General features: G+C 40.7%; 1 protein-coding gene and 1 long non-coding RNA gene across 6 annotated transcripts; one reads left to right on the forward strand and one right to left on the reverse strand.

Annotated features, from left to right (window-relative positions):
* Positions 1–19,498: 19,498 nt before the first annotated feature.
* On the forward strand, positions 19,499–29,504 carry DMRT2 (doublesex and mab-3 related transcription factor 2). Of its 5 annotated transcripts, none has more exons than XM_034410303.2 (5): positions 19,582–19,874; positions 22,964–23,504; positions 25,179–25,281; positions 27,418–27,480; positions 28,030–29,504. In XM_034410303.2, exons 1-5 carry the CDS (start codon positions 19,828–19,830, stop codon positions 29,079–29,081), a joined length of 1,806 nt encoding a protein of 601 aa, XP_034266194.1. In that variant the 5' UTR covers positions 19,582–19,827; the 3' UTR covers positions 29,082–29,504. The 5 variants fall into 5 exon arrangements, with proteins under 5 accessions (XP_087742306.1, XP_034266194.1, XP_060546508.2 ...); XM_060690525.2 differs by lacking the exon at positions 19,582–19,874 and adding an exon at positions 20,306–22,729; XM_087886181.1 differs by lacking the exon at positions 19,582–19,874 and adding an exon at positions 22,506–22,729 and having other exon boundaries at positions 27,418–27,476.
* A 25,770-nt stretch (positions 29,505–55,274) lies between these two features.
* LOC132711397 (uncharacterized) lies at positions 55,275–59,581 on the reverse strand. The gene is made up of 2 exons (XR_009622237.2): positions 59,476–59,581; positions 55,275–55,610 (listed from the first exon to the last, which is right to left on the reverse strand). It is a non-coding gene; the product is annotated as an uncharacterized LOC132711397 (long non-coding RNA).
* Between the last annotated feature and the right edge of the window lie 12,508 nt (positions 59,582–72,089).

Raw genomic sequence — 72,089 nt, forward strand, 5'->3', positions numbered from 1 at the left:
AAGTTCATTTCCCATACAATTTGTACTGATTTTCTCAGAAGTATGTCCCTTTAAATTCAGAATAGAATAGAATAGAATAGAATAGAATAGAATAGAATAGAATAGAATAGAATAGAATAGAATAGAATAGAATTTTTTATTGGTCAAGTGTGATTGGACACATAAGGAATTTGCCTTGGTGCATATGCTCTCAGTGTACATAAAAGAAAAGATACGTTCATCAAGAATCATAAGGTACAATACTTAATGATAGTCATAGGGTACAAATAAGCAATCAGGAAACAATATCAATATAAATTGTAAGGATATAAGCAACAAAGTTACAGTCATACAGTCATAAGTGGAAGGAGATGGGTGGTGGGAACGATGAGAAGATTAATAGTAGTGCAGACTTAGTAAATAGTTTGACAGTGTTGAGGGAATTATTTGTTTAGCAGAGTGATGGTGTTTGGGAAAAAACTGTTCTTGTGTCTAGTTGTTCTGTTGTGCAGTGCTTTATAGTATTGTTTTGAGGGTAGGAGTTGAAACAGTTTATGTCCAGGATGTGAGGGGTCTGTAAATATTTTCACAGCCCTCTTTTTGACTTGTGCAGTATATAGGTCCTCAATGGAAGGCATGTTGGTAGCAATTGTTTTTTCTGCAGTTCTAATTATCCTCTGAAGTCTGTGTCTGTCTTGTTGGGTTGCAGAACCGAACCAGACAGTTATAGAGGTGCAGATGACAGACTCAATAATTCCTCTGTGGAACTGGATCAGTAGCTCTTTGGGCAGTTTGAGCTTTCAAAATAAACGATTCCTAGATAAAGTTGAATTGAGACATCAGGTTCCTTTCCTCCTTTTTTGCTTTTATTGTTTGATGATATCTCTTTGGAATACAGTAATCACAAATGTCAGTTGGCAAAATTTCAGACTCCATCTAGTGGAAGAAAGGTAGAGAAGGCCACAAAGATCTCTCTCAACTGTGCAGTATCCTTGAGCAGATACTTGGGGTTCTCAGATGTTAGTGCTTCAGTAGATCTGTGGATTTTAAATGATTTATTTGGAAAACATCCCTGAAAATCCTTTGCTTTTGGCTTGTTCTTGTCCATTGATTTTTCCTAATCTTTGTTGGATTTCAAGATTAGTTTAACTTTAAATAAAGCAGAATATGCCTTTTTTTTTTCTTCAAACACTATTTTCATTTACATATGCTTTGGCTATTAATGCCTGGTTTTATTGAGCTCTTTAATGATTATTGACCCATTACCCCCAATCTCCACTAGGATAAACAATTGAGAGCATTTTATATCTTCTATTACATAAAATAGAGAATAAATGAACTTTGGCAATATTTGTTCTTTCCAGCCATTTAAAAAAGAAGACTTCATTTCCAAATGGTTTTTAAAAATTACAAGGTATAAATTAAGCTTTTAAGGGTCTAGAATTTTCATTTTTTTTTTGTAGCTGCAGAGCAAATCATTGTATTTTTAACCATAGCAAAAAAAGAGAGAGAGAGATACATATACTATTCCATAATCCTCTTCAGCTAACAGCAAATAAATGCATATACTATATTACTTTTCAGTAAAAAAAAAACACCAAAACCCATAAATTTGAGATATAGATCTCTGTGGATCTCAGCTATCAAAATGATTAAATTTTTAAAAAGTGAAAAAATAAAATGAAATCACTTTGTAAAATATCTCCATCCCATTTCAATATTTTCAAGAAGAAAATCCAGATTAGAAAAATATTAGCGTTACAAGCAATTGGAGAAAATCTTTCAAATCTTAGATAGTGCTGCAAGCTGCAGGTTAGATTCATACACTGCACTAGGCTCTATTTGCTTAATGATGATTAAATAAAGTACATTTGCCTGGGTTTGTAAACTATGGATTAGAACACAATGGTGAAGTTTACACAATGCACCGTGCCAGATCAAATTAATCATAATTTAAAGTTTGAACCAGGGCATAGTACAATTGCTTTTGTTTCATTTCAACTTGTTGGTTTTAGTTAAATTATTTTACACTTTGACATTTTTTTTATTGATGGTAAAATCCTTTGAATGCAGCAAAGAAGAAAAATGATCCAGAAATTAAAAATGAGGTTTTTAAACATATTATTTTAAGGGTGCATTTTAGATCAGGACTAGATATTTGAAAATTATTTTTCTTAAATAGAATCTTTCTTTATGTTAATATCATACTGTCAGAGCAGACATTTCCTGTTAGCATTATGTTTAATTGATAGATTTTTCCTATTCTTCATGCAAAGAAATAGTTTTAGGCAGTGTTTTGGAATGACATTTTTGTTTACACAAGCAAATGCCAAACCTAGAATGTTAGCTTTTTCCATAGTGCTACAATCTTGATTGTTTATATTATTTAACAAGTTAAAATAGGCAAATATTTAATATTCTTTTTAAAAACATCTGCAAAATCCAGAAAAATAAATTCTAGTGTTAGGCATACATTTACCCAGAAGGTGTATTAATAATTGCAACTTGTGGATGAAGTGTTCAGATGTAGCAATAACAGGAGATGGCCTAGATTAGAACAACTTTATAGCAACTAAGAATAAAAAAGTGCTATCAAAATAAGTATTCTCATATTACAGCATAAAAAGATCTCTAAATCAGAGCGTATAATCTGCAACTATAGAGCTGCATTAGTCTCACCAAAGTTATCACCGAACTTAAATGGGAGAGAAATACGATGAAATAATGTTTTGATTTAATTTGCCTATTAAATTAAATACGGTTTATTTTTGTCCTAGTCCTGCCTGCTTTTTGAAGTGAAACCACCCCATATGCCGGGTCACGCTTCAGCCATGAAAACCAGCCAGGCAGTGGTGCGATCCTACTGGTTTAACAATCGGTTTGCTGCGTGCATGTGCGCACTTTGAAGAAAATTGAACTTCCGCGTTGCTGAGAGCAAGAAAAACAGCTGAGGAGCGGCAATCTACTCTGATGCCCCGATCAGCTGGAAGCAGAAATATAGGTAAGTATAACGCAAGGGCAGGCGGGTCCACTTCAAAGAAAGAGAGAACCGGTTCTCTCACGGCTGAAGGTCGGAGCAAATGGTTCTCCCGAACCAGTCCAAACCGGTAGAATCCCACCACTGCAGCCCGGCGACTTTGGGCTGATCATTCTCAGCCCAATTCACCTCACAAGAGTGTTTCTGTGAGGAAAATATGAGGAAGCAGTATTAGTATGTTCGCCACTTTGAGTATGAAAAAATAAAGGCGGGATAAAAATCCAGTAAATAAACAAATAAAGGAGAAGTAGACCCTTCAGGTGAAAAACCTGCACTCCTTACTTGAATGCTCCTGAGTCCCAGGGGACACGTACAGCAATTAGGACTCCACTTTTGGCCACACTTACCATAAATTGGCAGTATACAAAAGAATCCATGATTTTGAAATGGGCCACTCAAACTTTGCAGCGAGGCCCTTAAATAAGCTAAAAGTAGTTAAAAACTAAAACAAATGTAGCCACCCACCAACTCAGACTTGTCTGCCTTGTGGTCCTCCCCTTTTTATCCCACTGCTCCCCTTTTCAGTGTGGCCCTGCCTGCTAATCACTGCTCAGACTGCGGGACTGCAATTACTCCAGCAATTACTCCATTCGATCTGCTCTTCACATGTAGCAGGGGGAAGTCAGTGAAATGCAAGACATAAGAACAGATCACTTCTAAGGCAGAGGGGAAGCGAGATATACAGGTAGTCCTCTACTTACAAACGCTTGTTTTAGCAACTCTTTGAAATTACAATGGCACTAAAAAAAGTGGCTTATGACCAGTCCTTGCACTTATGGCTGTTGTGGCATCCCCATGGTCATGTGATCAAAATCTGAGTGCTTGGCAACTGTATCACATGACCCAGGTGTCCCAGGGTCATGTGATTGCTATTTGCAATCTTCCCAACCAGCTTCCGACAAGCTTCAGCTTCAACGGGAGAAGTTAGATTAGCTTAACGGCTGTGCAATTCACTTTATTCCAATGTGATTTGCTTAACAATGGTGGCATAGATGGTTGTAAAATCGGGTGTGACTCACTTCGCAACCGCCTTGCTTAGCAATGAAAAATTTGGTCCCAAGTTTGGTTGTAAATCGAGGATTATCTGAACTGCCTTTTTAAGAAACATTCCTCTAAGTTCGTATTAAATAGAAAATCACCCCTCCCTCCCAATAAGAGTTCTTTGACTGGCCTTTAATGGCAACGCTGCTTTTTTCCTTGCAAGGTGATTTTTAGCAAGGGTGGTGGGTGAGAGCTTCGTTTGCCAGCTGATCCTGGCAATTCAGAATGAGGTGCAAATGTAGAGTAACTCTTAAAGGTAGCAGAAAAGCGAACACTTGATGTCACTGTTGCTCTATTACAATATGAAGGAAACATTTATCGGACACTGGGGGGAAATGTTGCCAGGAACACAGACGTGAACTTTCTTCTGCCTTGCTTCGTCTCAAATCCTTTTCAGCAGATGCTCCGTCGTAGCTTGAAGAATCACACCGGGTTGCCATTTGTCATCCTTGCACTCCAATCCATCATCTCTGTAGCGATAACAAATATGTCCTCCCTGAAATCCTCATCGGATCACATCTGGTTTTGCCTCTGGGTTATTTATGGCAGCTCAGATGTTGATGTGGTGCTCTAGCTGAGGGAGGTAGAAGTGCCACCTGGCAGGTAATATACAGCAGGTTTTGTCAGTGGATGTCCCCTTTCAAAGCCATTTCTCTTGAAGGATCTCAGGTAGCCTGTCTCTTTGAATGATGGCTGAGGGATCTGGCTTCAGTTCAATATTGTGATGCATTGTGGGTCCAGAGGTAATAGTGCTAGTCCTCCATAGGTTTTGGAGAACCTAGTTGACCCAGATGGACCAGTTATTTTGAGTGGCTGGTGAGAGGACTACATCTGTCAGAGATTAATTAGAGATTAGTTGTAGCTCTGTGTGAACAAACGGAACAGACCCATGCTGGTTGGGGAATTCTGGGAGTTGAAGTCCACAAATCTTAAAGTTGCCAAAGTTGGGAAGCTCTAATCTTTGAGCTGGAAAACAGGCATATTGACCTAAAATTCACTGCCCCCATTGGCTAAAACTACTGTACCCTGCCACAAGTATGATGGTAGTTAACAGTGTCCCTTTTAAGTATATAGGTATGTTAAGAGGAAGAGTTGGTGATTTTTTTTGGCTTTGTTTCCCTTCCCCTTACTAAAAGCTAGCATGAAAATACTCATTAGCTACTCTTAATGTGGGTTAGGTCACTACTATAGAAGCACAATGGTTAGGCTACTAGACCCTTTGCCACCATCTTGCGGCCTCTGGATTTCGTAAACTAACTCTGATAGCCTCCCAATGATGGTTGAATACAAGGGTCTCCTTGTGGCCATCTTAAAATGCTTTCCTTCTTGTTCCTGAAATGACAGAAAATCACATGCATACATTGTCACATCTTTATTTCTAAGACATTATTTGGCCTCAGTAAGAAGGAAAGGGAATGGTAGTAAAAGCATATGAAAGAACCTATGGAAGGCGTGATGTAAGGGAGATGCAAAAAAATATACAGGTAGTCCTCGACTTACGACCACAATGGAGCCCAACATTCCTGTTATTAACTGAGATGTTTGTTAAGTGAGTTTTGCTGCATTTTATGACCTTTCTTGCCTCAGTTGTTAAGTGAACCACTGCAGTGGATAAGTTAGTAACCCAGTTGTTAAGTGAATCTGGCTTCCCCATTAACTTTGCTTGTGAGAAGGTTGCAAAGGGGGAACACATGACCTTGGGGCACAGCTATGGTCATAAGTATGAACCAGTTGCCAAGTATCTGAATTTTGATCACATGACCATGGGGATGCTGCACAGATGAGGAAAATGGACATAGGTCACCTTTTTCAGTGCCATTGTAACTTTGAACGGTCATTAAATGAACTGTTTTAAGTCGAGGACTTCCTGTAATGCCATGATTTTGTTTTCAACATTGCAAACCTGTTTAGAAAATGAGATGTAAACAAATAACAACTGGTAAAATCCAATAAAATGACAAAATAAATATGGCAATGAACTAGAGTGGTATATCGGGACTCATTGTTAATTGGTCCCGGGAGGCGTGATTAGTACAAAAAAAAAAAAAAATGACTACCAAACAAAATTTTCCCTTAAGGAATAATATAGTGAGTCATAAGGCAGCTGACACTGATAAACTCTAGTTTGTGCATTGAGTACCAAACAAACGATGAGTACTGGGACAAAATTTTTGTGTCAAAATGCGTTGAGTGCTAAATTTGATGAGTTTCAAAGCAGTTGAGTACCCAGGTACCACTCTATGTAGAAACCTGGGTAGTCCTTTGCCTTTCCCTATTATATTGTGGTGTTTTTTTAAAAAAATTAAAATTTAATCAGAGTCACCTATCAAAGTGTTGGGCAGCTACATAAATTTGTTTAATAAATAAATAGTCATTTTGCCAAGGAAACTTTCCTTAGCAGAAAGGCCACTTGATGGAGAAAACCATGTTTTACTTTTTCAGGCTTCTAAATCATTGAAGAAATGCTAGTACCCTGTTTTCCCCAAAATAAGACATCCCCTGATAATAAGCCCAATCGGGCTTTTGAGTGCAGGGCAATAGGGCCAAGCGCTTATTTCAGGGTTCAAAAAAATATAAGGCAGGGTTTTATTTTTGGGGAAACACGGTAAAGTAATCAAGCAATCTTAGAAGGGCTGCAGATACGAGAGCAGGGGAAGATAGAAACGTGTTAGCTGTGTTCTTAAAACAGCATATTTTAATGGCTTTCCTAAAAATATGAGATTTTGTAAAAAAAAAAAAACGAAAAACTTTCAAACACATCTGTTTTTATCCTTTAGCTTGGAAATCTCTGCATATCCTTTATTAGTCTTTTCCACTCAATCCTCTGTGGTAACAGCCACCTTCTCGGCAGGACACGGAGGGCGGGAGTTAGGGGCTGGGCTGGGGAATGTGAATGTTTCCTTTTTCAGTAAGTGATACATTTTCCGAATAAACACCTCTCCCAGCTGTTGGGCCAGTGTAACGAATTGAGCACTAAACTCTCAGGGCTGGTTTAAGGCTCAGAAACTCCATGGTGTGGGCCATCCATCAAAATCTCTCTGCTAATTAACGTAACAGGGACACTATAAAGGCCAGAGGAGATGGCCACTGAGTAGCCCTTGCAGGAAGGAGGAACGTACAGGGAGCATTGCCTCATGTTTACACTGGGGAGAAGGAACACACAAAAAGGAGGTGAAAATCCAGAGCATTGCTTTTGGGTAGTCTCTAGTCAAAGGCTGCCAGTGATGTTCTTTTGATTATGTCCTTGATAGACTCCTAAAGCCTGCTGTAGAATTTTTCAGTCTTGGCAACATTATGATATGTGGACTTCAGCTCCCAGAAGCCACCATTCTTTCATATTTAATTTGTTTCTCTTTTTGTGACCAGCTTACCTGATTGTATAATATTAATGTACAGGAATTAATCCTTCAGATCATCTAAACTTACACCACACTAAACCATTTAGTGCAGCAGCATAAGGTGTTTCACCTTCACACCTGTTGTACTGTCAACTTCAACAGCAGCTCCATCTAGTGCATGTAGTTAGCACATGGTTAGAAAAATAATTATTATATCATCATATAGTTAGAAAAGTCACAGTCAAGGACCTGAATATTATGATTTGGGTTGCTGAGGATCCACCAGCCAGATGCAGATATTTTCATGAACAAAAACAATATGGCACACTTACTGTTCACTTTATTGAAGCCTTAAGCACCCCACCCAAAAACTTTGCCAGGCTGATCTCATCCAGCCCACCTTTTTTAGGCAACAGATAGAGCAAATTCAACAGATTTTTTTAGAGAAACAGGCTTCGGAAACAAGCATCCATTTTGGGAGCCCAGCTTGCACAGACCAGCTAGATATTCATCTTTGTTTTTATGAAGCTGACTATCTGGAGTGCCTTTCACTCTCTCAATATTTTTTATTTAATTTACCGGTAATTTAATTTTTATTTATCTTATTTAGACTTCGCCTATCTCCCTCATGGAGGACTTTATACATGAATATAAAGTATGTTTAGGGCTCCTAAGCAGCAAAGGGCCTGCCAGAATATACTGAGGGGAATTAAAAATTAAATATGGCACCTGCATGAGGTGTGTAAAAATGGGGCGGGGCTTCTATTTAGAATAGAATAGAACAGAACAGAACAGAACCAGAAACGAAACTTTATTGTCACTTTGAATGTACACTAATCGGCATACATTAAAATGAAATTTCATTGCATACATTGCAGCTGTCAAAGAGTCACCACTACATAAACTCTGACAAAATAAATAAATGCAAAATTATGCATATATCCACATATATTATATGATTATGCATTATACGTTTTTTGTTCTTCCCTTGGCTCCTTTTAACACCAGTCCTGATGTTCCAGGTTGAGTACTACCAATGTTCTCCTATTTATAAAACCTGTTTGAAGCTTCTGCTTGGCTCTGTTTGAGAGGATGGCCATGAGGAATGACATTCCCTCAAGAAACCCCTAAGGAAAAATTAGGAAATTAAGAAATGCCAGAGAGCTCCAGGCCTAGGGCCTGGAAAGCTTTGCTTTGGATTAAGTAGTAACACTTCTGCCATAACAAGGGGTTATGGAAATGCTGGCGAATCGGGCAAGGCAGTCTTCCTCCCACAGTGAGAAAAGTGGATGAGATCAAAGCATTCTTCCTCTAGCAATCGCACCCGGGGTTGCCGTTTAGTTAACCTTCCCAATAAATTTTCTGGGGAAGAGAGTCTGGTGGGAAGGCAAATGGAAGCGGGACAGAGGCAACGGCAAGAGCTCCTTGCACCTGCACTGCTGTCAAAATTGCCACATGTTAAATCAATGTGGAATAGGTCAGCGCGGTGCCACTCTTTACAGGCTGGCTCTCTTGACATGGGTCAAAGTTTTCAAAGTGGAATTTTCCCACTGGACCCTTGAAAAGGCAGCCAGCTCTTTTATCTTTGAGGAAACTCTCTCGGCTGGTCCCTTTCCCAAACACAGCGGTGGAGGGGAAAGAGATAGCTGGATGCTCTTGTTTCACCGCTAACCTCCCATCCTGCTTCTAGCCAGATTGGACCTTCATTTGTCCTCTTGAGGCTAGGAAAGAAAGCATCAGGATAAGTCCAAACGGTGGTCCCGATGGCCATGGTCCTCCCTTATCCTTAACATTCCATAATGCCAACATCCTGGGTAGATTTATAGAGACTGTGGTGTGTGTGGTTGTGGTTTAGCATAATGTGTGAACCTGGACAATTATGGCTTACTCCAGAATAATGACTTTAAAAAAAAAACAGATTAACAGAATGTGTGCAGAGTGCAGTTATTTAGTTGACCTTGGGTACCTTCTGTCTGATTCTCCAGTCCTATGTTTAAACTTGGAAAATAACATAGGAAGCTCAACCACACTGCTTGTGAAAGAGTGGATCTGCACAGTTGCACGATGACAGAATCATGCTTTCTGTCTTTACTGTGCTCCCAGCCTTTGAAATAAGGAAAGTCTACATCTGTATTCTTTTGAACACATATGCAACTTTGTGTATGGATATGTAATGCAGTTCCCCTCGTGATCTGGTTCACTTCCAAATCTTTGACATAGATCCACAGAATAGCTTGTGGTGAGGCACCTATAGTCGCTTGATGATGAGATGGGCAGCATATACATTAATTAATTAAATAAATAAAAATCTAGAGATTTGCATGGCTGGAAAGGACCACAATGATAATTTGTTCCAGACCTCTCTATAATATGCTGGAAAATCAATTAAAGCCATCTTTCAGAGATAGTTCTCCTTTATTTCACAGAATCATTGAGTTGAAAGGGACCTTGGTGGTCTTCTAATCCAACTTCCTCCTCAGAGTAGGAATCCTCGTACTACTCCAGACAAATGGCTATCCAACCTTTGTCAGAAAACCTCCAGTAATGGAACATTCCAGACTCCAGGATACAGGCTGTTCTGCTGCTGATCAGCTCTCATAGTCAAGAAATTCCACTTTATTTCAAATTTGGATCTCTTTCTGTGAAGCTTCTGCCAACTGTTTTTTGTTCTATTCTCAAGAACTGAAGGAAACACATAAGTATTTATCAAGAGAAAGACACAGACTGGCCAAGCCTCTCCCCAGTTTTCCAGCATCACTGAAGTAATCGCTTACAATTTCCCCATCAACTGCAGACATGTGAAGAGGGAAAAGGAAACAGGGCTGCAAGAATCTATTAATATCTTCGCTTAACACACCCTGCTAGGCGCATAATGAGGACACCATCATTCAGCAGTAAATAGAAGCAATAGAAGCAAAATAGAAATGGGGATAGCAAATTTTATGCTGCATGTTTTCTATCAATGAACAGGAGGGCTTTAAGTCAGAAGTGGGATACGCCACAGCTTATAAAGTTACTGGTATATAATCTTCAGTGAGATAATGTCAGTTTAAGGGGAGATAATACTATTTTTATAGTAGTTTGTGTAGCTGCAACTTTTAAAAAAATATTTATTTATTTATTTATTTATTTATTTATATCTCCCCTTTATTATTTTTATAAATACATCAAGGCAGAGAACATACCTAATCCTTCTTCTTCCAATTTTCCCCACAACAATCACCTTGTGAGATGGGTTAGGCCGTGAGAGAGTGACTGGATCAAAGTCACCCAGCTGGCTTTCATGCCTAAAGCAGCACTAGAACTCCCAGGCTCCTGGTTTCTAGACTGCATCTTTAGACTGCCTCAGTCATGGGCTAAGGATGAAATGAAGACAAAATCTTACAAACCAGAGATTGGGTTTGCCAGGATCTGATTGCATCATGGAACATTTTAAATGGGAACACTATCTAAGGATTGGTGTAAATTTTTTCTAAAAGAAGAAAACGAGGAGGAAGGAGGAAGGGAGGAAGGAGGGAGGAGGGAGAAAGGGAGGAGAAGAAGGAAGAGTGGAGGAGGATGAGAGAATGGGTGAAGGAGAAAGAGGAAGAAGAGGAAGAGAAAGAGGAAGAGGAGGAGGAAGAAGAAGAAGAAGAGGAAGAAGAAGAGGAAGAGGAAAGAAGAGGAGGAGGAGGAGGAGGAGGAGGAGGAGGAGGAGGAGGAGAAGAAGAAGAAGAAGAAGAAGAAGAAGAAGAAGAAGAAGAAGAAGAAGAAGAAGAAGAAGAAGAAGAAAAAACAGACATTAAAACCGACATTGGGGAAAGAAAGCTACTGTAAAAAAGATATTTTTAAAAAGATGTCTAAAGAATTCCAGTCCTCAGCCATGGCATCCTGCAAAGTGGAATACTGGGCTGGGGACAAATCAAGGTATCCTATGAGATCAAGGAGACAGAGCAAAGTTGCCAGGGCGTTCTGGGGCTGTTTGAAACTTCAAGTGAGGCAAGGGCCCTGTAATAGGTTCTGGGTGAGTTCTTTGTAATTTGGTGTCACTTTACAAGGCAAAGGGGCTCCCGTGTTTCCTAAACTAACAGTTCCCTTGACCTTTTTAAGAGGAGGATCTCTGGAGCAGAGAGGGAGCGGTCCCAGTGTATGGAAAGGGACACTGGAGGGCTCATCAGAGCTTTTTAGTCATGCCTCGGAGTCAAACGGTAGTCTGTGGGAGGGTGACTAATATTAGACAGCTTGGAAAGAGCCAGCTCCTTTGCTCATCCAAACATTCAGGGGCTCCGTAGGGTCACAAAGGACACATTGCACTCCTTTGATCTGGAGGGTTATTCTTTGTTGTGGAGAAAGGGGGGGGGGAAAGGCAATTTCTAGGTCGGGTGGGCTGACTTCAAGTTGTGGGAAGAAGGATTATGAATTTCCCCAGACCTATCAACTAGAAGAGCCCGGTGCAAAGATGCATACAGAAGAATGAAAGCATCTGAACTAGGGAATTTATCTGGGATAAATACTTAATAAATGAGAAATAAAAGAGCTCACGATTCTTATATGCCCAAATCTGTGTCTGGCTTTCTTCATTGAATAATATAGGGCAGGGGAAAGTCGTGTTATTTGTTAAATAACTGGAACTCAGGAAACTTTGCTGATCTAATCAAAATTATCCAGAAGCTACCATTGGGAGTCAATTGATCTTCCCAAACTAGGATAGGAAATACTTTTTTCTTTCCTAATCCAAAAGAACATGAATAGTCCTTCTGCAGGGAAGACAATTCCACCCACATTTGTGTATTCCAGGTGGTCTCCTACCTTGGACACAGTCAATCTCAGAGCACGGATACAATCAGGGCTGCAACAGGAAGCCTACTCTGAAAGTAAGCCTTGGGATGTCACAGTTGCTTACTTGGCATATACAAACTTTCTACCTTGACTGGGATTTCTCTCCCAACCAGGGATGATAAGATAGATGTTTGTGGAGAGGGGGCCAAGGGGGGGCCAAGCATGCAATATCTTGGTATAAAGCTTGTGTTATGATATCACAATGCACATCTCGGCATCTTCATTCAGACAAATGCTTACAGCTGATTGGAAGGAAGCAAAACTAGAGTCCTGGATCATGCAAAGAAGCAGGAAGTGATAGGAGTACCTTATCCATGCAAAAATCTGGACAACTACTAGTGTAGAAATTTTGTCTCTCTCTTTTTACTGTCATCTAGTGATCCATCCCGATTCAGTCTACCTAAATATACCAACTTCAAATCAATAGTTTCCCCTACTGATCAGTGATCATGTAATCATCACACATATAGACACAGATTATCATATAATGATCAAACATATAGACACAGAGAACACAGAGAGAAAGAGAGGAAGGTAGGTAAATGTTAGAGAGGTTGCTATGCATGGTAGGAATTTAATTGAATGATGGGCAGCCTGTGACTGGATAGCCCGCATAAGGTATATTCAACATGTGCCAAAATGGAGCAAAGTAAAAAGATAGAAGCAACCAAGGCCGGCACCAGCTTGGAGGAAACCCTCAGCTCCGTGTCGCCTGATTGGCCATCTCTACTGATGGAAGAGTTTATTTGGTGGCAGTAAGCAGGGTTATTTTTCCAGCTACAATCTGCTGCTGGGTCTCCAAAAGTGCTCCGACAAAGAACAATACATTTTATATTGTACAGAAAACTATTTACTATTAACATAACTATGTTTAGTTTAGTTTAGTTTATTAGATTTGTATACCGCCCTACTCCCGAAGGACTCAGGGCGGTGAACAGCCATGAAATAAAACATATCAATACAAAATTTAAAATAGAAATAAAACAAGTTAGATAAATTTGGCTGAACCATATTTAAAACCCCAATAATTTAAAACCAAATTTAAAATTCCCATTTAAAAGAGGAGAAGTTTAGGTCAGGCCGGCTTGCTGGAATAGGAACGTCTTCAGCGTGCGACGGAAGGTACGCAGATCCGGAATCCTCCGTATCTCGGGGGGGAGCTCGTTCCAGATAGTAGGTGCCCCCACAGAGAAGGCTCTCCCCCTGGGGGCCGCCAGTCGACATTGTTTGGCCGACGGCACCCGGAGGAGCCCCTCTCTATGGGAGCGTACTGGTCGGTGGGAGGCTATTGGTGGTAGCAGGCGGTCCCGTAGATAACCAGGTCCTGAGCCATGGAGCGCTCTAAAGGTGATGACCAAAACCTTGAAGCGCACTCGGAAGACCACCGGGAGCCAGTGCAGCTCGCGCAGGAGAGGCGTTACATGGGAGCGCCACGTCGCTCCCATCACCACCCGCGCGGCCGCACTCTGCGCCAGTTGGAGCCTCCGAGTGCTCCTCAAGGGGAGCCCCATGTAGAGAGCGTTACAATAGTCCAGACGGGAGGTGACGAGGGCATGAGTGACCGTGCGTAACGAGTCCCGATCCAGAAAGGGACGCAACTGGCGAATCAGGCGAACCTGATGAAAAATCCTCCCGGTCACGGCCGTCAAGTGCTCTTCTAAAGACAGCCGTGAATCCAGGAGGACACCCAAGTTGCGAGCCCTCTCCGTGGGGGCCAATACTTCGCCCCCAATAGTCAGCGATGGCACCAGCTGACTATATCGGGATGTCGGAAACCACAGCCACTCGGTCTTGGATGGGTTGAGTCTGAGCCTGTTTCTCCCCATCCAGATCCGTACGGCCTCCAGGCACCGGGACATCACTTCAAGGGCATCGTTGGGGTGGTCCGGGGTGGAGATGTACAGCTGGGTGTCGTCAGCGTACTGATGGTACTCCACCCCGAAACCACGGATGATCTCGCCCAACGGCTTCACATAAATGTTGAACAAAAGGGGCGAGAGGACCGATCCTTGTGGCACCCCACATATAAGGGGCCTCGGGGTCGACCTCTGCCCCCCTGTCAACACAGACTGCGACCGGTCGGAGAGAAAGGAGGAGAACCACCGTAGTACGGTGCCTCCCACCCCCAACCCCCCCAACCGGTGCAGCATGATACCATGGTCGATGGTATCAAAAGCCGCTGAGAGATCTAATAGGACCAGGACAGAGGAACAACCTCTGTCCCGAGCCCTCCAGAGATCATCCACCAACGCGACCAATGCCGTTTCCGTGCTGTACCCAGGCCTGAAGCCCGACTGGAACGGATCTAGATACGTCTAGATATGTGATGGAAGGATTCAGCTAATGCTAACATCAGTGGAAAAAGACAAGAAATATCTTTATGCTACACCTACAAGGGCACAAGACATGCAAATATACATTTTATTTGCATGAAAGAGCAATATCAAGTCTTTAAAAATGTCCAGTGACAAGGAAATGAGAAAGACTGACAAATACATTTTTAAACTGATCATAAAGTGCTTTCCTGTTCCTTGATGTGCTATATAACCAAATAATTTACACATTTACTATAACTGAAGACCTGATAATTTATTGATTTATATTATCATATAACTATATAAACTATATAACTTTATAGTTCTGGAAAAGTATGATATATCCTTTTGGGCATTGAGCAGTCCATATGAAATCTTGCTAGTAGGATCTTGAACTGTTTTGGGTATAGACACGGAACATAGAGACATACTTTTTAAAGATGTCTCCATATTAAATTTTATGCAGCTCTTGTTCAATGTTTGTTGTCTTTTCTGTACAGTGTACAATGCCATTTGAGAGAATTGTCTCTAGGGTGGGGGTGGGGAAACACCCAGGACACAGTGAGAAAATATAAATCTTAATTTTTGTAGTATCCTGCAGTTGTCTATTGCCTCCCCATCCTCCTCTTTTACATGATGAATAAAAGACCTGTTTTTTTTTTCAGAGAATCAATCATTTCCAGTCAAGTTTCTTTTTGATGTCAGTACAATATAGTTTGCTTTTAATTGCTTTCTTGTTCATATGTAGAGTAGCTTTTAAAACTTTTCAGTGTAAATTGCCACGTGGTTCCTGGACGTGTATAAATAACATTAACATTGATCTAGCTCCCTCCTTCCCTTTTCAGTCTCTGCTTTAAAAGTTTGTTTGCCGTTCAAAACTGCGTTTTGCCAACTTTTGGCAGTAGCTTTGGGTCTTTTTGTACATTTAAATGACATTTGGTCCTTCATTCGCTGATCAAACCTGCATCCCATTATCTATACTTCAGGTATAACGTGTGGTCTTGTGTTTAATCTGTCCTAGGGAAATTCCACTCATGATCTGATTCTATGACATCTGGGCAGCGGTAGACTCTTAAAGTGGGCTAAGGCTGATTTTTCACCGGCAGGGATATGTTGCTTTAGACTTTTCCCGGGAAACTCTGCGCCTCCTTGCAATATCTGAAGTGTTACCGGACGGTCCAGGAGAAGAATTTCTATCACACTTAGAAATATAATACTCGAAAGCAATTTAAGGGACACGGGGTTGGGATGGGGGGGCGGGAGAAAATGCTTAATGGCTTGAGCGACGGGCATCCTGATAAAAAGTGATGTTGGCTGTATGGATGGATTCGCAAGCCCTCCGGTTCCGTGTCAGCTTGAGCACAAACGATGCTCTGACACGCTATTTTACAGCAGGGGCGCGTTTCACTTCGCCACGAAGGTGTAATCCACAGGTTTCGAAGAACAACAAGCAGAGGTTAAGACGGGGATCCGTTCCAGTCGCCGGGACTCATCCAGATTTAAAGCAGTTACTACCCAAGGAACCGAACTGGATCCCAAAGGGGTCGATTGTGACCAAGGCGGGATTCTCTCTCTCAAATGTCACCCTGACCGAGAGGTAGCCAACACCGCCCCCCCCCCCCGGTCGAATAGTCCAGCGGCCTCTCTCTGCGCCTGGATGAGAGTGGAGCCTCGTCCTGGTTTCGCCGAGATCCGTGGAGCCTTCGCGCCCAACATGGCTCCAAGCTCTCGCGACTGCCGCTCGTCTAAGCAGCGGCCTGGGCGAACGGCGAGCCGGGTTTTGGCCTTGAGGCTCTCCGGCGTGGTTTCAAGGAGCCTCTTGTCCCACTTTGTCGCGCGGAGAGGTTGCTGAGTGAGAAAAGCACGAGCAAGAGGCTCCGCGGTCAAAAAAGTCAAGATGGCCACCGCAAGGCGGGGGGCATTGAAACTCCGCCCGTTTTAAAAAGCGGGAAGGGATTCGATGCGCCGTCGTGGCCGCCATTTTGACTTTTTTTTTTTACCATTCCCCGTTCGGACATCCAGGACTGCAGCCTTTTGGTTCAGATTTGATCCGAAAAGCAGAGGGAGCCACCCGGAGACCGGCTTCTCTTGCTGGGCTGGCCTCCGCGGGTGAAAGCCGCTGGGCGAGGCGTTTATAGTACACAAAACGCCTGTTTTCGCTCGAGATAATCATTATTTAAAGTCAATCCAGGCCGGGGATCGCTGTCTTTTTACTGTGTTTGTTTTGTGTTTATGGAACAACCTCCTTTTCGTTTCCATCCGCTACGTCTCCCTTGCCACTTCGTTTTGGGTTTACACACACATTTCTCCCTGCCACCCCTCTTCGTCTTGTGGCTCTCGTTCAATCATTTACAAAACGGGCGATGGCGGGAGGCGGCTGGAAGAAGAGACGGAAAGGATTGGGAAGGAGAAAAGAGCGGCCGGTGGGGGGAGAAGGGAGGGGGAAAAGAGACACCCTGGCCCAGCCTCGACCTTTTGCATCTTTCTCTACAGGTGCTTTAGCAACAGAAGGGCAGACGCCGAGGAATTGGGGCGGGGGGGGGGAGGAAGGAGAATCCCATTCTTGGCACATTTTTAAGAGGATTAGTGCAACCTGAATCCGGGGAAGATACAGCCAAGACGCCTTTTCTTGGATAGATGCCCCGGTCAAGTCGAGGATGCCGTCGAAGCTCTTGATACAATAAACGGGAGGATAAAGCTCGCTCCTTCCGGAAGAATGTAACCAAAGGTGCTTTTTCAGGAGGCAACTGGACTTTCTAGTTTTTCTTTGAAGGCGTTTCGCTTCTGATCCAAGGAGCTTCTTCAGCTCTGAGTGGATGGTGGGGAATGGAACGATCCTTCCATTCCCCACCATCCAGTCAGAGCTGAGGAAGCTCTTTGCATCAGAAGTGAAACGCCTTCAAAGAAAAACTAAAAAGTCCAGTTGCCTCCTGAAAAAGCACCTTTGGAACAACCAGGACCTGGATGACTGACAATCTCTACAGACGTTTAGTTATGCACTTGGGAGAATTATGAGTTACAACAAGGAGGTGGTGATGGGGTTTCCTTTGTGCCCAGGATTGGGCACGCCCCGTCCGGCGAAAGCGATGCAAGAAGACAAGGGCAAAAAAAGGCTGGAGGCTGCGGTCTTTTTCCGAAGGAGATGAGCATTGTGACGTCATCGGCTTGTTTGCACTGACGTCAGCGAAGGGCTCCTGGGCGCTCTGAGTCTATGGTTGGTGGAGATACCTGCTCGATCCACAGCGGTCTAGTTCCTTGGAATTTCTCCAAGACCTTCCATACTAGTTACTTGTAGCATCTTGTGAATTTTCCCCTGCCAGTTTTTCTAGGTAATTCTGAATCGGTTCCTTTCAGCCTCCTCCGATCTTAGGCCCTCCAGATGTTTTGACCAACCGTGCCCATGAGTCCCAGACACAGAATTGGAGCCCAACATCTGGAAGGTCTCAGATTGAGGAAAATTGATAAAGGAGGCAAGGAACTTCAGCACCATCAACTTTTTAATTCATCCAACCAACGACCAGAAAGGAAGGTTTGTGTAATCCTTGTCCAGTTTTTCAAAAAACGGGTTTTCACTAGCCCGAGTCTTGCATAGTCGCCTAGGGCAGATTGTAGCAAAAAAAATATATACACGCGTGGTTTATACCGGGAAAACGAACCTTGCCTCCTGTTGACACTGTTAACAGAAAAAGGTATATTAAAAAATCTCAACGCACAAGCCTATCCAGAGGGTCAATTGCACAGTTAACATACCGATCGGAAAATGTTTGTTCCATAAACTAGAAAGATTATATCGAGTAGCTGAGTTTAGGCGAAGTTTCCCTGGCGTTTGTTTGCATGTATATATGACCCTAGAAAAATAGACATAAATGCATAAAGGAATATAAACAAATCATGTGTTGTGGGAATAAAACTCTCTGGAAAAAAAGACTATAATTTTGCTGATAGAAAACATCATTTTATTTTGTCATAAGGCTATTTTATGTATAATTTGTTCATACAACTCTTGGCAAGGTTGATTTCATCTAAATGACTCGATTAACGCAATTCCTATAACTCAACAGGCAGCCAGAACGAGGCGGTTTTCTTCCAAAATCTCCTCTCTTCCATGAAGACGAATTGATAGACGGAAATTTAACACTTGAAATCGGTCTCTTGTTTGCTAAACGAAATATTAATGAAATAATCCTTAAAGTAGCAAGAAAAGTGAAAAGGGACACAGCTAGCCATTTTCTTTCATACATTCTTACTGTTCTCAGTAAATTTTGGGTGGCATTCAGACTGAGTGGATTTACCTGGGATTAAGATCTATTTAACACAATCGTTTTGGGTACCACTTTGTATAAGTTTTAGCGGAAATACAATTTCTGTTATTTGCACCTAAATTTCACCTAACGGAAGGGTATTTCAGTTGCGACTAATAATTTAAGGACAATGGAAAGTAAGGATAGTTTAATAAGAATTAGGTTTAGTGAGATTTAAGTATATCCGAGAGCATTTTTTTTTACAAAAGGAAAATAAATGGATTTGTTGCAGTAAGATATTGAACATAATATTATTTCTGAATTTTATAATCGCAGAATAATAGCAAATGATAAAGAATCCTCTTTAGATCCCTCGGCGATATCAGAACCGATTTTCGGGGAATTTAGACCCACTCTGGAGGATTTATGGTTAGGGAAGATGTATTTTGCTCTTTTTTTGACTCCCAAGGAGCAAGGTTGCCTCCGCAACAATATTTATCCCCACAGCTCTGCTTTCGTAGCTGTTGGCGACTTTCTTTTTCAGTCTTGGGTTACCAACAGAGCATTTACACATAACTCATTTTGCTGCGGAGGCTGGTAAATAAAAGGTGATCTCGCCAAGCGGAGGGGGGAAAAAAAAAACAGCTGCCGAGACGCTGGCAAGGACCTCCGAAGGGGCGGAGCGTCGAAGAGGTGGGGACAACTGGAATTCCCTCGCAGCCAATCAGCGAGCTTTGGGCCCGACCACTCACCAATTGGTGGGTCGATCGGGCGGGTGTTCGCGTCCTGGGACCGATCATATAGGGAGGGACGTCCAGAGTCTAGAAACGGGCAGGCGTTGTGGTTGCTGCCGCTGGCGAGCTTTGCTTTCCTCTACGCCCTTCAGCTCCTGCGTTTGCGGGGTTGGGCTGCTTTCGTGGGTCCCCTCGAGAGGAGTCGCCCCGATCCACGGCTCAGAGGTGGCTGGAGACGGGGCGAGGCTTTTGGCAGGGTGAAGCCGCTTCGCCTCTAGCGGTCTCTCGGCGCGCTCCGCCTTCGCCAGGTCCGGGAGGGACCGAATGCCATTATTGCGCGCCTCTGCAACCCCCTCGGACGCTTGGCTGTGGTGAGTAACTCTGGAGAGGTCGGGGGCTGGGCAGCCCGGGGGCAGGTTACGCGAAGCAGGGACGGGAGAGGAGGCCCCCCCCTTTCCCGAGAGGCCCCTCAATTGGGCCGTCTTGGCTGAGCACCTTGCAGGCGGGGGCCTTAGTGGTCTCCTCTTCTACCTTCCTTCTTGGGTCTGAGGGTATTGCCAGGACAGTGGAAGAAACCCCGAGTCCGCTAAAAGGGAATGCCGGTGAATTCTAGTCGCTTCGGGACGTCCCTGCATTTAAAGCCAGCATTAAAACATCGAGGGCAAAATCAGCATTTGATTGCCCAGAGATGAAATTTTAACTTTACTTTCAGCATTAAGGCTGTACTTAACGCAGGGCACTTATTCTGAATGAAAGCTAGCGGTTTTGCAAATGTGGAAGATCCTTACAGGCAGATAGGGTTGTGTAATAAACCATACATTCAGCCAGCTTGACCAGTTGGATTACAACTCCTGTCAAGGCACAAAAGGTGTTTTCCAGTTACATGTGTCTATTTTCCATACAAGCAAATTGAAGGTCCACATCCATAGAACATCCTGAGACCCCCTGTGCTGCATTCAGTGACCCAAGCAATCTCTTTTGAAGAGAGAAGCAGGGTGTTCATGTGGGTCAATTGATCTTTAAACTCGAAAATGGCACAAAAAAAGCTTTCAGTGGTTGAAAGAAAACAATGAACACAAACCTCTGGCTAAGGTACTTTTGCTCTGAGGAATGTATAACGTATAGTTTACATTTACATGTAACCTAAGAAGATGAATTATGTCTGGCTAAATCCATTCTCCTTTATAATTCATCATTCTATATTGATATACACTAGAATACAAATAAGGTTAGATGCCAAAGTAATTCACCAGCCAACAAATCATGGATGCATTGGTTAGACTCAGTTTTCCCAAAGCCATAATGTAGTTTGTATGCATTTGACTTAGTGTGTGGTGAGAACCAGTCAACAAATGAGTTATTGTGATATTTTACTCATGCTTCTAGTCAAATTTATCTAGTTTTATTTATTTCATTTGTACTTGTATGAAGGAAAACATTCAATCATAAGCAGCCATGGGATTATACTTCCAGAATATTATATTTCTAGATAACCAAAACATGTCTAGGATTGGAGCTTTAAACAGATAACTTCATATTTGCTATTTTACTGAAGTGCATTTTAAAGGAAGGGGATACCTTTTTCTAGGTGCAGGAACTATGAAAATCACATCCAAAGATTTTTTTAAAAAATATGAGAAATACAATGGAAACAGGGATAATATGTAAAGAAGATCCTAGCACGTCAGAATTGTCTCTTTAAGTAGAATTTTTAAAATTAAATCTTCCAAAGCCAGCCTTATGGTCCACAGTAATGCAAATTCTGAATTTCTTAAATGCAGATTACAAGAGAATATCCTGCAATCATGGCTTGTTTGGAGACAGCTGTTTCCCTCCCCCACCTTGCATGTTGGGCTTTTGACATTTCTTAATCTATGGCAATTTATAGTATCGTCCAATGTGGGGGGGGGGAAACCTGCAATGAAACCCAACTTTATATTGCTTTCATGTTGATAGAGATCTCCCTCAGAAGTTGTTAAAAGGTGTTCTTGGATGGACCTGAATTCACACATCCAACTAAATCATCTATTTGGTTTTACTTTCTGTTGAATGCCTTGTATGAAAATGACTGTTGTGTTTAATTCACTTACAAAGCCACTTACAAATTTGAAAAATAAATAAATAATAAATAAAGCCACTTTATAAGGCCTAGAATATTCCTGCATAACATTAAACTACAGTAGGTGCATTCACATATCAAGCTAAAAGGAAAGCAAATGCACAGCATAAAGATGTGTGAATGAAGACCAATGCTGACCTTTTTCACAAGGGGGAGACAGCAATTCTCTTGAGTTCATAGAGAGACATGAATCTGACCGCAATCTTTCTGGTTAATGGAGGGGGACTTTCTACCTTCCCCTAAAGACAGCTCTGGTCTTATCTTAAAATTGTGCATCCTCCTTTCCTTCCCTCTTTTTGACAGCAGAATAGAACACACCTTGTCGACCCACATTCTACTAAGCTTCTTTATTACCACAGAGATAGGAGGAAAAAAATGCAATGAGGATGGTGGGTGTGCGTTGCAAACCACGCCAAAGCTATAACGAGGTTTTCAGCATGCTTTGTGACCCCAGCGAGTTATGATTTATTCACTAAACCCTATTTAATAAACAGAGTGCCCTATGAACTAGATCAGTGTAAAAATAAAAGGGAGCACCTCTTTTTTTTTTTTAAGAGCCAGATAAAAACCCAACTGTGATTTTTTTTTCTTTCCCTGCGTTTCATCTGGCCTTGCTCCTTGAAGGCGCCCCAAACTTTCTTGGGCAATTAAGGGTGGAGGCGAGCAGGGCAGAAGCAGGGAAGCCTTTCTAGAGAATTGCCAGCTTTACCCAACCTTGCTACCTTTCTGAATGTATCTGACTAAAATTCCCATTGCTAATTTGTTCCCTGTCCTAATTTGGGATGGTAGGAGTTGGAAATCCTACTAGCCGAAATCCAAGGCACCCCCACCCCCCTTCCTCCGCTTTTCACTCTGGGGTGAGGGCGAGGCAAGAAGACGCGTCACATTTTCATTTGTGATTGTGAAGCGTCCGAGGCATTCAGGCCTTGAGCGCTGCTAGGGGTGGGGAACTGCTGGCGGCTGAGCGAAGGAATCGAAATCCCACCTTCGCGGCGTGGGTACAATTTGTCCAAGCATGACAAGAAAGCCAAGGAATAACTCCCTTCTCCTCCCCCCAATCCCCCACGAAAGAGATCCTTCCTCCGGGTTAAGTCCCCGAGAAGTGGCGTGAGTTACCCCCACCACTCTCCGCGGATACTTAATTCAGCAGTGGCCCTCGCCGATTTCCATTCCCCCCCGACGGGTCTCTAGGCAAAGCAGCCTCGTCAATCTGGCGGGGGAAAGGTGGGCGGCTGGAGATGGGCGGGAAGGGCAGCCAGGCCAGATCGTGGCTCTAATGCGAGGAACGCCGCGGCCTCTTTTCTCCCCCTTCTCCCCCACCCCCCCATCTCTCTCGTGCAGGAAGCGAGCTGGAGGAGAAGGCGGGAGCCGCGGGGCGCGAGCCATGGCTGAGGGGCAGCAGGTGGGCCCCGCCGCCGACGCCTGGGAAATCGACGTGGAGAGCCTGGAAGAGCCCGAGCGGCCGCCGCAGCCGCCGCCTCATGCGCCACGCGCGCCTTCGCTACAGGCCGCCAGAGACGACGACGACGAGGAAGACGACAACCAGGGAGACGATGACGACGAGGAGGGCGAAGAAGACGAAGACGAAGCCGGGGCAGCGGGCGACCTTCTCCGGTTGCCTGGGTTGCCTCAGCCGCAGCTTCTCTCGCCGTCGCCGGCGGCGGAGGAAGGAGGCGTAGGCGGCGGGGAGCAGCCAGCCCGCAAGCTTAGCCGCACGCCCAAGTGCGCGCGCTGCCGCAACCATGGCGTGGTGTCCTGCCTGAAAGGCCACAAGCGCTTCTGCCGCTGGCGGGACTGCCAGTGTGCCAACTGCCTGCTGGTGGTGGAGCGGCAGCGCGTCATGGCCGCCCAGGTGGCGCTTCGCAGGCAGCAGGCCACCGAGGTAAGGGCCGGCCTCGCCTGTCCTCCCGTCCCTGAGCGAAAGGCTCTTGTTGGCTCCCCCGGGCGGATTCCGCCCTCCGCTCTCCGGGCGAGGCTCTCCCGTCATCCCCATCCTCTCCTGCCTTGTTTTCCCTCCGCGGAAAAAGAACCCGGCCCGGGAGGCGGAGCGTTTTCTTAAGGGACCCGCGCATGCTACGCTCGCCCTTAAAGGCGGCTTTTGCGCGGTGGTTTTGCTCCTTCCCGGTCCGTGGATTTTCAACGTTGGCCGGCGTTCAGCCCGGGGGAGCTGATCTTCCGAGGAAAAGGCGCGGGTGGGCCTGAGGGCGGAATCGAACCGGCCTCCTATTTGAGAGAGGGGCAGGAGCGGAGCCCCCAACGACCCTCTGAGGCGCCGCCCCAGGACGGTGCGAGGAGCTGCGTTGGGACGGGGAATCCTCTGGAACCAAAGCGGCTTCAGTAATAATCGCTTTCTGGAACCCAAAGGAAAAATAGTAGAATAATAATAATAAAATAATAATAAAATAAAATACATTTATTTTGATGGGCCTCGACTGACTGCTGGGATTTAAACTGGCTATGAGGTGCTGTTAGTTGGCCTAATCTAACAGTTTTGTGAGACTGATTTGGCTTCGACCCTAGTATTTTAATTTGGATTTTTGTGGAAGAGTGGGTTCCAAATTCCAATGGAATTTGTTCTCAGCTTTAAGTTGCAACCTCTCTTCCGATTTACCTGTTTTCCCTGGCTTCCTGAAAGCATCGAATCTAAGGTCTTCAATTTGCTAGGGGAACAAATTGAATCCAGATTGTAGCAAATATACCTAAATTGACATTTCCCAAGAAGGTCTTTTCTTTCTATTATTTCCTCAGAATGAATACTTAAGATATCAGAAGCTAAGGTTTTAAAAAGAAAACACATATGGATTTCAACTGGATAGAAAGTCAATTTTAATTTAGACCAAGAGTTTTTGTTGAAGGAATGTTTCTGTCAGATAGTGTTTAAGGGACTGTATCACACGCTTAAGGTTTTCCTTTTAAACAAGTAGTATCAAATATGTTAGAAAATGCATTTTACTTTTTCAACCGCATAGTGTGGTATGCATTTTGGCAATTTCTTCTGTGATCATTCCTAATCAAAATCTAAATGCATTTTGCATATTTTAGCCAAAGCTAAAAGTATTTAATATATTTGATTTGATTTAAAGAATTAAGTATATTTCTCCTTTGCTATTGGCTGCTGTCTGTATTTGGGAGCTTGGAATAAAACTATACAGTATAATTTGTTTAAACCTTTGAGCCAATTGTTTAGAAGTTAAATTCCTAATATATTTAGAGTCAAAGGAAGATACCTGATGTAGAAGGAATTCCATTAAAATGAAAGTATGTTTAACTTGATTAATTAACCCATTTTCTGAGTTTGCACAGTACATTGAACTATAGTCAAATGGCCAAATATAAGGCACTAACTTACAAAGAGATATAAATGCAGCTGCTAAATTGATTTAAAAATGTGGTGAAACCCCAGTCTCTTTCTAGTCTCTTAATTCAGGAAGTATGAAGAGTACTGGCTTTTTTCAGAACTGCAACCTCAGAAATTGATGCTGCTGGGAATAATAAGAATATGCATAATTTATGAAGTTTCTCAGACTTCTTTTTCCTCTCCATGTTTTTCTACTAGGATAAGAAGGGACATACAGGGAAACAGGCTAATTTTGAGCGCAGAACAGTGTACCAGAGACATGTTCGGACGCCTAGTTTGCTGGCTAAAAGCATTTTAGAAGGTAATAATTTTTAGCACTTTGAAGTTGTCTGTTTTTATATATCTTAGGAATTATTTTTGTCTGGTTTGTTAATATATAAAAATATTACGTCTGTCAGTTTGATAATAAAAAGACTAAGAAAATTAGGCAATTGTAAACACTCAAGGACCCTGATTCACTCCAAATCTCAGTAGCCTTTGAACAAAATCTTCTTAATTAGATTGTGATATGTGCACTTTAATTCTGTCATAAAAAATAGAAAATGCTTTCTTAGAAATGAACTGATGACAGTGTTATAGCCAGTAACTGAATTATAATTTCTGGCAACTGTGATAAGGGCTAGATTAGATTATGCAAAGAAGTACAGAATCTACATACCTTGTTATTTGAGGATTTTAAAAAATAGCTAATATCATATGGAAATTCCCTGTCCATTTCTTAAAAGGAATAGTCAGATTAAATTAGGAAAATAAAGTATAGAGTAGTTGCAGTGAACAAGTTATTTTTAATTCCAACTTTCTCTTCATTTTGCCTCAACCTGTATTCAAATAATTGTTGATTAAAAACATAAAGTGATATTTTGAGGAGTTAAATTAATATTTCTCTGTCAAAAGTATATATAAGCTTGTATCCTAGAAAAATTATAGATTAAAATAGTTAATTTTAATTGAATAGTATTACCTTTTTGAAAGCATTCATAGTGGAGTTCTTTTGCTCCTAAGTACGGTAATCCTATTATTTTATTATCTTTAGCATTTGATACAGATTTAGTAAATCTAAAGTCTCTGACCAAATTCTGTAGTGTTGAGAAAATTAGTAATTTAGTAATAGAAACAATCCACTAGTAATAGAAACAATCCATTTCTAGTCAAGCTAGTGACATCTTGCACTGCAGCTTTATACCATATATAAATGTTTTATTTGGATGAAAATCCCATTAAATTATTCATGGTTTTGAGCAATTATGCTTAATGGGCCTGTGGAAATGTGTGTATAACATGAGATTCTCTCCTGCAACGATCCCAAATAAATTTATTTGGGATTATGTCTCACTGAACTCAATAAGGCATATACTATATCTGAGAAGTAATGTCCACTATAGAACTGTTCTGTTGTAGTAAACTGAATTTACAAAATCAGTTATTAAAAGTTTCCTAGTGAGTTCATTTATCTGTCCTTATTTTTCTCAACAATAATATGGAAATTGTTTGCCCTTGCCTTCTTCCAAAATAGATATCTGATCTAGTCAAAATCTCTGAAATTTCATAGATTTGCTGTTGTGAAAGTTTTTCATTCTTTGTCATGTTGAGAAGCACTACTTACATTTGAGCAAATAAATACTTGAGTTGCACATCTCATGATGTCATTAGTGGATATTAATCAAGAGTTATAGTTGTATGCTATAAGAATCTCCCCAGTTTTTCTTCACACCTTTCACCCAGTATTGGTAACACAGTACCACATGGGTATAATATGATTTTTAAAAAAATTATTTGCTTTTTTCTAATCACCAGAAAATACTAAGATGCGGACAGATTTGAAGGACAGTTCAATTTTTAGGTTTATGGGTTGACACTAAAGATATCTTAAAGAGAATGATCATTGGTGATGTTACGGAAGAGATTACTGCTGTATGTAAAAGCAAGCATATTGACCACAAGGAATAAAATTCAGAATCTGTAAAGAATGAGCTTCTGAAAGTCTTCAGACTAGCTGATTTTTTGAGTTTTCAAGACATCTTGGAAATTCAGAATATTGTTTTCAACTCAACACCATTTACGTAAAATGATTCAAAAATTTGATCCCAACTCCTATTTTTATATGCAGTTTGAATCCTATGGGTTTTTTTTTTTTTTGAATGGTGGCTGTGGTTGATAACATTTATTTGGAATTTGTGAAATGAGGACCATAAGTCAGAGCTGCAAAGACCATAATTTTGAAGAGTAAAACCCATTGGCTTTACTTAAGCTTTATTTCCAGCTAAAGAAAATAGGACTATCACCTAACTATATAAAGTGATTTCTTTATATTTCTTCTTTTTCTTTTGGTTCAGTTTTTACATTCTTGCAAGGATACTTTCCTTGTAGGAGTAGAAACATTCTTATGCTTCATGCTATCTTTTCTGATTGTCTTAACTTTCTTTCTCTTTTCTCCTAGTACTCCTTGGATTTTATCTTTACCTCTGTGTACGTAGAGAGAATAGAAATGCACCAGTTGTAGGTATAGAGATCTTTCAAAATCATTTGATAAGTATCATAATAAAGAAACATTAATATAGTGAAATGGGGTTTGAAAACTGATTTACGGGCTAATTATTATTGTGATGGTTCAGTGTGACTTTGGATATGGTGAAAGTAATTAGTAGTTGGAGACAAAAAGCACTATGTTCTTTGCACTTTTTGTGTGTGCATTTTATCAAAAGAACAACTTGTACATCTATGTCTATACATAGATGTCTAAACATCTGATGCAAAGGTTGATCATAAATCTTGGCAGGTAATTAGCAAGTTTTGCTTTAGGTGTAAACCGGGAGGCAGGATAAAAGGGGAAAATCATTCAGGTTCTTGTTCTTCAAATTTACATAAACTCTGAAGTTACCTATTGAGGGTAAGAAAGCACTGTGTATGCACCAAAGTGCCATACTCTAAAACATTATCTTCAAGTGATTGTGCAGGGAGAGGCCATGTTCTTTTACAGTACATTAGCTCTCTTATCGTTTTGCTCTTACACTTTTTAAGTTATTAAAACAATTATTTTCTCCCCTCCAAGGTTATCGTCCCATTCCAGCAGAACCTTACCTTGGAGGGAATTCGTCCTTGCCACCTCCTGTTAGCGACAGAATGAGAAAAAGACGGGCTTTTGCTGACAAAGAACTTGAGAACATAATGCTTGAACGGGAATATAAGGAACGAGAAATGATGGAAGCCACCCAGGCTGCTGCTTTCTTCCTGCCAAACCGCATGGTGCATGGTCCCGAGTACAATTCTTATAAAAGTTTTAACCCTCATCAATTTGAAACTTCCAGTAAGGAGTTTTGTGGTTTTCTGCCTACCTGCTTAGATCTGACTATGCAGTATTCAGGCTCAGGGAACATGGAACTGATCTCATCAAATTTGAGTGTGGCCACCACCTACAGGCAATATCCTTTACCCTCCAGATTCTTGGTGTGGCCAAAATGTGGCCCTCTCAATGATGCCCTTCTCTATCAACAATGCCTTCTAAATGCTACCACAGTCCAGTCTGTCAAACCTGGAGTAGTTTGGGACAATAAAGCTTCACATGGCCAGGATTTTCCCACCTCTGAACATGACATCACATTGTCAAAAAATGAGAACACGTTGCACCATCCTCATGTTCGGGAACTTGAGACACCGCAAAACAAACTCCAAAACATCTCTCGGGAGGCTCATGAGAGATCAGCATTTTCATCTCCTAAGAGGACCTTTTCACAGATCTCTGGCAAGGATCCTACAGTTCATCAGGACCCGTCTCTCAACAAGATCAGCAAAGAAAGCAACAAGCAGCATCTGCTACTGCCACCCTCATCCAAATATAGCCCATTCCATTCATTATTCCAGCAGACGCTTCATAGCAAATCAGGATCAGAGTTAAAAACCAGTTTTGATGAGGCATCCAAGAAATATAGAGAGTGTACCTTCAGAGAAAACCAAAAGTACAAATTCAGCATTGACAGATATGCAAAAGACTTTCTAGAGACTAAACAAGTTGTAACGAAATTATCAGCAAATGAACCATTACCATTTTCTGTTGAATCAATTCTTAAGCGACCGTCTTCAATGGTCACCAATGTTTCTCAGTAGGCTGACAATGTGATCTTCCAAACAAATCTATTGGCACTTAGAATTGAACTTAACCATATGTGCCAAGAAGTAAGTCCCTTTGAATTCATTAGAGAGTTCCTCTGCTAGGCACTTCGTCCACCATACACTTGAAAGACGTTCTTCAGATTTTGTTGAAATTGATTTCCAATAAACAGGTTTTGAACTACAACACACCACTAATATCGGTCATTTTCAGACTGGCTGAGTTGCCCTTTTTGGGGAATTGACTATTCTAAAACGTTAACAATTATTGATATGCTGTCTGACAAACGCATAGCCACTGCCTTTTGCCACCATAATTTTGGAAAAAAGAATTTCAGATGTAAAGGGGGTTATTAAAATGTACATAGTATGCATGTTTTTATATGAAAATAAAATATTTAAATGTTTTGCAAATTAAAATAGTGCATTCTGTGAGGATTTTAAAAGTTATGAAAGCATACACACGTATGCAAAATCTGCCCCAGTTTGTTGAATCTCTTCATTTCATCTCTGTTGCAATGACATGAATGCAGAATAATACTTTTGATTCATAATCATCAAATGAAGTCTAGGAAAGAAATGGACCCAGGGTCATTCAGATTAATAGATGTAAGGCCCCAGATGATTCAAGGCTTGGCCATTTGACTTGCTAGATTAATTGCTCCAGATTTTATGCATATTTCTTCTTGCAATATGGTTACCCATGACTTTCTAACATTTACATGCAAAATGTAATGCATCTGATACCTTCCTGGAATACTCATCAATGGCTATGATGAGGAGAGATGTTTGAATTTGTCCTGTAGTATTCTGAGGTATATAGTATTTCACCAAAGCCCTCCTTTTACCACATGTGCAGAGGAGACCTACCACAAAATTGTATACCTCTTCCTGCAGGTTCCCTCTATCTCAAAATGTCTCTAAGACTATAGGGAACTGCTTAATTTGATATATACAAAATGACATTTTCTTCATCACTAATGTGATTCTGGCTAACAAAAGCCACACTAGGTTGGTTACCTAGAAATACATCCTGATCAGAGCTGGTCCTTTTGGCCTGGGCTGCCAACTTTCACTAGGTCAAGGGCTGCATTAAGTCTCAGTTACACTTTGGAGTGGTACCAGTGGTGGGTTTTCAGTGGTTCGCCCCAGTTTGGGCGAACCGGTGTCGGGAGGCTCTGCCCACCTGTCGGGACGTCATCACGGATGCTCTGCGCATGCAGAAGCGCTGCATGCGCTCACAGTTCCGAGCCAGTAGGAAAGGTAAGTGAAGCCCACTACTGAGTGATACGTTCAAAAAATATAGAGTGGGTCCAAGATACCTTGTGGAGTGCCACAGGGCATGAGGTTCTGTTTTAATGCCTGGAGGTGTGGGATTCTTGATGGGGTGCATCAGGCTTTGCTTCAATCCAAGCAAGCCTGAGTGGCTTTGAATTTTGGATCTCCCAGTTCTTGGTACTTTCCTTCCATATTTTGTTCTTGATAAGGAAATATTGCCCTAAACAGATCTGAGGTGAAATCTGGAGGTCATCCCAGACTCATGGCTCTTGCTGGAGAAAGATGGCAGCCATATTTGCACAACCATCTTTTGGTGGTTGGGGACTTGTGACTCCAGACTGGAGTATGGCAGTCCGTTCTTCATGAGGCTGCCCTTTAAGAGCGTTTGGAAGCTTCAGCTGGTGCAGAATACAGCAGTGTCATCAGTTAATGGCGTTAGTTATTTGGCATGTGACATTGCTGCTTCCCTAGCTGCCCCGGCTTCTTATGTACTTCTGGGTGCAATTCAAGGTGCTGGTTTTTACCTTTAAAGCCCTCTGACGTGAGACGGTAAATTACAAAACTCTCCCCAATTGTATCTACTCATTCTACCTGGCCCAACAGGACAGGGAAAACTGGGTCCCATTGGCTAAGGCAGGGATGTCCAACATTGGCAGCTTTAAGACTTGTGGGCTTCAACTCCCAGAGTAGCTGGCTAGGGAATTCTGGGAGTTGAAGTACACAAGTCTTGAAGATGCCAAGGTTGGATACCATGGGCTAAAGACTTTTAGCTGGTGGGTCCCAGAAAGAGACCTTTTTCTTCCATGTCTTCCAGCCTTTGAAACATTCCTTCCAAAACCAGACTAACTCTGATTGCTGGCTTGTTGCAGGGCCTTCAAAACTTGGGTTTGTGCCTGGCCTGGGGCCCTGGTTATGTGAAGGAGCCCATCTCTTGGCTTTGCTGATAGTTGAATATGGCAAAGAACTTCAGGAAAGGGAACAGTCATGGAGAGTATGGTCCATGGTGCTGGACCACCATTGTGACCTACTTCTAATTTTGTTTGTCCACAGCCATATTATATGTAATATTTAATTCAGTGTATTCAATGCACAAAAATCCTATTTGAAGGCATAAAAAACTGAAGGAGAAGCAGCCGGCTCTGCCACAGATGTCATGTCATTCATTTGAAATAGTTTGGGTTACCTTCTGGGTAGAGTTCAATGCAGCACTTTAATCTGGAAGTTAGCAGAGTGTGGATGACAAATTCCCCCCTATGACAAAGAGGCATTTCTAGCTTCCTGTCTGAATTTCATTTCTTCACCAGTAACTTACAGCATTTTTTAAAGTTATCCAATTAATATTGTGCCAAAAGACAGCAACGTGGGCATGCTTTATAGCACTTCAATGGTTGCATTGTAATGGCACGAAGGCACTGAAAATGATTATAAGTCACTGGTGGAGACATGACCTTAACTACAATTGCTATTCAGGAGTAGATCCAAGGTATAAATTAAATTTTCAGACAGAAACTGCAGCTCCACCCCAAGCCATCACTGCTATCTGTTTATTTGTATTTTTTTCTGTTTCTCTGCCACTTTTCCTGCCCCATTTCCACTGAGTTTGATACTGTTTCCTTTCTACTGTATTTCTCAAGATGCTCAGCTGCCTAACTTCACTGTTAATGGGAATAAAATAATGGTGGAACAAACATTTGATCATTGGATTTATAATTTGCCTACCATTCAGAAGCCCAAATGGACCTAGGGCTGTATTCTCCTCCCCCATTTATTATGAAGCAGATAAGAGATTTAATAGGAGATTAAATATATTTTACTCTTACAGGAACAACAGTAAAGGCATGGCTTCAGCTGCATGGCTTTGGTTGCCATCTTGACTTTTTTGACTCCCCGTGGACATCCTTGCCTCAAGTGAAGCTCATGCTAAAGATACAGTACCTGGTCTTCCATCTAGTGAATCAGCTTTTGTAGCTGAATGTAAATTTGAACCATGGATTCCTTGCTGCACATCTAATACTCTACCTTTTATGAATCTGCTTCTGAGATTTCGAGCCACATTTTCGAAGCAGAGCCTTTTACTATCTCAAGACTGCTTCCATGCGTTGGAAAAAGGGTGCCAACTAACCTAATGTTGTAACTGCCCACTCTTCTTTGGCAAAATGAAATGTGAGCAAACTTCAGTCTTCTCTAGGACAAGGAAGGAAAAGAGGTTTTGTTCCATACTGCAAGCTCTACAAGAGGCTCTGCCAAAATAAATAAATAAATAAATCAGCATTATTTTCTAACTTTGTTATCCTGCATCCTTCGCACTGAAAATGCAAAGAAAGCTACATGCACCTGGGTCAGAAGGGCAGACTGGCTGTGGAGGCTGAACCCATCTGCTTCCAGAAGCTCTAAAGTAGTAAATAGCTCTATAATAACATAAATTGTGTCTATGTAGCAGAGAAATTACCTTGTCAGTATCAATTGGGCCATCATGTTTCCCCAGCCAGCACTTGGCATAAAATCTTCTGATACGCATCATGGTTAAGCTCAGCATCTCAGCATAACTGGGCAGTAGATTCACAGCTATGATTTTGCTAGTTTATAATCTTTCTTGAGAATTATAATAAAATCATATCCAACGGTTGCTTTCTCACTGCCAGCAAGAAGTCAGGAAATTTTACATCTTTGCAGATATTTAATTTGAGATGTTTTCTGCCCTGCCAGATTCACAGATAGTTGGCATGGCATTTAGCAATTTTGAAGTTGGGTTGTGATAGGTTTATATAATGAGCATCTCGAATTTGGGAACTCCTGTTCTGCCACTGCAGCTTTAACCTTTCTATTGGCTACAGAAAAACACGAGAACAGTTATCAAATTTGATGTATTGGGGCTACTTTATTGTCCTCTTAGATTCCCAGGAAAGTGGTAACATTCTTTCATGTGGCTTAAAATTCCACATTCTTGATTCCCTTTTTTATTCTCAAGGATTTTATTCAAATGCTTTTCCAAAAGATGAATAACTGGAGTCAGGGACAATCAATGGTGAGTTTCAAATTTTTTTACTACCGGTTCTGTGGGTGTGGCTTGGTGGGCATGGCTTGGTGGGTGTGGCAGGGGAAGGATACTGTAAAATCTCCATTCCCACCCCACTCCCGGGGAAAGTTACTGCAAAATCCCCATTTCCTCCTGATCAGCTGGGACTTGGGAGGCAGAGAATAGATGGGGGCGGGGCCAATCAGAATTTTTACTACCGGTTCTCTGAACTACTCAAAATTTCCACTACCAGTTCTCCAGAACTGGTCAGAAGCTGCTGAAACCCATCTCTGGCGACAATGCAGGAGAGCATCTGACAGATTTCTCTGGTCAGCTTTACCTGACCATCCATCAGTGGCATCTATGGAGGTAGGATAGTCAAAATTCTGATGCTTGGCAGCCGGTTTATCTTTATGACAGTTGCAATGTCCTGGGGTTATTAGTGCAGTGATCACTTTTTGTGACCTTCTGACAAGCAAAGTCAATGGAGAAGCCAGGTTCACTTAACAACCTTGCCACTAACATTTTTTTAAAAAAAATGATTTATATGCCGCCTTTCTCCGGAGACTCAGGGCGGCTTACAATGTGTTAAGCAATAGCCTTCATACTTTTGTATATTTTATACAAAGTCAACTTATTGACCCCACAATCTGGGTCCTCATTTTACCTACCTTAGAAAGGATGGAAGGCTGAGTCAACCTTGAGCCTGGTGAGATTTGAACTTGCAGTAATTGCAGGCAGCTGATGTTAATAACAGTGCTTTAGTCTGCCGCGCCACCAGGGCTCTTAACAACAGCAGTGATTCATAAATGTCTCAATCAGCAACAAAAACTTTGGACTCCATTGTGATCATAAGTCGAGGACTACCTGTATATGAAAAGTTGGATGTGGGATTGCCAGAAAAGAAGAGGGAGGACACTGCTAATTATCAGCATTGAAAAGTGAACCATCTACCATCTTGAAATGGCCCTGTTTGTAATCATCGACCGTATTTTAACCAAAGCCATCTATTCAGAAATTCCTTTCTTTTACTTTGCCCTGAGTAACCTCAAAATGGAGGAGACTCTGGTTTTCATTCAAGTTTGTCTTTCTGTTCTTCTATTTGTAGAAGAAATGTATTTCATTTATATTTCCCAAATCCCTACCATTATGATGGGTCTCATACGCAAAGATACAATCCCTAGGATTTACAGGGGCAACTAAAGAGTGTTCTGCCCCAGCTACAGACCCCAAAGAACGCAACACACACAAAGTCTGTACAAACTTTAGTTTACTAAAATAAAATCAGTTTTTTCTTCAAACAAAGGCTGTTAATTAACCTTCCTAACAGCCTGCAAGAATCCAAAGAATAAATAATCTTAATCTTACTATGGTTGGCAGAAAGCCTAGAAGCAATTTGCAAAGAACTAAGATCAAGGCACGAAGGTATGTGAATTACGTTGTTCCCTGCAAATTGCTTCAGTCGGCGTTCTTCCTTAAATAGGCTAAGGAAGTGGCCAATTAGCCCCAAGCCTTACTCTCGAGGAGACCACCTCCTGAGGAGCTACTCCTGCCTTTTGGCAGCTCTGCGCGCCCGTGCATTGAGAAGAGGCTCCTCCTCTTCGTCCTCTTCACTTAAGAGAGCTTCTGGAGGTTCTGAAGGCCCTGGCTGAATCCCCGCCTCTGGCACCACATCTTCTCCAACCTCTTCATCAGGGCCGGATTTAGATGAAAAGAGGCCCTAGGCTATTCCACTTATGAGGCCCTTTCACCTATAGTGAAAGTGTAATTTTAATTTTGCTAACAATTTGAATGTAGGCCCCTCTTGATCTTGAGGCCCTAGGCTGAAGCCTAGTTAGCCTATAGGAAAATCCGGCCCTGCTCTTCATTGTCCAACTCGAGTGCCAGCTGCACAGGCTACTGGCGCAGCACTACACCAGCCTCCTCGCTGTCTGAATCAGTTACTAGCTGCACAGGCCGTGTACGGGCCACAACGAAGAGAGCAGATTTGTAGTTCTCTGAGCATTCTGCAGACCCCTCAAGAATTCCTGTTGCTGGAGGCAACAGCAAGTTGCAATATTTCTCTGTTTAAGTAGAACCCTAAAACCCACCAAGCTTGATGCAAAAGACATGTAAGTAGTCCTTCATTTATGACAATTGGGACCAGAAAATTTGTTAAGTAGCGCATACCCAATTTTGCAACCTTTTTTTTTTTTTTTGCCATAGCTGTTAAACAAATCACTGTAGTCATTAACTAAGATATAATGCGATCTTGATTTGTGATTGCAGGATGCTGTCATCAATGATAGCTGGTTGCCAAGCGCCCATGTGATCATGTGACCACGGAGGTGGTGCAAAAGTCATAACTTCAAGGATGGAGCATTAACAGTGGTGAAATGTAAAATTTGTTACTACCGGTTCTGTGGGCGTGGCTTGGTGTGGGGGAATTTGAGTGAGTGGGCGTGGCCAACTTTTTTAAAAAAAAACTTTTAAAACCATTTTTTCTACAACCTCTTCGGCTGAAGCAGTTGTTAAAAAAATGCTTTTAAAGCCTCTGACGATCCCAGCTGACCTGCCTGATCGGCAGAGGCTTTTTTTTCCCTTTAAAAACATTTTTTCTATAACCTCTTCGGCCGAAGAAGTTGTAGAAAAAATGCTTTTAAAAGCCTCTGATGATCCCAGCTGAACCGCGCGATCATCAGAGGCTTTTTTTTTAACTTTTAAAAGCATTTTTTTCGGCCAAAGAGGTTGTAGAAAAAATGCTTTTAAAAATAAAAAAAAAGCCTCTGATGATTGTGCGGCTCAGCTGGGCATGGGGAGGCCCCAGGGATTTTTGCTACCAGTTCTCCGAACCACCCGCCTCCATCGCTACCGGATTGGGCGATCCGGTCCGAACCAGGAGCATTTCGCCCCTGGCATTAAGTAACTTTTTTCAGTAGCATAATTATGAACTGTCATTAAATGAATGGTTGTTAGTTGAGGACTACCTGTATACTAAAATAAAAAAAAATCCTGGTTTCCAGAATTTGTTCTGAGTACAGTTAATCCTCAATTAACGACCACAATTGAGCCCAAAATGTATGTTATTAAGTGAGAAATGTGTTAAGTGAGCTTTACGACTTTTCTTGCCACATTTGTTAAACGAATCACTGCAGTTGTTAAATGAGTAACATGATTGTTAAAAGCATCTGGTTTTCCCAATTGACTTTGCTTGTGAGAAGGTCACAAAAGGTGACTCCTGGACACAGCAACCATCATAAATGTGAGTCAGTTGTCAAGTATCCGAATGTAAATCATGTGATCATGGGGCCGATACAACGGTTGTAAGTGTGAAAAACGGTCATAAGTCACTTTTTTCAGTGATATTGTAACTTTGAACGGTCACTAAATGAAATGTTGTAAGTCGAGGACTACCTGTAGCAGAACAGAAAAGGACTCACAAAAAGTAACCCTAGGCTTTTTAAAATTGCCATTGTTGCTGCAATAGTGATATTTTTTTCACTGGCTGATGACATCCTGAACGGGTGTGAAGCAAAACCCAAGGACGAGGCCATCACACTGCCTGCCAACATTGCTTTGTGCTGACTCAAGGATGGGTGGATAACTCTTTTAAGACAAGACCAGGGAAAGGCCCAGGGATAGAAAGCTATTTGATTGGGAGGGGAAAACATTTCCTTTTGTTCCTAGCAGGCTATTGCTGAATCATTGTAATTATTTTTTTAGAAATAGAAATTATAACTGAATCATTCATGGCTTGTTTTGAAATTATGTTATAAACAGGCTTAGTGTAAATACTACCAATAGACGTAAGCTTCCTCCAGGAGGAAAATCTTCAGGATAAGTTCACTAAATATGTTGTATTTTTAGAGAAGTGTGTGCCAAAATGTGTGACGAGTGATAGGACCCCTTCATTTGTATTTAGTGGATCTGTTCTTTTAATGTGTGCTTTAAATCTTTGCCATGGATATTGTATAGGATGGCTCTTGGCTTATGTTTTTTAGTCACTATAAGCTGCCAAAAGTCTATGATAGGTCTAAATTTGAGAAGTAAGTAATTAAAACCCACCCCACAATTTGTTTTGCCCTTTGAGAATGATTTTATGTGTGTTTCTACTGGGCATGGTTTTTAAATTATCCTATTAGCAGTCTTCCAATATTTATGGGGCTGCCATAATGAAGAGGGTGTCAACCTAATCTCAAAGCACCTGAAGGGAGAACAAAAAGCAATGGATGGAAACTAATCAAGGAGAGAACCAACCTAGAACTAAGGAGAAATTTCCTGACAGTTAGAACAATTAATCAGCGGAATGATTTGCTTCCAGAAGTTGTGGATGCTCCAACACTGAAAGTTTTTAAGAAGAGATTGGACAACCATTTGTCTGAAATGGTATAGGGTTTCCTGCTTGAGTTAGGGTTGGACTAGAAGGCTTCAACGTCCCTTCTAACTCTGTTGTTCTGTTATCTATTAAAATATCATGAAGAGGAAAGACATTTGTCAAGCAAATAACTTTTGTTTGGCTCTCCATGTCAGTAATTGTGGATCAAATTTTGCAGCTTAGTGTGATTTAAATCTAGTCTTTCTACAGGTTGACCGTGATTATCTTGGCAAGCAGAAAACTCTTTCTTTGCAAAAGAAAATGAAACAAACTGGCTTTTCAACTCTTTCTGGAGTGTGGCTGTCAACATTGGCCAATTTCTTTCTTTCAGAAGGTGCCAGAGATAAAAGAATCAGAAACAAGGATACATCACAAGAAAGTCAGAGGCAGTGCAGGGCCAAAGATTTGCTTTTTTCTTTTAGCTGCAGCATTACCCAAACCTGACAGGTACAACTGTAATCCAAATAGTTGAAGATGACCTCACCGCATTTCGTATTTTTCCCCCTCCAATTTTCCTCCCCGTTTCTTTCATGTCTCCTCCTCTCAGGGAAAGGAATGAGGAAAAATTCCCTCATTCAATTTGTTGGATATGTTCCAAGACTTCATTCATGTCTACTTTCATCTCTTCTTTCGTTCAGTTAAAAAAAAAAAACCTGTATCATTTTAAGCTGCTTTGTAACCAGCAGTTCGTGTCTTTTCCAGTCAGAACGCCTGAATTAGCATATATTAAATTCAGCTTGTAAATTAAATACTGTAAATGTTGCTCATCCAGGAAATAGTTTTCAATGGACGTGACGCTTCTCCAGATTAGACATATTCAGGGCTTAAACACTAGGTTCTGAATAGAGGGAGAGATCCATTTGTAGGCAAAACAATAAACAAACAAACAAAAATCACAGCTATTAATGCTGAATTCATATCAACATAATTAATCTGAGTGTTTTTATTTATTTATTGTTTATTTATTGGTTTGATTTATAGGCCACCCTTTTCCGGAGACTCAGGGTGGCTTACAATGCGTTAAGCAATAGCCTTCATACTTTTGTATATACCTGCTTAGTAGGGCTTTTGCCCCCCCGCCCAAGCGGTGTTCTTTTTTATACAAAGTCAGCTTATTGCCCCCACAAACCGGGTCCTCATTTTACCTACCTCGAAAGGATGGAAGGCTGAGTCAACCTTTTTTTGTTTTCTCTCCCTCTCTCCCTCTTTTCTCCAAGCAATTTATCAATAAAGGCATGTCATATTCATTGAGAAGGTGGCAACCGATGATACACAAAGACACCCATACCCACATAGTTTTAAAAACAATTAATGGTGGATCAAATGTTGCAATTTAACGTTTACTGAACTTTGTCTTTTTACAGTTTCAATTCCATTGCATTCTGAGTGGCAGAAAATTGAATCTGTGGAATTTACTTCTCGAGATCTGACCTTTCTCTCTCTCTCTCTGAAACTTATTGGAATTCATATGAAATCAGTAGTAGCTACATGGTGACTCTAATTACTTCTGCCCCCACATACTCATGAGTGCCAATGATAAAACAGCGTTGCAGTTTACCAGGGAAGGGAAAATGCAGGCCTGCCTGCCTTTTTCCCCCTCTACATCATAACACCACGGTGTGGAAATAACCTTTACCCACTGAGTTCTGGAAATTGAGTTCTCTCCTTTATTTCTACCGCCTGTGGCGCACTTGGCTCTAGCTCAGATCTAATAAAATTTAAGGCTGATTGGATGGCATCCAGTTTTTAAAACCGTTTGCATTATTTTCAAGAAAAAGGGACTGTAGACTGAGCCTCGACACTTTCTTTCAATATACAAAATTGAACGGGAGAAAAACCTTCGCAGTAGAATTACTGGAGGGTCCAATGTGTTGCCTACACCGACTCCTCTAAAGACAGGCAGCTCCTATGATCAGGGTGCATGTTTGGGCTTGAAAGGCAGATCTTGGACTAGTTGCATGGTACATCTGTTCGGTTGACTTTTTAACCACGGAGTGTTACTTTATTGCTAAGCTTAAGGATAAAAGAAGCAGAGATTGAAAGCTGGACTTGGGGGATGCTGCTGTCCTTCTAAGTACATTCAGATGTCTGCTGAGGAAGCCCCGTACTTTCTTTTCAGCTCATTTTCACCTTCCTGGTACGATGCACGTTCTTATTGTAGAAAAACAACATTGGTGGCAGAATAACAACAGCAACCAAATTCCAAGTGTTTACATGATAATTCCAGGAACACCCGCAGATGGATAGTTAGCATCAACTATTCGTGTTTCTTATCCAGCAGTCCTTGACCTGGGTAATGATTGCTTTACAGATGTTCTTGTCAGGTTCTTCAAAGTCTTTTGCTAATATTCTCGGCTGTCCTGCTCATATTGCTGCCTGCAAGATGTTAGTCCAGTAAGATGCATCGCTTTTCCACTGTTGGTTGTCTGTATCTTGTAGAAGAATTAGACCGAAGCAGCTGTATTTGAACCCCAGTTTGGTAGAGTAGCCTCTCATGACTGATGCTTCCAGGAGATCTTTATGGAATGTCTCTGGGCTGCCAGGCAGCTGTGGGTCTGGCTTCCATAGTCATACACACTTTATTTACTGCAGTTGTGCACAACTGAGGGTGCACAACTCTATGGGCAGTGGGTTCCATAGACATCTTCCGAGTTCCTGGCAGTCACCACTAGGGGGCAGTTGAGATTTTAAGCACAGTTTATCATACTTTATATTGTGATGATTTTATTAATTCACCATTAATTCATCATGTGCAACAGAGCTTTTTTTCCCCCCAGGTCAGGGAACTGTAATGTGCATAAGAAATGCTTTACATAAGCCTTTCTTAGCTGAGGTTGCTTTATGTATGGTAGTAGATACAATATTGCTGAATAGAGGCCTATTGTATTTGGTAGTAGGGACTAGAACCTAATTAGAATGCAAATTATATTTTTCATTTTTGAAGACAATCCAATTATTCTATTCTATTCTATTCTATTCTATTCTATTCTATTCTATTCTATTCTATTCTATTCTATTCTATTCCATTCCATTCCATTCCATTCCATTCCATTCCATTCCATTCATAGAATATTAAAGTATGAAATCTCACAGATGCCAACAGGGATCTCCACAGCAGAGGTAAAAAAGCCATGATGGTAGTTGTGTGCTTGATGTTCTGTGCTCGTTTTTACATGAATTGTGTGACACTTTTTAAAAAAAAGTAAGAATAGAATTGCAAGCACTGATGACACTATTGCTTTTGGGAATAACACCAACCATCCATGTGGTTACTCTGCTTTCAAAAGGTCTCTATTGATGCTCCTGGAGCATATTTTGAAGGCTTAATTCATAAAGGCTGTTGTTTGTGGAAAGATATTAAGGCATTAAGAAAGAAGTCTGGTGCAGGTTGTCCTTGACTTATGACTACAATAGAGCCCAAAATTTCAGTTGCTAAGTAAGACAGTTGTTAAGTGAGTTTTGCCTGATTTCACGACCTTCCTTGCCACATTTGTTAAGTGAATCACTGCAGTGGTTAAGTTAGTAACATGGTAGTAAGTGAACCTGGCTTCCCTATTGGCTTTGCTTGTCAGAAGGTCACAAAAGGTGATCACATGACCCAGGGACACTGCAACCGTCATAAATACAAACTAGTTGCCAAGCATCCAAATTTTGATCACGTAACCATGGAGATGCCGCAATGGTCACAAGTGTGAAAAATGGTACTAAGTCATTTAGTACCATTCCAGAGCCGTTTTAACTTCGAATGGTCACTAAACGAAGAGTTATAATCAAGGGCCACCTGTGGTGTCTTTTCAGGCTAAAAGATGGTATTAAAAGCTGTAAGCCTCTGTGAACAACAACCCACTTGATCGGATGCCGTTATCAAAAAACCCTGCATTACTTATGACTTTGAATAAAATTCATGGCAGCCAATACTCTGAAAACTGCTTAACTTCTCCTAAACTGTTGGGAGAGGTAATTCTTAATTGTTACTCAGGAACTGAAGCGGGTATCACAGTAAGAAAGCTTAGCATGGATTGTGCCATGTTAATAACCTGTCTATAGGAAGGGTTTTCTCATTTATTGTCACCTCAATCCTACCTTACTGTTTTCTATTCTGGCAAAAAGCCACAATTTCACTTACCTACATTTTTGGAATACTGAATTGATGCACACAAAGAAGTTATCCCCAGGTTTAAATAAACACAAGTAAAATGCTTGACAAGTCTCGATATTCTCCAGGTTGATTGTCGGACACAGAGGAAGTCATTGTTGAATGCTACTCATCTTGAGTATATAAACTGAACAGTTGTTGAGCAGAAATCCCTATGTCATTCAGAGGATAAAGAGCCGTAACAATTGTTGAACAGCAGAGCTGTGTGGGAAGTTTAATGTAGCAAAGTAATACAATACAACATACACACACACACAAAGCAAAAAACCCCACCCCAGATATATTAAAAAGAAATTGTAGTCAGGGATTTGTATAATAAAGATGAGCTGTGTGTGTGTGTGATTGTGTACAAGTGTGTTCAACCCAGGGTGTTGCCTTTTAATAAATTGGTCCATTTATTCATCTGCAGTAATGTTTCTCAACCTTAGAAACTTCAAGCTGACTGAGGAATTCTGGGAGTTGAAGTCCATGCATCTTCAAGTTGCCAAGGTTGAGAATTATTGATCTAAGTTAATACTGTCAACTTGGATCAGTAGAAGTTCTTCAGATTTCAAGAAGAGAATGTTTTCCAGCCCTACATTGAGGTATCAGGGATTGAACATGGCTTCGCTATAGAAGGTCTCAGGTCCAATCTGTGATATTTCCAAGTTCAATTGGAAAGACTCTCTTTCATTTTGGGGGGACTCCCCATCCATGGATGTCCATTTTGTAACAATTCTTATACAATTTCATTTTGAAATAGTAAGGATAATAGTCAAAATATTCTACAACATACTGTATCATCAGATCACCATAAAATGGGTAGAACGTCTCCGGCAAGCAGTCCAGATTTGTTTCATTTCATTTCATTTCATTTCATTTCATTTCATTTCATTTCATTTTATTTATTTTATTATTCATATTTCTATGCTGCCCACTCTCCGACAGTATATTAAATAGCATATTGCCCCCAACAATCTGGGTCCTCATTTTACCCACCTCGGAAGGATGGAAGGCTGAGTCAACCTTGAGCTGGTGAGATTTGATCCACTGATCTGCTGAACTAGCAGTCAGCTGAAGTAGCTGCAGTACTGCACTCTAACCACTGCACCACCTCGGCTCTTATAATTCATGCTAGAATTATATCATTTTATACTTTTTATTGTTGATATCATTGAATGTCAGCTGTATAAATTCAGTTTCAGGCCAGGCATGTTCCTGTATACTATACAGGATTATCCTGAATAGTATGATTTTTTTTCTAGGAGAAAAGTATAAAATAGTTCAAAACATTAAGAATAATATTTTTGTTTTTTTTACGTCTTCCCCCCTCACCCATATTTACAACATTCAAAAATGTCTGTATGTTATATTTTACATGTTTTATTCACCGGCATCCAATTCTTAAATTTCAAGATACATTTCAGCTGTGGAATACTGGAAACAAACAGAAAATGCCTTTTAACTATCTTTCCCCCCCCAAAACCCAGGTTCACTTTTTCAAGAACTATAATATAGATTAATTTGGACATATAGAGCCTTTTACTGGCAGTCTGATCACATTTTGGGGAAAAAATTGCACGGTTGGCTGGGGAATTCTGGGAGTTAAAGTCCACAAATCTTAAAGTTGCCAAGATTGGACACCCCTGGTTTAGAGGATTTATGAATCCAGTTTACTTTGGTAACGTCTTAAGAGTCACACTGGTTCTAGTTTTTTCCTGTATTTATTTAATTTATTTTTGTACCTCTTCTTATATCCAAACCATTTTGAAACATAATCCAGTCTAAAGGAATCACTGAAATATAAAACATTAGATAAAATTAAACAATTCAAAAAATCTGTGAGATAAATTTTCCCAGCTGAATTCATCCTCCATATTTTAGCAGGAAATGAAACAAAAAGACACAGAGGTTCAGATTGCTTACTATTGTTCAGATTCTTTTCTTGATGGTTGAAATTATGGCATGCAAGCCAACTGACACAGAGCATTTGAGAAAACCTGCTCTTTCAGATCTGCAACTTCATATTTGCAGATTTAAAATGGAACTTTGTAAATAGTTTTAAATTAAGCCCACAAAAGTGAAGGATGCACAACTGCTTGGAAGAAGGAGACTTGTGCATGGAAAGACCATGGGTCCTCCTGCATAAAAAAAAAACCATAAAAATAGTGCTAGGCTTGGATTATCATGGCCGCCATCTTTACTTCACCCCCTTTTGGCAGTTGCTCCTGCCTCTGATGTTCTCTTTTCTAACTGAAATATAGTGGCCCTATCCAAAATTTTATAAGTTTGGATTGATTGTATCATTAAAATAGTCTACCATTAGGACAGTTTTTACCTCAAAACTGTTTCAAAATATTGCAAATTATGGTAAATATTTACAGTTCTTGTTTGATTCTTTTTCACAGAACCCATAGGTAGTGTGAATGATTGAGGTTTAAGGCTATGTATTCAAAATCCTCCTTTTGCATTGATTTCTTTCTTTTGAAAGAAAGTTGCTTTCAGATCATGTTGCGATCAGAACAGAAAACACTTGGAACAACTGCTTTGCATTATTTTTCTATTATTTTTGTGGCTCGTATGTTATTTCCCTCTTTACCGACACCGTAGGAGTAACTAAATTTGACAACGTCTTGCTCTAGCCATTATTATTGGCAAGGCTTACAGTCTTCTACTATTGTTCTTTCAAGTTGCATGAGAAAAATTGGACCATTTTTTTTTGTCATGTCAGCATTGCCCTTCCACAAAACTCCACAAAAATAACATAAGGGGGGGAGACTTAGTGCACACCTCTTCTTTCAAAAGCTCTCATTTAACAGAAAAATGTAGCAGAATACAGCCCAGATTCTATTCTTGCATTTGTATAAAATGCAACAGAAAACTACTTCTGCGCATACTTACAAACCTTGATGACAAGCTCTGACAGCTATCTTTTCAAACTTTTTTTTTAAAAGAAACAACAAATCACATTGAAAGAGAGCCTCAATAAGCCTAAAAGTAAAATATGTATCATAAAGCCAGGTGATGGATTAATATAGTCCATGTAGGATTTAAATTGTCATCCATGCTAATAAACCATCAGTCAAGAAAGATTAGCCGAGCATTGTGAAAATTCTTATCCAAAAAAAGCATTGAGAAGCAGAAAAGTGTGCTGTCTAATTTCATATCAACACGCTGGGCCATAAAGTCAAGCCAACAGAGAGAAAAATCCACATAGAAGCTGCTTAATTGTTGAGTTGCGAGTCGAGAGGCAACAAAAGCAGGCTTTTAAGACGTCAATGCATTCAGCTAAATCAACTTGTCTTTTGTCAACCGGCATTAAAAAAAAAAGGAATGGGAAAAAAATTAGAAGCTTGCAATATACTTACCCCCAAAAATATCAACCTTCACTGGCTAGGGAAAGAAATTTCAATTTTTCACCATCTTAATCCATATATGTTTAGAGATATTTGATACTTTTGCTCATGGGTTACATGCCGAGCCCTTCACAAATGTTTTGTCAGTTAAGTGGTCGAACCCCTAAAGGGACCAGCCTTTGGCAGCTTCTGAACTTCACGACAGAAGCTGATTTCATTTAAATGAGGCTAGGCTGGGAAATGAGCGGGCATGTCCCCAAGTTTCATTTTGCACAAGAGTCAGTCATTGTGGAAATTATAGCGCAGATTGCTCTGTTATCAATCAATCAATCAATCAATCAATCAATCAATCATGCCCTTTCCCAAACTACTGATCTACAGGTAGTCCTTGACTTAACAACTGTTTGCTTAATGATGGTTCCAATTAATGGCGGCCTGGGAAAGGGTGTTTTACAGCCTGTAAAGCACTTCTGACAGTTGTAAAATGTTGCACCCCCCCAAAAGCACTTTTAACAGTGGTAAAATGTTGCAACCCCCCCTCTCTCCGCAGTCATATGTTTGTGATCTGGGCACTTGGCAACCCCTTTGCACTTACAACCAGTGGCCAAGTGCCCCCTTGATCATGTGATCGGCATTTGCACTCTTTCCGGCTAGCTTCCCTAGAAATTTAATTCTTTCTGCTTGGCTTTCGATAGGGAGAAATCAGAAAATTGGAACAGACAATAAAGGCAGGATAGGAACCAGCAATTGGGTCAGCAAATTTAACAAATTTCTACACAACCCCTTTCGCCTAAGTGATCTCAGGGAGTTTACAAAATAAAACCGGTAAAAAGAGGTGTAAGTTTAAAAACCAATATTAAAAACAGAGTTAAAAAGTTAAGAATTATAAAAGTTAAGAATTATAAAAGATAAAAAAGGGAAAGGGCATGTCTTAAAGCAGTGTTTCTCAACCTTGGAAGCTTGAAGATGGGTGGACTTCAACTCCCAGAATGCCCCAGCCAGCAGCGCTGGCTGGGGAATTCTGAGTGTTGAAGTCCACCCATCTTCAAGCTACCAAGGTTGAGAAACACTGTCTTAAAGCCACTAACCAACCCTAGGGTTTCATGCCACTCTTAAATCCCCATCCCAGTTGGCAGAGCTACGTCTATGTGGCAGCATTTCCAGGAGGCCAGAAGAAACAGAGCCTGCCTCACCTCTCAGGGCAAGATGTTCCTTTGGGTAGGGGCAACAGCAGAGAAAGCTCTCTTCCCAGACCTGGCAAGCCAACATTCTTGAACTGATTGAGTCTGCAACATGCCCGCCCTGCTTCACCAGATTGGACCAAGACAGGGGTGGGTTCTAAATTTTTTTACTACCGGTTCTGCGGGCGTGGCTTATTTTGTGGGTGTGGCTTGGAGGTCATGTGACTAGGTGGGCGTGGCTAGCTGGTCAGAGTCATTTCTGGAAGGTCCTCGCACTTACGACCTGACTCATTTGTTTGCTTTTAACACTGATCAGCTGTAGGACGGCCCTTTGAAGCCCCGTGGCAAGAGTTTAAACAGTTTTTTCCCTCTAGTCATCAGCTGGGACTCAGGAGGCAGCAATAGATTGGGGGTGGGACCAAATAAAAGGTAAGAATAACGTGGGTGGGTGGGGGGGTGGGAGAGCAGGGGGGGGGGAGAACCAGTTCGGTGACATCATATCGTCATAGATACTGGCTCGGCTGAACCAGACCGAACCGGGAGGAACCCACCACTGGACCAAGATAGGGACAAAATGGTAAGAGTTTTGCCATGAAGGGTTTTACAGGTAATAACTAACACCTTGAATTGGACTTAGAAACAGACCTGGATGCGATGCATCTCACGTAGCAAGGATGCTACATGTACATTCCGAGGGCACCCAAAACTGCTCATGCTGCTACATTTTGTACTAGCTGCAGCTTCTGGATATTCTTTAAGGGTAGCTCCACGTAGAGTGCATCTCAGTAGTCCACATGGGAAGTGATGGAAAGAATTGGAAGTTTTGTTTTCTGCTGACTTAAGGTCGGGTAGTTCAGCAGTGGAGAAAGGCTCATCATGGACTCCTTGGACCTATTTGTTTTTTTTAGTTGGAGGAAGGAGAAGGGAAGGTGTAAGAAGAGTATGGAGAAAAAGCATATAAGCGAAGGTGGTTCTACTTACACAGAGAATGAGAAAGCAAAGAAAGAAGACTTTTCCCTTTCACAAAACTTTAGTTCAGGTATGTCCAACCTTGAAAACTTTAAGACTTGTGAACTTCATATCCTAGAGTTTCCAGATGGCTGCTTTAGTTTGAAGCTACCAGAAAGAGTGCTATTTTACTCATGCCTTGACTATCAAAGTAAAAACATGCTGGCTGGTGGAAGAGGAGTCCTGATTTATCTTGCACTTCTTGTGGCCTTTCCTGTTGTGACCCAGGTCCAAGTGGATATTATAAGATGCAATCAGTTCGAAACAAACAGACTTTATTAGAACAGCTGAGAATTAACTCATTCTCAGCATAGTCCGAACTAATTCAAAACAAATTCTTCATAACACAATTCTTCAGCCTTATCATCAACCTTGGTCTAATTAGGTAACCTGCCAAAGGCTTTTCTTGGCAAAAGTTCCGAAGCAGAAGACGCCGACAAGAAATAAATGCAGCAAGACAAGAAACAAATCTATCAATGTTCTTTTCCGACAAAGAGCCAAGAGCTGTTGCTGGTCTTTTAAGCCTTATGGGAGGGGCCAATCATCTCTTGGCCCTACTCCCGAGTCGTCCTTTTTGCTTTAGCTGCTCTTGCCTTCTGCCAGCTCTTCTCATGCGTGCACTAGGAACAGGCTCCTCCTGTTGCACTGCCTTCTGCTGTCAGCCTCTGGAGGCTCCGGAGTCTGCACCTCACTCCCAGATGGCCCTGGCCTCATCTCTGCCTCCGACGCAGAGCCCTCATCCGGGCCTTCCCCAGCCTCCAGGACTGGCCCATGTTCTTCCTCAGCCTCCTCACTGTCTGACTCCGCTGCCAGCTCCGCAGGCTGCTGGCGGACCACAACATTTCCTTCTGAGCAATTCTTAATCAACCCTTTTGTGAAAAAAAAGAAGAGATGGAGACAGAGAGGGAGAAGGAGAAGGAGGAATGCTTGGATGTAGGGTCCATCTCACATAGCCTGCCTTAATGGAGAGACAGGGTTCCTGCTAGCTTATGGTAGCTGACCCTATGGAGTTCTTGATTTTCTCTGAGCTTGGTTGTTTGCTTGCAGACATTTCATTGCCTGACAAGGTAACATCTTTGTGCTGGTTATGAAGCTGATGGTGCTAGTTATGACCTTAAGATGACCCTTACAGGTGAGCATTGCCCCATACTGGAGAGGGCTGGCAAGGTGAGAATTGTAGGCATATAAGCACCAATTCCTCTCTGCGTGAAGAACATCAACTTTGGAGGTTGTCATCCAGGTACGTTGTTCACCTTTCACCAGCACTGCATTCATCTTCCCACCCCCCCAATGTGTATATTAAATAGAATAATGCCAAAAGCAGGCCTGTTGTCACAATTCACATCTTTTATTTTTTTTTCTGCACAGCTGCTGACATTCTTTTCAAATCCCCTCCTCAACTCACCTGTGTAAACATCAAGGCACCTTTTTTCTTTGTCTGGTGTGTGTATGTGTGCATTAGGGAAGCAGAAATGGGCCACCCGCTGACTCTGAATACTGTAAAGATTTTCCAGAAGGTAACAGTGACAGAATTACAGGTTTCTCCCAGGATGTCCCACCAATTTCAGCAGAATGACCTGGGAAGACACAATGGGATCATCTGATTCACTGCATAGCCAAGCCAAGCCATGGTTTTTTTTCTTAAATTAACCTCAAGCAAGCAACTCACACTATGTACAGTAATAAGATTGTGGGCCAGCATACTTGGGCAACTGGAAAACTGTTGGTAGTGTGAGAGAGCTCATTCACTCAGAGATCAGAAGATCACACAGATCACAGAAGGAATTGTGATATTGAAGCTTCCTGTTCACGTTTCAGTTCGTCTGTGTGACACCCAGAAATTATCTGAGATGGAAAGGGATGGAGGGAGAAAAGTCTGGATCTTTAACAATGGCAAAAATGCCCTTGGGAAGCCCGCCATTAAAATCTGGTGGATTCTTTGAACGTGGCCCCATACCTGGAGTATACAACGCAACAATTAATTGGCTTTGTCTACAGATTTGCATTTGAGCAGAATCATGTCAGCAAACACATTTACATTAATGCTCCTATGACACTCTGTTCCCGAGTCACAAGAAAAGACGTGGAGTGGGCAGATGGTGTCACAGGAGAGTGATCCATGAGGACAAAAAGGCCAGCAAGAAGCAAACATAAAAAAAGAAACCAAGAGAGGCTGTCACAATGAAAAGGGCTCCAAGATAGTCTCCAAAGCACCTGGAGGCAGGACAAGAAGCAATGAATGGAAAGTTATCAAAGAGAGATCTAATCTAGAACTAAGGAGAAATTTCCTGACAGTGAGAACAATTAACCAGTGGAACCGCTTGCCACCAGAAGTTGTCGGTGCTCCATCACTGGAAACTTTAAAGAAGAGATTGGACAGCCATTTTTCTGGAACAGTATAAATTCTCCTGCTTGGGCAGGAGGTTGGACTAGAAGACCTCCAAGGTCCCTTCCTACTGTGTTATTCTGTTATTCTCCACATAAAATTACTTTGCAGATTACAATTAATTGCAAAGAGCTGTTTTAGAGCAGGAGAATGTTATTGACAAAACCAGATGCTGGATTCTTCTCTCTGCTTCTTTGGTCCAAGCTGTCCCGCTGTGGGCTTGTTTCACTGAAAAATAAATGTGTCGAGTTGGGCCCTGGTTTTAAGCATGTGAGCATAAGCATGTGACTTTAGGCCTAGATAACTTCTCCTTTGTGTGGATCTTAGACACATCCATGGTAAATTAGCCCCATTTCTATTAAGGCAAGCCTATTAGGAGCTAATTCCTGAGGACTGTTTGCTCACTTGGGTGAGTGAAAGAGATCTGATGTTCCTCCATTCTCAGTTCGATGGATATCCCCCACATGTAATAAAACAGAGGAAAGAAACAATCAGGCCCAGATCAATCCCAACAAATATATGAGAATGCTGGACGATGCCTGAGACAGGGAAGGAATTTATTTCAGAATCCTGTGCTGTAGTAAAAGGGATATGAGGGGGAAATGCAACTCCAAAATGATCTGCAGAACAGGACTGAAGAAGCTGTTTGCCAGAAACCCAGAAGAACTGTTGGTTCTTCTTTGCTTGGTTGAAGAAATTGCACAATCATGAGGCTAGCATATTTAAATCTTGTTTGTAACACATAAAAATAAAAAAAAAATTCACCTGACTTCACCTTTGACATAATGGGCAGTGAAGTGTAACAAATATTACACCCTTTGTAGCTGAACCTGGAGGCTGTTGGCTTAAGAGAACACTATTCTAGCACTGAAATGGCCAAGGAAGACTTAAAGCTACCTCATTCCTGGGATGATGGGGGTCAAGAGGAAGGCAATGACATAAGGACACAGCTCCCCCTCCCAAATACTGCCAGAGCATTGTTATGTTCATGTGGGAGTTCTAGAGGGAGTCAACTTTTTTGAGACCTTCTCTCAATCATCTTGTTCTTTTTTAACCCCATAGTAAAACATACTTTAAAATGTTATCTGGGTGCATCTTCATCCCACCTGTAATTTAAGAGGGTTTCAAAAGCATTTTAAGGTGTTTTTTATTTTTTTTATTTTTTTAGGAAACTGTTCCTTGAGTTGAGTGTAACTTCTGGTCACTTTGTGGACTTGTATGTTTGCTTCTTCTGGGATGTTTCTTCTAATTTTCATGCCTGGGCAACAGACAGAAATATTTAAAAAGCACTCTAAGGTGGTCTCTTATTCCAGAGAGATCTGATAGCCTCTGATGGGCATGGAGACCCTTGCTGGTTAAAGAATATGAAAGAAAGATATCCTATAAGTAGGCCATGACTTGCCTTAAACTATTGTTTTAAATTCCATTCTGGATTGTTGTCCTTCAACATAAGGGAGTAACGCAGTGGTGAAATCCCAATTTTTTTACTACCGGTTCTGTGGGCGTGGCTTGGTGGGCATGGTGTGACTTGGTGGGTGTGGCTTGGTGGGTGTGGCAGAGGAAGGATACTGCAAAATCTCCATTCCCATCCCACTCTGGGGCCAGCCAGAGGTGGTATTTGCCGGTTCTCCAAACTACTCAAAATTTCCTCTACCACTGCTCCAAACTGCTCAAAATTTCTGCTACCGGTTCTCCAGAACCTGTCAGAACCTGCTGAATTTCACTACTGGAGTAACATCAACAAGTTCCTGAGTCAACAGTGAAAAGCTGGCTCACTAACTGTTTCAATGTACATATCAAAGTTTCTGAAATTGGACCTGCATATGAAAATTTTAACCAGAGCACTTCCAAAACTTTAGCTGAATCATATTTTTTTAAAAAAAAAAAGGATAGTGCTATGTGGTTATTTTTTATGTTTTAGCTTATCATGCAGTTCTACAAAACTGAGTTTTTTCTGAGAGATGAGTGCCAGTTTGGTGTAGTGATTAAGGCATCAGGCCAAAAAGTGGGAGACCATGAGTTCTAGTCCCACCTTAAGCACGGAATCAGCTGGGTGACCTTGAGTCAATCACTTTCTCTCAGCCCTAGGAAGCAGGCAATGGTAAACCACTCCCAAAATCTTGCCAAGAAAACTGCAGTGACTTGCCCAAGTAGTTGTCATGAATGACTTGAAGGCAGAGAGAAAAATGGAGAGAGAGAGAGAGAGAGAGAGAGAGAGAGAGAGAAAGAGAGAGAGAGAGAGAGGGCGAATCTGAAGGGCAAACAATTTGTTATATGTCATATGTCTTGGGTTTTTTAAAACCGTGTTTGTGAAAAACTGAAAGGCATCCCTGAAAAATTGTAATTGGAAGAATTATAGAGAAGGACTTTGAATCCTTTTCTTTCCAACCTACTCCATATTTTTCCTCATTTTGCAGGATGATTATCCTTCTAAAGACATATATATAGAACAAGGATGGCTGGCAGAAAAACTCCCTACCATCTTTTTTTTAAACTTTAAATTCATTCTAAATTCTTTGCTTCTGAAGCATTTTATTTGTTAAAAATGAGTGCATGTGTATCACTCTCATCAATCAAGATCTTGGATTAAGCTAATAGTCTAAATCTTTAAATAGTTATAGACATGTAGCTTTAAAAAAAAAATCAAGTTATGTCCACTAATCTCTTTTTAGAGTACTGTAAACTGGAAAAGAAAAAAAGTTGTATTCGAGATGCATTGTACTTGGTGTGTGCATAAAGTACGTCATATTCATCTGTCACTATGTATTTCTGGCTTATTATCAAATAGCTGTTTTGTTGAAAGTGTAAGAGTTATAAACACCATGAGCAGAATTTGAGGTATTGGCTACAGTCGCTGATTTACAGCTGAGGGTGAAAACCACATGTAGGCCCAGATGAGGATAAATGTGAACAACTGTACCTGAATTTCTCCAAGCAGGCAGTCACAAAAACTCCACTCAGCACAATCCTGCTCTGTTTGTAGCTGAAAATAATAAATCATGTACTTATTTCAAGGAAGGAATTTTTATTGCTGGGAGAAATCCTTGTTTTGCTTATACTTTCCATCATTTAGAGATAAAATGGATTTAGCTCAATCTGTTTCAACTGGTGCCACATCCTGAAAATGTCTTCTATTCTTTTTAACACTTACCTGCAGTTGAGGGAGGGTGACTTTAATTTTCTTTTTCCAGGTGAAGAATATAAAGGAGAAGTGCAAGTTTCTAATTTTTACTGTAATCCCAACTGGTGGTGGTCATTTCTCCTCTCCCTGAAATTTTTCTCTTTTCCATCCCTATTTTTAGGGCATTATGAGTAAGTCCTAAAAACTCATGGAGTTTTCAAATTAGGAACGCTGATAGCCAAAAAGATTTTGGAGCGATGGACAAAGATATACAGGTAATCCTCAATTTATGATCACAATTGGGGCCAGAATTTCTGTTATTGATCAAGACAGTTATGGTAAGTGAATCATGGCCATTTTATGATCTTTTTTTTTGCCATGGTTGTTAAAGGGATCACTGCAGTTGTTAACTGAATCACAAAGTTGTTAAGCAAATTAGCTTTCCCTCAGAAGCCAGCTGGGAAATTTGCAAGTGGGGATCACGTGACCCTGGGATGCTGCAACCATCATAAATACACACTGGTTGCCAAGTTTATTTATTTATTTATTTATTTATTAGTTTGATTTATATGCCGCCCTTCTCCGGAGACTCAGGGCGGCTTACAATGCTTTTAAGCAATAGCCTTCCTATTTTTGTATATACCTGCTTAGTAGGGCTTTTTGGGGCCTCCTAAGCGGTGTTCTATTTTATACAAAGTCAGCTTATTGCCCCCACAAACCGGGTCCTCATTTTACCTACCTCGGAAGGATGGAAGGCTGAGTCAACCTTGAGCCTGGTGAGAATTGAACTCGCAGTAATTGCAGGCAGCTGGCAACTAAGTGCTACTTTAACAGTAGTTTAGTCCACTGCGCTACCAAGGCTCATGTGATTTTGCTCACATGACCGTAGAGATGTTGCAATGGTGATAAATGTAAAGACAAGATGTAGATCATTTTTTCCAATGCTGCTGTAATTTTTTATGGTTGCTAGGTGAATGGTTATAAGCCAAGGACTACCATGTAATAGAAACAGCAACAATAACTGAGATCCACTGTAGGAGAATGACTCAAAGGGTTGCTTTTGGACAAAGTAGGCTTGAAATCCGGTCCATATTTGACTGCAGAGGTCCTTTCTCAGCCCAATCTACTTTACTGTGTTAATACGGTGTAGTGTTAGTTTGGTCTAGTGATTAAGGCACCAGGCAAGAAAACTGACGACAGTGAGTTTTTGTCCCACCTCAGCCATTAAAGCCACCTGGGTGACTTTGGGGCCAGTCCCTCTCTCTCAGTCCAACCCACCTCACAAAGTTGCTTTGTGGAGAAAACAGGATGAGGAAGTTGCGTAGGATATCTTCACTTGGGTTGTCCCAAAGGTGCTTTTTCCCCCAAGAGGCAACTGGTCTTTCTGGAAATCCAGTTGCCTTTAGGAAAAAAAAACACCTTTGGGACAACCATGACCTGGATGACTGAGAATCTCCATAGACACTTCACTTGGGTTGTTTGTAAAAATAAAAGTGGGATATAAATAAATAAAAATGTGGGAATAACCCTACAAGCGGCATCCTCGGTGAACTGCCATGAGCTCTCAGAGAAAAGAGATTACTGTGGTACATTTGAAGGATGGTTAAGTACAAATGGGGAAAGGCCTCATTACTGCCAAAGAGTAGACTGGGCAAATATCACTTTTTAAAATTTTGTCTCCCCTCACCCAAATCTCAACAGCCTCTAAGGAAAAGAAGAGGGCTTGAGAGATTTAATATCAGAACAACAGCATGGTGGGTAGTTTGTAAGGTTTATTTTTCCCATTTTGTTTCCAACTTTGTAAGAGAGTCTTTCAAAAACCTCCTATATTCTTGCTTTCCCCCCAACTTTTTCTCAGATTTCAGTTTTTCTTCTCTGGACCTGAGCGGTTTAATGTTTGTTTTGATTGTTTTGTTTGATTTGTTTGATATGTTTGATTGTCCTTTGCATATGGGCTATGTAAATGCCCTCTCTGTGGACAGGCAGATTATAAATGGTTTTAAACAAATAACCAATAAACAAATAAAGGTTTCAATAAGCTCAGGGACCGTGCCAGGACTGCTGATAGCATAATCCTTAGGCAAAGTCAGTTAATTTGTAGGGCAAATTATTCTGGCTACGTTAGGGTCAGTTTAAATGTGTGGATTCACTTTTCACAAGTTATGTACTAGTAAGATGCTGCCTTTTTTTTTTTTGACAGACAAGTTCTTAATACTAAAAATATATATAAATTGTATTATAACTACATTATACGGTATTAATATCTTATACGGTATCATTAATATCAATATACGATATCATTAATATACTATAATATAGTATAATAAAGAAAATAAAATATACAATATACTTCAGTAGAAAGCCAAATCAACCTGTATACTTCTTTTTAAGCACTGCACTTAAATACACAGCAGGGTATTTGTGTCACGTTGCATGTTTTGTCAGTTGCCTCCCTCTTGTGACGGTTAAAAGGCATGATCATACAAAGCTAAGCAAGTGATCTTCCTTCTTAGGAAAAAAAATGTTCCTGAAGAAACTGTACTGTATAGAATCCAGTCGCAGAGTGTGGAGTCTTCTGGATAAGTCATTGTTTGAATTGAAGATCTCGTATGTACAAAGCACCAACTTTATTCTCATCTTTTGTTCTGCACACTGTAGTGGTTGATCCTCAGATTGGCGTGCTTCCATTCACTAGAAAATAGAGTCATATATCATCTGCATGAATGTATTACTAAGTGCATCCCAAAACCCTGAACTGCACACTATGAGACAGTCTGCAATTTCTCTTTAAGCCAAACCCTCCAGGGTCATTGTTTCTCACAAACTCTCTGTGAACTTTGTAAAATATCGGCTGTTTTTCATGCACCAGTGGGTTGGATGGGGCCTCCATTTATCTTTGCTATGATAAATAATTCCAGTGACTTCAAGCACACGTTGCTTCCTTTTGCTGTCATAGAAATGAAGGGCAGTAATTTTCAGTGCTGTTTGGTCAAACCGTGGTAACTATGCGGGGAAATCTCATTGTGTAAAATAAATCAAGGACTCTAATTTAAACTTCCCTTAAGATGCCCCCTGTCTCAAGGTTTAATTGGTAGGGACTCGAGCCTTGCATTGTGTGTAAGCATTTTTATTTGTCTTGATGTATGTTTGCATTCTTGCATTCTATTGTTATGCTTATAATTTTGGGAAGAAATAATATTTTAGGATAAAATAATTCTGCTCTTGTCAGTGCCTCCTTGGATTATCAAGAAACAGAACTTTGTGAGAAGAATGAAGCAAAAGCTGGTGATTGAATTGGGGTAGGCTAAGAAGAGAAATGGTGCAATTTACACTTAAGAATCTGCTGTGCTCTAGCCTCATCAATTTGGTTTACTAAATTTAAAATAAAGATATTCTCAGTCCAGCTAAACTCCTGTTGATTTTATGGAGTTTTCTTGGCAACAGTACAGAAGTGATTTATACTGTAATTACTGTTTCCTTGGATATTTTATTTAACTTGTCACTTTAGCCAACAAAGTCCTGGGGTTCCTTGTAGTCTCCCATCTAAATATTAACCAGAACTAAACCAACATGTTTTTAAAGGTTACTTAAAGTCAGCTGGGGTGGTAGTATGTAATTTTGTAGCCACAATGTCTACCTATCTAGCCGTACATTGAGACTTCCTGTATTTCTAGGTCCAATTATTATATGTTAGACAAAATATACAAGGCAGTGGTGGGTTGCCCCCGGTTCAGGCTGGTTCTATCGAACTGGTAGTAAAACTGGAGGAGGCTCCGCCCACCCACCCCAATGTCATCAAAATGCTTCTGCGCATGTGCAGAAGAGCGTGTGCGGTCCCGTTGTGAATCGGTAGTAAAGGTAAGTAGAACCCACCCCGATAAAAGGGCAAAAATACAGATTGCCTTATATTTGACTTCTGGATGAGCAATAAAACTACGGTATATGTTATGTTAACATTCCTATTCAAAAAGCAGGAGTCCTGGGTGACTTGGGCTTTTTGAAAGCAATAGCTGTTTGGACACTACAAGGTGTTCATAGGTACCAGTGTACCTAGCAGTTATTATGCTTGTCAGGCATGGGAATGCTTGTGACTATTGGGGCGTACAAATGATATATGTGTCATGACATTATCATGGATGATGGCAGAAATTACTTTATTTGCATTAAATATATGATGACATGATGCATATGGCGGTTCTGGAAACTTATCAGTCTTCAATATTTTTTTTTCCATTTTAATAAGGTACAGTCTCTATTATCATCTCTCTCTCTCTCTCTCTCTCATATATATATATACACACACACACACAAACACACAACACACACAAACGTCTGCCTGTCTATCTGTTATCTGTCTGTCTGTCTGTCTGTCTGTCTGTCTATATCTATCTATCTATCTATCTATCTATCTATCTATCTATCTATCTATCTATCATCTAGAGCCTTGGTGGTGCAGCAGACTAAAGTGCTATTAAGTAGCACCAGCTGCCTGCAATTACTGCAAGTTCAAATCTCACCAGGTTCAAAGTTGACTCAGCCTTCCATCCTTTCGAGGTAGGTAAAATGAGGACCTGGATTGTGGGGGCAATAAGCTGACTTTGTATAAAAAAGAACACCACTTAGCGGGGGCTGAAAGCCCTACTAAGCAGGTATATACAAAAGTATGAAGGCTATTGCTTAACGTATTGTAAGCCGCCCTGAGTCTCTGTAGAAGGGCGGCATATAAATCGAACCAATAAATAAATAAATAAATAAATCTATCTAATCTCTATCTCAGGAGTGAAATCCAGCAGATTCTGACAGGTTCTGGAGAACCGGTAGCGGAAATTTTGAGTAGTTTGGAGAATCAGCAAATATCACCTCTGGCTGGCCCCAGAATGGGGTGGGAATGGAGATTTTGCAGTATCCTTCCCCTGGAGTGGGGTGGAAATGGAGATTTTGCAGTATCTTTCTCCTGGAATGAGGTGGGAATGGAGATTTTACAGTATCCTTCCCCGCCACACCTACCAAGCCACGCCCACCAAGCCACACCACGCCACCAAGCCACGCCCACAGAACCGGTAGTTAAGAAATTTGGATTTCACCACTGCTCTATCTATCTATGTAGAATATATATACATACATGGCCTGTGTGTATCCCTACTCATGAAGATTGCATCCTACCAAGCGAAACAACAAACCAAATACTCCCAAGAGGCAATTTTATCTTAGAGGTAATTTTAGAAAGTGTAATTGATTCAAGTTACAGTCCAATGTTCCTTTTGAAAATCTTTTAAGGAAAATAATCAGCAACGTAGCCAAGCGGAGGTATTAAAGAGCATCTTGGAGACTGGATGTAATGGAGGCTGAAAGGAGGCAACCTGACTGAGTTTTTTCCTTGGTCCATGTGTGGTTTGATTTGCTTCATGTCCCAAGGTAATAATTTTTGAGAGTACACAGAATAGTCTAAATCTCAAATGTGTCCACTTGTTTCCAGAGTCCCAGCTTAGTTTTTACAGTGAATTATAGCAAACATATTATGAATATTAGAACATTTGTGTTAGTTGTTTACTTTGACCGTATTAAAGTAAGTGACCCTTGTTTCAGACTATACCTGCTACTCAGGACTCCAACAACAGAAACTACTTAATGGATTTGGAAGTATTATATGATCCGTGCTGCTGTTGCATGAACTACGATAGCAGTTCATTTTAAATGCCACACAAGGAAGTGTAAATATTGATGGACTTTGAAAAGAACTTCCCTAATTTACAGTACACAGACCTTGTTTTCATAGAAATGCTTCCTGGTCACTATTGTAATGGGCACATTTCATTCCTGATATGTTATAAAAAGAAACATGCCTAAAAATACACGTACTTTTCTTATATATATATCATTGAAATTAAGTGAAGAGTATCACCAAAATATAAGAGGAATAGAAGTTATATATGCCTTTATATAAATAACAATGCATTGCATACACATGTAGTCCAATTCTTTGTCTAAGGGTGTCTTTGAGTGACTTCTTGTTACTCCTAAGTAAATTAACCTAGGCAGCATTCTCAAAGACTAAGGAAAGAAAGGAAAATGAGTGTGTGCTTACACTGTTCTTTACTCCAGCTCAGAAGCCAAGATACTTCCAGGAGAATACACCTTATATCAGGGGTGGCATTCACTTACCTTCGCTACCGGTTCCCAAATGTGAGTACGCACGCACCACCTCTGCGCATCAGAGGTGGGTTTCAGCAGGTTCTGACCAGTTCTGGAGAACCGGTAGCAGAAATTTTGAGTAGTACGGAGAACCGGTAGTAAACATTCTGACTGGCCCCACCCCCATCTATTCTCTGCCTCCCAAGTCCCAGCTGATCGGGAAGAAATGGGGATTTTGCAGTAAACTTCCCCTGGATTGGGGAGGGAGTGGAGATTTTACAGTATCCTTCCCCTGGAGTGGGATGGGAATGGAGATTTTACAGTATCCTTCCCCTGTTGGGCCTACCAAGCCACACCCACCAAGCCATGCCACGCTCACCAAGCCATGCCCACAGAACTGATAGTAAAATAATTGGAAACCCACCACTGCCACGCATGCGCAGCCTTCTGCACATGCACAGAGCATCAAAAATGGGATGTGATGACATCCTGGATCACATCCAGGCGGGTGGGCGGAGCCTCCCGCAACTGCCACTACCAGTTTGCCCAAACCGGATAGAACCAGCTGAATACCAGCACTGCCTTATATCTTCCAGGTTGGAGAAATAATCTCCATCCTTTTTTCTTCAGCAGGAATAACTACATATTAAATTAATTGAAAATAATGGTGTTACCTTTTGGAACTACTTCAAAGGTAAAGCCCAACTCTTATCCCACACTGCTGAAAGAAACAGTGATTTAATCATGATTACTGTCGAGATCCATTCTGTTCATTTACACATTTGTCAAACATTCAACTGAATATATGAGCAAAGGATGGAATCCTTGAATCAGGCAAATACCTGCTGAGGCTGTCAGGAGATTCAAAAGAGCCAAAAATAATACATAGATTCCGCATGCATACAGCAATCCTTGACTTATGACCACAATTGGGAGCGGAATTTCCATCACAAGCCATTGCGGTTGTAAGTTGAGTCAGACCCACTTTTATGACATTTGTTAGGGAAATTATTAAGCAAATCATATGGTCCTTAAGCAAACCTAGTTTCCCAATGGGAATTTGCAAAGCTTGCAAATCTGGATCACATGACTGCCAGATGCGGCAACCTATTTTAATGTGAGTGCTTGAATTGCGATCACATGACTAAAGTCAATCTGGGAAGAAATGGATGTGTGGAGATGAGGAAAACTGATCTCAACCCAAGCATCAGTTTGTTAATCATCAACCATCCCTCTGTCTCTAAAATATGTAGCAGAAGTAAACTTATTTAGTGGTGCATATTTTTCATAGAGAATATGTTTGTGTCTGATGTATGTATGAAAGTTATTAAGAACCGTTCATCCTTATGTACATAATACTCCAATGTTGCTACTGAAACATTCTTTGGACTTCCTCTAGCAGAAGTTCTTACTTTGCAATGTAAGAAGCAAGCTAAGGTGTATGTCAGCAACCATGCAAGCCATTTAATAAGTACCTGATATCTTCTTTGTATTGCCTATGAACAAAGTATTTGTTCTATAGTGTTACTATTGTGGCAACTTACAGGATAATGAAGAAAAGGGTAAAGTGATATTACCATTAAATGTATTCTTACATTAATACATATATCCTTTAAAAATGCAAATAATAGCATTGGAAAGAAGCTGATCATTATCAGGATCATAAGGTGCTGGTGGGGTGAATATGTTAACTTTTTCCTTCCATCTTTCATTTGCAATGAAAATATCTTTGGAGCTGCTATTTATATTGGAAGAATTCCTTCACTGACATTTCATATCAGAAAACTTCTCTGCTTTCTGCTTCAACCTTGGGAACAATAAGTTTGCTAGTTTTTTAAAAAAATGCACATTTAAGCGTAAAGGGTCTTTGACTTCAGATCTCCTACTTTGGTCCAGGAGAGGGAGGTAAAACATCAGGTAGGGTGGAATAGAAAAGCAAATTGGATGGATGGTTTCTTGGTTTCACCAATTCCACCCCTGTGGTCAAGAAGTTGTGTGACAGAACTAAGGTCATGGTTAACATGAGGCTTCACAACAGGGGTGGGTTCTAAATTTTTTTACTATCGGTTCTGTGGGCATGACTTATTTTGTGGGCGTGGTTTGATGGTCATGTGACAGTTCTTTAGGATTTAGCAGAGGTACTGATCTACCAGGCTTTTAACTGCTTGCAGAGCTGTACTGGTTTACCCATTTGTTTTTCGAGCGCACTGGTCTATCACCACACTGCCTTTTAACACTGATCAGCTGTAGGGTGGCCCTTTGAAGCCCCGCAGCAAGAGTTTAAAGAGTTTTTTTCCTTCTAGCTGATCAGCTGGGACTTGGGAGGCAGCGAATAGATTGGGGGTGGAGCAGTGGTGGGTTCCTCCCGGTTTGTTCCGGTTCGGCCGAGCCGGTAGCGGTGACGATATGATGTCACCGAACCAGTTCTCTCCCCCCGCCCTCCCCCCCAGCCACGTTATTCTTACCTTTTATTTGGTCCCACCCCCAATCTATTGCTGCCTCCTGAGTCCCAGCTGATGACTAGAGGGAAAAAACCTGTTTAAACTCTTGCCGCGGGGCTTCAAAAGGCCGTCCTACAGCTGATCGGTGTTAAAAGCAAACAAATGAGTCGGGTCGTAAATGCGAGGACTGGTCATAAGTGCGAGGACCTTCCAGAAATGACTCTGACCAGCCACCCCACCTAGTCACATGACCTCCAAGCCACACCCACAAAATAAGCCATGCCCACAGAACCGGTAGTAAAAAAATTTAGAACCCACCCCTGGGGTGGAGCCAAATAAAAGGTAAGAATAACACAGGGGAGGGGCGGGAGGGCCCAGCTCCCGAACAAACAGAACCGGTTCAGTGATGTCATATTGCCGAACTGGGCTGAACCGGGAGGAATCCACCACTGCTTCACAAGGTTTCACATGAACATTGAACACTCTGGAGCCCTCAGACTTTGCCTGATTTCAAAAAGTCTTTCTGAAAGGAAATACAACTCTTAGGTTGAAGATCGAACCACTTGAAGGTAGGTTGTCCTTATTAAGAGTGGGGAAAGAACATAAGAGCTGTGGTTGTTTTTGTCTATGTCAGGGATATCCAACCTTGGCAACTTTAAGTCTTGTGGACTTCAGCTCCCAGGATTCCTCAGCCAGAATGGGCTAGCTGGGGAATTCTGGGAGCTGAAATCCACAGATCTTAAAGTTTACCAAGGTTGAACACCCCTAGTCTATGCCTTCTCTTCATTTTCACGTTCGTGCTATTCCTCCCAACTATTAAGAGTTAGAAATATTGTACTCCTTGAATATTCACTTGAGTTCAAGGGCAAGGTATAATTACAATAAAATAAATATTCTATTCATCCTCATGCTGGTCTCTGCCCCTTCTGTCAATTGTTTTATTGTTATGCTACTTAAAGGCCTTCTCATTGTCCAGTGCTGTGGTGAAATCCAATTTTTTTTACTACTGGTTCTGTGGGCGTGGCTTGGTGGGCGTGGCTTGGTGGTCATGGCAGGGGAAGGATACTGCAAAATCTCCATTCCCACCTCACTCCAGGGGAAGGATACTGCAAAATCTCCATTCCCACCCCACTCCAGGGGAAGGATACTGCAAAATCTCCATTCCCACCCCACTCCAGGGGAAGGATACTGCAAAATCTCCATTCCCACCCCACTCCAGGGGAAGGATATTGCAAAATCCCCATTCCCTCCCCACTCTGGGGCCAGCCAGAGGTGGTATTTGCCAGTTCTCTGAACTACTCAAAATTTCTGCTACCGGTTCTCCAGAACCTGTTGGATTTCACCCCTCGTCCAGTGCCATGAGAACACACAATGTCATCTTCAGTGTTGAAGAGTTTCCACACTTAAATTTTGTGTTCACATTTGCAAATATATAAACACTCCCACTTCACTTATAAGTGTCGATTTTAAATGGCATGTATATCCACACTTGGAGGAGGCAGAAAAGATGGAGGCATGAATGTGTGTGTGTCAAAGGAAAGCGAGTGGGGGAAGAGTATCTCAACTCACTTATAGTCTTCCTTACTTTCTTGTCTTTGTTAGTTCTTGGGAAACATCTGCCTGAGCAAGTCCAAGATGTGGTAGCTCTGGTAGCTGTGCAGATAAAGTAAATTCTAACCATTAAATGCATGTATTGCCTGCAGTTATGATGTAGTTGTTTCATATAATTGGTACAGTTACCAGCAATAATCAAACAGAAATTGAGTGTATTGGAATACTCATAACTAAAAAATGGTATACTGTGGTACCTTGGTATTCAACTGCTTTGAAACTCATTGAATTTGGTACTCAACACATTTTGATGCAAAAATTTTATCCCAGTACTCATAGTTTGTTTGGTACTCAACGCACAAACTAGAACTTGTTGGTATTGACTGCCTTGTGACTCACTACCTTTTTCCATATGGGAAAACTTTGTTTGGTACTCAGTATTTTTGGTACTCATCACGTCTCCCAAACCCATTAATGCAGGGGTGGGTTCTAAATTTTTTTACTACTGGTTCTGTGGGCGTGGTTCTGTTATTTTGTGGGTGTGGCTTGGAGGTCATGTGACTAGGTGGGCGTGGCTAGCTGGTCAGAGTCATTTCTGGAAGGTCCTCGCACTTACGACCCGACTCATTTGTTTGCTTTTAACACTGATCAGCTGTAGGACGGCCCTTTGAAGCCCCGCGGCAAGAGTTTAAACAGTTTTTTTCCCTCTAGTCATCAGCTGGGACTCAGGAGGCACCACTACCAGCTCGGCCGAACCGGACCGAACCGGGAGGAACCCACCACTGCATTAATGATGAATACTGAGGTACCAACCACAGTATCTGGAAAAGAAATCCAAACCCAAATGCTAGAAGATTGTAGAGCTTAAAATGCCAGCTGATTCTCAACCAGAAAAGTGTAGAGGTTGTGTGCGCAGAGCGCATGGTCTTTTTTTCTACCATGGCTTGGCTTCCATTGTTTAACAAGGCACTGTTGCCATCTCTAAGGGGTATGTGGCTCTCTTAAAAACAAGAGATTCATTTTAATCCCTTTTTTTGGCAGCAAAACATCCTTCTTGATACTGTATGTAGAAGCACCACCATCATTATTGAAAAGATAAATAGCCTGATATTTTTTTAAGTGAAGACAGACAAATTTACTTCCCCCCAAATTTACTGTCTCCGGACAAGCCTCTCTCCCTAAGCAAATCTTAAACATAAGCTGTGGGCTGGTGTTATCCGTGAAGGAAAAATAAACTTGAAGAAATTTAAGTAAGAGAATACACTTGCTGCTAATGAAATCTGTTTCATCACAGTCAAGTCAGTTCCAACAGGTTAACAAAAATCTTTTGTTTAAGTTACTTCTGAGGACAACTAGGAGAAACTGAATAAGCAGATCGGTCTTGTCCTCTTGTCCTCTCATGAAGACCACAGCCTGGATGGATACATTGTCTGTTGGGAAAAAATGGGGGGTTTTTTTGGTTCTAGGACTCACAACTTAGCCAATAATGATGGGTTCCTCAGAACAAGCAGGGTCTTCAGCATTTACTTCCATAGAGTTTTCAGGAACAATTATAGTTCCTATTTGAATGGAGAATTCTACCTATGTTTAGATGTTAATGATCTGGCTGGGATTGAGACAAGTCTTATTTGTGAATGAAATCCTGCAACAGTAGCAGTACATATTTGTATAAAAGTACAAGTAATGGGCAGATTTGCATGTAATTCACAGCATACATTACCAACCAGATTTAAAACACAGACACAAGGCAGACCTCAATTCGGATGAAACATAGATATGGCACATGGATATTTTCAACCAGCATTGCAGTTGTGGCTATAATTGCTACTGTTTGATTGATTGATTGATTGATTGATTGATTCATTCATTCATTCAGACTTTGGGGCAGACACTCAGCCCAACCCATCTCACAGGTTGTTGTTGTGGGGAATTTGGGAGGAGGAAGGAGTGTTATTGGGGTGTTCGCCGCCTTGAGACATTCTAAAAGTGACAATATAAATAAAATTTTCAAGAACTGCATTCATTAACTGTGATTAGGTAGGTCTTCCCAGGCAAAGTGTGACAATTCTTTGGTTATTTTCAGTCTCGTATCCCTACCCGAGCATAGAAGAAATTGCTTAATAAAACCGATTTTCTTACCTTCTAATTCCTTGTGATCAGAAGAAGATATCATGTATAAATCATCTCTGTTTCAGCCCCATTAATATTGAGTGAAGTGGCATAGTTTTGGCTTTCCTAATTCATTCTCCCCATTCTTAATACTGTGTTGCCATCCCCAGGCAGACAGTCATGCCAGTCTCACCATTAAGAGTTAGAAGCCATAATTACTTCAATCAATCAGCATAGAAGTTGGGGGAATGGGAAGATCAAGTAAAGGAAAACAACTGAAGAAGGATCAATTGAGAAATACGTTGTGAACTTCACCAGTCACCCAGGCGTATAAGGAAATGTTTGGATAGATGGCATCTTGTCTTTTGATTAATGAAATAGAATATTCAATGCAAGATGTTTGCTTTTGAATTGTTCCATGCATTTTGTTTCATAAATAAAAATTATATATAGGTACATTAAATGAGCATTCCTTAGAGTTTTGTGGCAGAGGAATTCTGGCATAAGCAACAGTTGAAGATGTATCTGATTGTGTCTTATTTCCATCTGACACATCTCACTAGATTCTTTGTTAAATGGAGGGATTAAATTTCATGAGGATTCGCAGCCTACCATGACCGTTTTAAACAGAGCAGAATAAAAAGCACTGAAAAATCTGATACCATAAAGCAACTGATGTGGGGCCAGCAGGTGACCTTGCTGGATGATGGCCTTGACCAAGAATCTACCTTTGTTCCTAACTGAAAACAGTTTAACATGCAGTCTGTCTGGCGTGAGTTTAGCATCACAGAATAAAGATGAATGGGCTTATTTATTTATTTATTTATGCATTCATTCATTCATACATACATACATACAGTACATACGTTCATACATACATACAATGTTTACAGCTGCCTATCTCAAACCTATGATTCTGTGCAACTCAGAAGACAAAAAGCATGTAGCACAAAAGAGGTAGTCCTCGACTTACAACTATTTGTTTAGTGACCGTTCAAAGTTACAACGGCACTGAAAAAAGTGACTTATGGCCATTTTTCGCACTTATAACCGCTGCAGCAGTCATGTGATCAAAATTCAGATGCTTGGCAACTGGTTCATATTGATGACGGTTGCAGTGTCCTTGTGATCAATTTTTGAGACCCTCTGACAAGCAAAGTCAATGAGAAAGCCAGATTCATTTAAAAACCGTGTTACTAACTTAACAACTGGAGCGATTCACTTAACAACTGTGGCCAGTGAGATCATAAAATGGGGCAAAACTCCCCTAAACAACTGTCTCACTTAGGAAAAGAAATTTTGGGCTCATTTATGGTTATCAGTCAAAGACTACCTGTATTTCAATAAAAACATCATTGTACTAGAACTTCCTTTCATCCAATAGGCAAATGGTGGCTCTCTATAACTTATTGTATAGTTTGGTCCATTGCAATGCTTGTGATTTTAAGCTGTGGTCTGTAGGATTTGTGTTCTTTGGACTCAGCCTTATGTGTGCAAGTATGTGGTCTCATCATATCCTAATAGCTGTCAGTCTGTAATCAAATAACATAACCCAATGATGAGACTTAAGAGTAGGTGCGGAGCCTGATTTAAGATTCTATTTTAAAAAAGAACAGATACCTTTTGAATTGTCAGTGTACTTTTTATATCATAACTGCATTTCACCCCCAATCTTCTCTCTGAGAGGTCCAATCCTAACTTTAATAATGATAATAGTGAAAGGAAGCAGACACAACCAGGCTGCCTGTTTCTAGTCTGAAAGCTTCCTTGTGCTGGAAGACCAAACTCTACCCACTGCTATACGATATCACATTCATCACTGCGATCTACATTTGAAATATAGCAACATGTATCTTGAACAAACAATGCCTGCCGTCCATCATCCTCTGCGGATGATCCATTGCCCTTTCATAGGCAACTTGAATCTCCTGACATAAGGACAAAGTGAAATCAAATGCTCTGAAAAACCCACGGTGGACTCACAATGTACCCCAATGTGATATTCCAGTTCAAAGAAGATTGACTGAACTAAAGACTACGGTTACCGACAAACACATTATTAACGGTTGGACATCAAATGCTTTTGATTAAGGAGAGAAACTCTTCCCCAGCATAAAACAATTTCCCTCCTGCTTTCCCAGCTGTTATGTTGGATGTTCTTTAGGAAAATTGAATGCTGTTTTAAAAAAGATTAATTGCATCTGTACTATATTTTATCCTTTCTAGGCATCCAGTTAAAAGGAGTGGGGAAAGAGCTATTAATATAAGAGAAATCATTCTTGATTAACTTTGCCTTCTGACCGTAAAATGCTATAGCTCTTCACACTTCACTTAAAGGCTCCCTCTAATTCCTATCAGCTGGATAGAGTTGTCCCGAACATTTGTATAAATAACATGCATTCACATTTATGCTCGTAAAAATAAGATAATCTGGCTACATGGTTGCCGAGGTCTTCTATAAATCTTTCATGATAAAAGTGGAGACTTTATTTCCCCCCCCAGTTATAGAAATGAGATACTGCTTAATATTGCAAATAGACATGGTAATGTTTCAATCCAGTTAAAACCAATATGATTAATATCAATGGTATCGTGACTACTTTTAAAAAAGCCTCCAGGCCAATTTACACAGGTGAATTTGTGTATTTTACAGACCAAGATAATTTGTTCAACCAAAATGGTATTTCATGAATTTGCATCCTGCGCACAGTTCAATTCACAATTTCTCTGGCTCTGGAACAGAATCAGGATACACCAATGATAGAGATGAGGGTAAATTTTGTTCTAATCCACATTTTTATATGAGACAATCTATTTTGCATTGCCCCGACAAATATTTAGAAAGGTTAGTTTCAATCTTTGACTGCACTGGATTTCTCTGAATTTTGCAATGCCATTTTTTAAAAGTCAAGAATGCCATATAAAATATTTATTTTAAAAAATATGAGTTAAGGTTTATGTTAAGGAAATAATATACCGACTGTATTTATTGCAAGGAAACTCTGTAAGAAAATATATGTAATTGAAGTTTGTCTTCTTGGCATGGATGGGAAAAGTAAAGAAGCAAAGGAATCCATTGGTTGGGGACCATATTAAATCTTTCCAGCCAAAATAGAGGAAGAGAGAGATTCCCAGAAAAGGATTTTTGAGATGGGCTCATTTCCATCCAAGAGATGGAATGCAGAACAGCCCCTTAAATACTCTAGGGGAGAATTTAAAAATGCAAGATGGCAATCACAGCAGCAGAATCAAAGCAGTGGTGGGTTGCCCCCGGTTCGGACTGGTTCGCAAGAACCAGTAGTAAAACTGGTGGGAGGCTCCACCCACCGTCCCAGATGTCGTCATCGGCAATCTGTGCATGCACACGATCCCGTTGTGAACTGGTAGTAAAGGTAAGTAGAACCCACCCCTGAATCAAAGCCCCATCCTTCCACAGGACTGTGCATTGCTGACCATGTACAAAAAAATATGGGACTTTTATTCTACCCTGTGGATGCTCCTAGAAATAAATGGATCACAGAGCCTTTAGGGCTGTGGGAATCCTTAAAGAAAAGACAGATTGGAAATGTATCAAGAAGGACTTTTTTAAAAAAAGGTGTTAAAGTGGTGGCACTTTTTTCCAGGATCGCACAATTGTTTCAGAAGCTACTCCACAGCCACTTCAATTTGAGGGAGAAGACTTGTGGAGGCAGCTGCAAGCAGCCATATAAGCATGGAAAAAGACACAGCTGCATTCAAGGTATAAAAGAAGAGCTTCTAGTCCAATTCCATGTGGTCTAAAGCCCCTTTTCTGAAGGGCCTGCAGGGCTCTATCATATCATAATGTTTAGCATTATACTGTTTACTGAGCAGATAGAGTGTACCTATATTTTGGAATTGCTGACATAGGTAAGTCTCTCATGCAGATGATTTTTTTGTATAAACCTGGATGAATTCAGTTACATTCCCTAGGATTTAGCTCTTCTTTATCTCTCCAAGTCTGCTTCCTCTTGTCTTTGTGCCATGGAATGAGAAAGCAGCATGTGGCTGCATTTTCAGTTCAGGAAAAGGACTATGTTTTTCAGATTTATGGAACAGGATGTCCTAGAACTAAGAGGGATAATAAAAGAAAGAAGGGCAAATGTAATATGATGGATCTTCCCAGGAAAATGTTTGGTATATATAATGTTTATAAAAGATTTTAATTACAATAATAAAAACTCTTACTCAGAAGGAAAAGTAAAAGGGTGAATGAAATATGCAAAGAAAAAAGGGAGAAAAGAAAGGAAAAAAGGAAAGGAAAATTGCTGAGCACATTGTAAGCCGCCCTGAGTCTTCGGAGAAGGGCGGCATATAAATCATATTAAAAAAAATAAAAAATAAAAAAAAAGAAAGGAAATATATAAAGAAGGCACTTCCAATATTTATCACAAGTATAAAGACATTTGATAGCTCTTCATCCCCTATAAGGTTAAAACAGATATCTTTTCTTTCCATAACCCCCCTCTTCCCAATCTAGAAGCACATTCATAAAAACATCAGTTTTTCAATTCTGAGGTAGGCAAAAAGTCTACAAAGGTTTGCCATTTTTTAAAAAGATACATGCCTTAGTTTAATCTTAATTAAATAAACCAACTTCATATTCCTTTCTTTTAGCTCTCAAAATCTTAATATATATTCATTCAAATATGGTTGTAAAACTTGATCTCTTTTCAATTCTTCTTTGTCCCATCGCATAGGCTTCATCAAGGCTTTATAAAGTCTCTTTTATAAATCCAATAAACATACATGATTCAAGTCAGTCTCTTGGTTTATCATTTTCATTTCTCTGTAATATTTTAAAGCTTCAGCCAGCTTATTTTATATATCCAATAGAGAACTCTCATCCATGTCATTCTCTTGGCCTGTCACTTGTATTTCCATGTTAAATATCTTCTTTATCTTGCAATTCACACTTTTTTTATTCCAATATTTCTGATTCCATATTTTTGCCTCTAGCAAGATTTGTTTCCCATCTGTCATTCTTTCTTTCTTTTTTTTTTATATAATTTTTATTAATATATTCTATACACAAATAAAATATACAATCCTGCCACCATGGTATAATGTGATTACATTGTCCATAAGTATAAAGTCATTCCTTTATACATAGATATTTGCCATCATATATATACATCATCATATATCTATTCCATCTGTCATTCTTTCATTAACACATTCTACCCATAGAAAGCAGATTGTTACTGACATTGTTGACATTGTGCTACTAATTTCTGGACCCAGTCTTTGAAAACCGCCTTTAATGTTTCAAATATTACAAAGTTTTGTATCATTTTGAAAATCCTATTCTGAATCCAAACCAAAGACAGTCTTTTCCCTTTAGTCCCCTCTAGTGTCCAATTTAAATCATAAGGTTCTAACCCAGTAGTGGGTTTCAATTTAGTTTGCTACCGGTTTGCTCACACACAACACTTCTGCACATGTGCAGAAGTGTCCAGGCAGGTGGGCGGCGCCTCCTGCTGCCGCCGCTACCGATTCACCCGATCCAGGGCGAACCGGTAGTAACCCATCATTGCTCTAACCTCTGTTATGACTCAAATTAGATAAAATAATTCTGATTTCCATTAAAAACTGTATTTTATAAAGTTAGTTCCAAAATCTTATAAAAAAACTTTCAATATTCAAAATTTGTCTGGAGTCTTAATTAGTTTATAACTTTCTTAGTTCAAAACCGTATTTAGCTTTTTGTCATTTATTTCAAATTTCTTATATTCTTAAAACTTAGAGTTATTTTTTTCTTTTGTTCAGAAATGAAGATAAATTCACCAAGTGGCTTTTCAAAGTTGTTGTTCTGAAGATCTCTAATAGCCTTAAGATAGTTAAATAGATAACTACCTAGAGTGATTAGAAGTGAGGTTAGCAAACTTATTTAGTCCCTGGAAAAGCTCCACTGCAATTGCAAGGCTGATGATTGATCCCTTTGTTTTCTTGCACTCACTGTCCTATGGTTTTCTCATGAGGAGCACCCATCTGAAGCACATGTGAATGATCTCCTGTCTTCTCCTTGTCTATAGAAGTTCCAGAGAACCAGACTGTTCACTGACTCTTCTGTTTTTGCTGTGGTCATTGTCCCTGCTGGAAATGTGTTTAGCTGACCATGTTTCCATCAGAAGTTCTCCCCAGGAAAATAATTTTTAAAAACTTAAAATGAAAGATAACCAATAGATCATCAAAGATCACATCAAACATGCAATCTGCATCTATTGCTTTTGGAATAATTGCAGAAGCATCACATCTTTGAATAGAGTTGGTTAATTTTATTCCTGTTACATTTGCAAATGTCACACATTTCTCAAATTACAAATATCCTGGAAGACAGAAGTGAAATTTAAAATAAGATTGGCTATGGAAATGAAAGTTAATGGAAACAAATGAAAACAAAAATAAGTTCAGAAACAAAAGTAAAAAATGCAGGTATGATACCTCAGGATCAGAACCTGTGAAAAGGAGCGTTGAATAGGAGTTGATTGCAAATTGAAGATGTATTAGCATGTGTGAGGTGGCTAAAAAGACAAATCCAGATTTAGACTGCATCAATAGAAGCATAATCACACGAAGTAATCATTCCATGTTATTTTGCTTTGTTCAGGCTTAAATACTGTGCCAATAAACACCATATTTGAAGAAGAGGAATGGGAGTATGTTCAAAGAAGGGATCACAGGGCTAAAAACTGTCTTATGAAGACATGCTGAACAACCAGGTTAAGTAACCTGAAAGGATATTTTCAGATATGACAGGAGGGAAATTTTAAAGTAATGTTAGAAAGTACTGTATTACTTCACCAAAAGAGTAATGGAAGCTTGGAACCAACTTCCGGCAAAGGTAGTTATTCTTATTCTTATTCTTATTCTTATTCTTATTCTTATTCTTATTCTTATTCTTATTCTTATTCTTATT

The sequence above is a fragment of the Pantherophis guttatus genome, chromosome 2, assembly GCF_059756535.1.
Source record: "Pantherophis guttatus breed Tessera chromosome 2, ASM5975653v1, whole genome shotgun sequence".
Taxonomy (NCBI): Eukaryota; Metazoa; Chordata; class Lepidosauria; order Squamata; family Colubridae; genus Pantherophis; species Pantherophis guttatus.

Excerpts from the sequence above, each read along its gene's own strand:
- DMRT2 (XM_060690525.2), top strand. The coding sequence starts at position 22,638 with ATGACAAGAAAGCCAAGGAATAACTCCCTTCTCCTCCCCCCAATCCCC. Across the intron at positions 22,730-22,963 it reads TTAAGTCCCCGAGAAGTGGC|GAAGCGAGCTGGAGGAGAAG; the intron begins GTGAGTTACCCC and ends TCTCTCGTGCAG. Across the intron at positions 23,505-25,178 it reads GCAGGCAGCAGGCCACCGAG|GATAAGAAGGGACATACAGG; the intron begins GTAAGGGCCGGC and ends TTTTTCTACTAG.